The 69776-nt window shown below is 36.9% G+C and overlaps 3 protein-coding genes across 3 annotated transcripts; 2 read left to right on the top strand and 1 right to left on the bottom strand.

Annotated features, from left to right (window-relative positions):
• Positions 1 to 33665: 33665 nt before the first annotated feature.
• Positions 33666 to 36719, top strand: LOC104101759 (peroxidase 16-like). Its single transcript, XM_009609268.4, has 4 exons — positions 33666 to 34071; positions 34244 to 34444; positions 35583 to 35748; positions 36215 to 36719. The coding sequence occupies exons 1-4, from the start codon at positions 33859 to 33861 to the stop codon at positions 36619 to 36621; spliced, it is 987 nt and encodes a 328-aa protein (XP_009607563.1). The 5' UTR covers positions 33666 to 33858; the 3' UTR covers positions 36622 to 36719.
• Positions 36720 to 37197: 478 nt separating this feature from the next.
• On the bottom strand, positions 37198 to 49435 carry LOC104101760 (ubiquitin carboxyl-terminal hydrolase 19-like). Its single transcript, XM_009609269.4, has 11 exons — positions 48945 to 49435; positions 46048 to 46159; positions 45879 to 45967; positions 45697 to 45782; positions 45436 to 45598; positions 45180 to 45303; positions 44828 to 44985; positions 42509 to 42593; positions 40033 to 40245; positions 38966 to 39027; positions 37198 to 38849 (listed from the first exon to the last, which is right to left on the bottom strand). The coding sequence occupies exons 1-11, from the start codon at positions 49214 to 49216 to the stop codon at positions 37799 to 37801; spliced, it is 2415 nt and encodes an 804-aa protein (XP_009607564.1). The 5' UTR covers positions 49217 to 49435; the 3' UTR covers positions 37198 to 37798.
• Positions 49436 to 58469: 9034 nt separating this feature from the next.
• LOC104101762 (beta-1,3-galactosyltransferase 7-like) lies at positions 58470 to 63133 on the top strand. The gene is made up of 11 exons (XM_009609270.3): positions 58470 to 58807; positions 59144 to 59252; positions 59382 to 59428; positions 59693 to 59886; positions 59972 to 60035; positions 61371 to 61443; positions 61524 to 61644; positions 61765 to 61852; positions 61965 to 62090; positions 62418 to 62527; positions 62613 to 63133. Exons 1-11 carry the CDS (start codon positions 58716 to 58718, stop codon positions 62759 to 62761), a joined length of 1173 nt encoding a protein of 390 aa, XP_009607565.1. The 5' UTR covers positions 58470 to 58715; the 3' UTR covers positions 62762 to 63133.
• Positions 63134 to 69776: the final 6643 nt, after the last annotated feature.

The following is a 69776-nucleotide window of genomic DNA, read 5'->3' as shown; positions in this document are numbered from 1 at the left end:
TCCTCCATAGTGATGGATGAATTTTGCCAAGGCATACGTTATACCTCATGTAGAAGTCTAAGATGATTGGGCCCAATGTAAAGGGATAAGTGTAAACACTTAGATATCCCTCGACATGGGTGGTAATGGCCTCTTCGGAGTTTGGAACCACTATGTCTTTGTCGGCCCAGTTGTAGTCTTTTTGGACCGTGGGGAGGACCTTTTCGGTAATTGAGCAGATGTATCTCGAGGCCTCCTCACGCCGACCCTATATAGAAGAAGGCTTCTCAACCTTGAAGTCACTGATGGCCAAACAACCACCAGGAATGAACATCTTCAAGGGGGCTCTTCCGCCGGTTCATCTACAACCGTATCGGGGACGGTCTCCTTGACCTCAATGGTCGGTCGCGAGAAAGAAGGAGCATTCTTCTGCAGAACAGATTTTGAGGTTTTTGCCATTGTTATAAAAGAAAACGCTTGGAAAAGATAGAGAAAGATTGAAAGCTGAAAGATCAGACTTGTTGGCTTGAATAAGAGATGAGTAAAAGTTTTTGCATAGTACTGAAGAACTTTGAGTAACGGAGGTAAAAACACTAGAGAGTATTAAAATCCTGAAGGTACGAATGTAGAATATTTGGTGTAAAGTGAAAAATGGACAGAGGAGGGGGTATTTATAGGAGTTCAGTGACGTTTCGCATCCAGGGACAGCCGACCGGCGGCTGACTTACATTTAACGTCGTTATGACATGACTGACGAGATGTTTTGGGTGTTTTATCGTTTTTGCCACAATGTGTCGAAGTAAGAATCGGGAGCTCATGTCATTTCTCGTCATTTACTCTCCGAGAAACGAGGAGACTATTTGTATACGGGTAAAATCGGGCTCATGGTACACCCCAGTCTTCGACAAAATAAGCCAAGCTCGGGACATGATGACAGGGGACCGAAATCAAGGCAAAAGTCTCATTGAGTCAGAATCCGGGGGCATGACGCCTGCCCTCGAGAATATCGGGGTCATGGTTCAGAATTGGTCATAGCCTTGAACGACTTCGAAGAACATTGTCGGGCAATCAAGTACGATCAACGGAAGGCCGTTATATCCTTGACCGGCCGGATATCACGGTGGGGATCTCGGCACGTATCAATGAAGAATTCAATCAGTTAATCAGAGGATTTTTTACCTTTTATAAAGTTGTACCTAGAGTAGGATTCCCCTACTATATAAAGAGGGTCTGATAATTCATGACATCCATGGTAACAATTGATACAAAGCGATAAATTAAGTCAAATTGAACAAATAAAGATAAAATAGATTCAAACCACACGAGGAGGATAGTTCCAACCTTAGTGAAATATTCACCCTCGATCTGGGCTGGCTATGACCAGCACTGATGAACAAGAGAAAGAACTAATAACAGAAAAAATAACAATATATTACTTTGGAATGCGTAATTAATTTGCGTGTCTTTAAAACCACTTACAAATTTAATTGTTATCCGATTTTGAGGGTAAACGGTAAGTCCTATAGAGTGGTTGTTAGGCCGACTATATTTTATGGGACAGAGTGTTGGTCAGTCAAGAGTTCTCATGTCTAGAAGTTGAAAGTATCAAAAATGAGGATGCTGAGATGGATGCGTGGGCATAGTAGGAGAGATAAAATTAGGAATAAGGATATTCGGGAAGAGGTGGGAGTGGCCTCCGTGGTGGATAAGATGCGGGACGCGAGACTGAGATAGTTCGGGCATGTGAAGAGAATATCATGCCCCAATGAGAAAATGTGAGAGGTTGGTCGCAGTGGATCTGAGAAAAGGTAGAGATAGACCAAAGAAGTATTGGGGAGAGGTGATGTAATGAACAGAACAAGAAGAAAAGGAATAAAAGTTTAACAAGGAAAAGGATAAAATTTTGGTAATTCCAATGATAGTAAATTCTGTTACAGCCCAGAATCTAAATAGGCAACGTTCCTATTGAACAACTGTCCTTAATTTCTACAGACCAAGAACCTTCTAGAATAAAGCCACGTGGCTATTAATTGCAAACCTGTCCCTAGGGACTTAATTGAAATAAACTAAACTTACAGACCAGAATAGAGATACCATGACTCTAATAAAAATAGACGACCAACTGCTCACTTCTATTTCCTATATTTGACTGCTTGTTCGTTACAATTCCTTCCTCCTTCAAAGAACCTTGATCCTTCAAGGTTTAAATTCTGGAAATTGCGACTTCAGAAAATTATAATCCTCCCAAGTAGCTTCTTCGGGAGATAAATTTGCCCACTGGACCAACACTTTGGCAGCAGCTCGATTTCCTTTCTTTACCATTCTATGTTCCAGGATTGCCACTGGTTCAACTCTGATTTGGCCATTATCGGAACAATATGGAGGATCAATGGATGGTACTATTCTATTGCCCACCTTCTTTTTAAGCTGAGAGACATGGAAGACGGGATGGATACGTGATCCTGGTGGCAATTCTAGTTCGTATGCAACAACCCCAATTTTTCGAATCACCTTATATGGTCTATAGAACTTTGCTGCAAGTTTCAAACTTTTCCGCACAGCTACAGATATTTGACGGTATGGTTGAAGCTTTAAATACACCATATCCCCAACTTCAAAACTCCTTTCGCTCCTTTTTGAATCAGCTTGCTGCTTCATCCTTGATTGAGCCTTCAACAGATTCTCCCTTAAGGCCTTTACCATCAACTGGCGATTCTTCAACATTTGATCCACATATTCGACCTTGGATTGGCAAATCAATTCAAATGTGGGCAATGGTGGATCATACCCATATAGTGCCTTAAATGGTGTCATACCAATCGTTGAATGGAAATTGGTGTTATACCAAAATTCGGCTAAAGGCAGCCATTTACTCCAATCCGTTGGTTTGTGGCCGGTCATACAACGGAGGTAAGTCTCTAAGCACCTATTCAACCTCTCAGATTGACCATCCGACTGAGGATGATAAGCACTGCTGAACCTCAATTTCACCTGTAACTGACTGAATAATTCCTTCCAAAAGAGACTAGAAAAGAGAGGATCTCTGTCGGACATAATTGAACAAGGAACCCCATGAAGCTTACAAATGTTGTCAACAAAAACTTGAGCTATTTGTGAGGCCGAATAAGGATGAGTAAGTGCAAAGAAATGGGAATACTTGGTGTACCTGTCAATCACAACCAAGATCACTTCCTTCCCCTGGGATTTAGGTAAGCCCTCGATAAAGTCCATAGCAAGATGTTCCCAAGCTTTGTCTGGTAATGGTAATGGCTGGAGCAGGCCTGGGTAGGCCACCTGTTCTCCTTTATTCCTTTGGCAAACTTCACACGTTTGAACATAGCTTTTGACATCCTTAGCTAATGAAGGCCAGTGAAACAATGCCCTAAGTCTCTGTTGAGTAGCGTAAATTCCAGAATGCCCACCCCAAGAAGTATCATGCATAGAATGGATCAGCTTCCCTCTAAGTTCTCCCTGATTGCCCACCCAAACCTTACCATTGAAACGTATAATCCCTTGTTGCAGAGTAAAATTTGGCAAGGCATTAGGATCTACTTGTAATTTAGTCAGCATCTTTTGGGCCTCCTCATCATTATTATAACTATTAAGAACTTCTTGAACCCATACAGGCTGCACAACCGTAAGCCCATAACAGATAGCCTGGGTTTCGAACCTTCTTGAGAGAGCATCAACAGCTAAGTTTTCAACCCCTTTTTTGTATTGGATTTCGTAGCTTAGGCCCAAAAGCTTAGTAATCCCTTTCTGTTGTAAGGATGTAGTAATACGCTGCTCACTCAAATATTTCAAGCTAAAGTGATCAGTTTTGATCACAAAATGATTTGATTGCAAGTAATGGCGCCACTTTTCCACTGCCATCAAAAGAGCAATTAATTCTTTCTCATAAGTGGAAAGTCCCAAATGTCGAGGACTAAGGGCCTGACTCAAGAATGCAATAGGTCTGCCATTTTGGGAAAGCACAGCCCCAACTCCCAATCCAGATGCATCTACTTCAACGACAAAAGGCTCACTGAAGTTTGGCAATGCAAGAACAGGGGCTTGGGTCATCACAGTCTTCAACTCTTCAAAGGATTTAGTAGCATTTTCGTTCCATTCAAAGGCTCCTTTCTTGAGTAAATGAGTCAAAGGCCGACTGATTAAAACAAAGTTCTTAATGAACCTTCGATAGTAGCCCGTTAATCCCAAAAAACCCCTTAACTCTTTGATAGACTTGGGCGGAGGCCAGTTAATCATAGCTGCTACCTTGGCCCTATCTGTTCTCACCCCTTTACCAGAAATAACATGGCCCAGATACTCTATACTGGCCTGAGCAAACCTGCACTTTGATTGTTTAGCAAATAACCTGTTAGCCCTCAGGACATCAAACACAATTTGTAGATGATTCACATGATCTTCCAGTGACACACTATAAATTAATATGTCATCGAAGAAGACTAAAACAAACTTCCGCAAATATGGGCTAAAAACAGTGTGCATAAGGGCTTGAAATGTTGCCGGTGCATTTGTTAGTCCAAAAGGCATCACTCTAAACTCCCATAACCCATGGTGAGTTTTAAAAGTAGTTTTATACTCATCCCCTTGCTTCATACGTACTTGGTGATAGCCTGAACGAAGGTCCAATTTAGAGTAATACTGAGCTCCCGACAATTCGTCCAATAAGTCCTCAACCACTGGTATTGGGTACTTATTCTTAATTGTGGCCTCATTTAGCTTCCTATAATCTACACACATGCGCCAAGTATCATCTTTTTTCTTAACAAGAATGACTGGCGAGGCAAAGGGTGACGAACTAGGGGTGACTGTTTGAGCTTCCAGCATCTCATTAACTATTTTCTCAATGGCATTCTTTTGTTCAAAAGAATACCTATACGGCCTCAAATTAACTGGTTTAGTTCCAGGAACTAACACAACTGAATGATCACAATCCCTAGAAGGGGGCAGTTCTGTGGGCTCCTTGAAAATGTCACCATAGTTTTGAATTAATTCCTCCACCGGAATTGGCATCTGCACCACCTCTTTGTTGTCCTCCAAAGAGCACCACAATCCCACATAATTATCAATCCCTTCACTTAGTAATTTGTGGAATGCCTTGGCCGCCACCTCAACATCACTGAAAGAGTTCTGATTGCCTAACAAGGTAATCAGCTTAGCATCCTTTATAAAAGAAATGCTGCGAGGCCTGGTATACAGTAAAATTGGTGTACATGAATCCAACCAATCCATCCCCAACACAATGTCACAACCTCCAGCTCTTAATACTCTAAGATCAAATTCAAAGAGTTCACCCTGCATCTCCCATTTAAAACCTCTACAAATCTGCTCACACCTCATAGTTTGCCTGTTTGCTACTCAAACAATCATGTTCCTTTTGATGGGCTCGGCCGTTAAACCCAAGTGCTTAATTAGCCAAGGATCCACGAAACTATGAGTTGCTCCACTATCTATTAACATTGTAACAGGCTTCTTTTTTACCATTCCCGAGATTCGGATAGTAGTGTGACGAGAATCAGAATGACCCCACATGGTATTTATTACTGCCTCTTCAGGGGTCTCCTCTTCAGGACCTCCTGTCTCAACTGGATCTCCCTGGGCTTCGAAAAATTCTTCTTCTTCTGACCCCTCCAGACAATTCAATGCCTTGGTCTGGCACTGATGTCCCGGGAAACACCTCTCCTTACATCGAAAACATAACTTCTTCTCCCGTAACTGCTCTAAGGTTTGATTTCTAGAGGTTGAGGCCCTAGTGTTTATAGGAGGAAGGGCCTTCAAGGGTGTGTTATGAGAGGTGTTGTGAGGGGTATTAGTGATGGCTAAAGGAGCATTGTGAGGGGTATTTGTGATGGATAAGGGGGCATGAGTATTGGATCGAGGGCTTGGAGGAAAGGTGATTCTAGGCTGTGACGATGAAGATCTGGGCTGAAGGTTCCTATAAATTGAAGCAAGGGTCTTCTCGTATAACTTAGCAATTTCAAAAGCTGCTAACATAGTTTGAGGATCGAAAGCCCTCACCATTGATTGTAAATCAGGTTTCAATCCTCCAATAAAATAGTAAACAAAATAAATTTCAGTGAGTATGGGATTGATCAGTAACACATAGAAACGCATTTCTTCAAACTTGTTGAAGAAACTCTCAACATCGGCCCACTGTTGTAGCCTATTAAATTCCATAACCACATCCATCGGCCTTATGTTACCATACCTACGACAAACATCCAAGCAAAATTTTTTCCAAGTTACTACACCCCCATTCTCCATGACATACACATCAAACCAAGTGTCCAATTTATCTTTAATGTGTATAGCAACATAGGACATCCTGGATTCTGGAGCAATTTGGTACAACTCAAAAAATCATTCACATCTTCTTAACCACCCACGAGGATTATTGGTGCCAAACTCAGGAAAAGCCAATTTAATTTTGAAAAATTTGTTTTGACTATGATTGTTGGCAGGTGTCAGGATATTGGGTTGAAAACTGGGTTGTACAATGGCTTGAAACAAAGAACCCGACCCTGGATTTTGGTGAGCATAAGGTTGGTTATAGGTTGAGTTTACAGGAGCTGCAGCAACAGAGGGTTGAAGTCGGTAGTTAAGCTGAGGTGTGGAGAAACTGGTGGGTATTGTGGGCTGAGCAAAAGAAGGAGGAGAGAAGTAGTTCATTGTAGTGGTGCTAGGTTGGACAAGTGAAACAGGTGCTGGAGGATATAAAGAAGTGGGTGTATAGTGTGTTATAGGGATGGGAGCAGAGAAATTTGAAGGATTGAAGGGAGCTAACGATGTTGACATTACCCGACTGACTTGAGGAAGCATCGAGGTGTGTACACTCGCCGGAGTGACAGGGGATGAAATTGGCTTTTGACGTCCAACAACAGAGGACTCTCCCTTGTCCCCAATAGAACCTCCACCTTCCATGGCTAGTCGGGAACGCGCAGATACAACTGATTCTCCTCTTTGCTCACCGTCCAAATGACCAAGCAGCGCTTCAAAATGACGATTGCTTTCTGCTTGTCGTTGAGTTGCTTCCGAGCTGATCCTAGCTTCGTTCAATTCGATCTGTTCTAGACGTTTCTGATTTTCTCCCATGTAAGCTTGAAGCTGACCTTCAATACGCTTCCACCCTTCATCGGTTTCTTTGAATTCTGGAGTTTCTACCATGATTGGAACTCACAGCCGCCGGAACGCCGGCTCTGATACCACTATTGTAACGAACAGAACAAGAAGAAAAGGAATAAAAGTTTAACAAGGAAAAGGATAAAATTTTGGTAATTCCAATGATAGTAAATTCTGTTACAGCCTAGAATCTAAATAGGCAACGTTCCTATTGAACAACTGTCCTTAATTTCTACAGACCAAAAACCTTCTAGAATAAAGCCACGTGGCTATTAATTGCAAACTTGTCCCTAGGGACTTAATTGAAATAAACTAAACTTACAGACCAGAATAGAGATACCATGACTCTAATAAAAATAGACGACCAACTGCTCACTTCTATTTCCTATATTTGACTGCTTGTTCGTTACAGGTGATAAGGCAGGACATGATATATCTGCAGCTTACCGAACACATGACCGTTGATAGAAGGGTATGGAGGTCGAGAATTAGGGTAGAAAGTTAGTAGGTAGTCGAGCGTATTTCTTTTGCATACCTATAGTATCAATATTATTCCCGTACTTCCTTATACTATTATTTCTTTTGATTTGATTATCTTATTACGTTGTTGTTGTTACTGTTTCTTTTTCCATAACTTGTCTATTACTGCATCTCTTTTAAAAAATGATGCGACTACGCTTTTCAACCTCTCTATCTTAAGTGGTAAGATCTGCATCCACATTATCTCCCTAGACCCCACTTATGAGATTATGATGAGTTTGTTGTCGTTATTTGTTGTTATAATTAGGGAGTGGTACTGACATTTTGTCACGATCAAAATTCCATGATCGGCACTTCAATTTGGTTTCATGACCGGCTCTCGTCTAACATTAATTCCCACCGAGCGAACGCTTAATTGCATTCTAAGGCGATGAACATCGGACGTAATACTAACATGATTCATAATAAAGAGTGAGATAACTACATAAATCCCAAAATATGCAAATAAAATCCAAATGCGAAATAAACATAGCGTTTGAATTCTCATAAACAGAGTACATGGAGTAAGAATTAATTAGGAGATGTCCGATAACTTAAAAGCAACAAAATTAAAAAGTACTTGGAGCATCTACGAGTAATACGTACTAACTAGGACATGTTTGATAACATAAAAACAATAAAAAGTAAATAAGCATCGCTGCCAGGGTAGAAGTAGGTTGTAGTAAAAGAGTGGGGTTAAAAGTAGTTAGATCTAAAATGATTAATTTGGTAACAGATCAAGTAAATGGAGACGGAAATACTACGTGATTTCTTTCTATTTATCCAAGCCTAATAATATTTCGTAGAATTAATCAAGGTGCGTGTTAAAAAAAAAAAGAAATTTTGGTTACAAATTTCTCTAGTAAACAGAAAGGTGTTAGGAAAGTTAATGTCTCAAGGTCCTAACATATGTAGTATAAATTCCTAAATTGGCTGTCATACCCTTTAAAATGCTGAATTGTATGATCTCTCTTTGTTGTGCATGTAATCTTTGTGGTCTGTGTATTGTTATTATGGTCACATGCACCACATTAACATCTCTTTTAGAGATTCTCACATTATTGATTTCATCCTTTATTGTTTACTAATTTGTCAGCGAAGCAAGGCGGCCATGAGAATGAGATAATAGAAACAAAAAAAAGGAAGAGGACAAGCTACATATGTGCCTCACCATTTCAACGTGTTGGGACTTTTTCTCCTCTCTTTCTTTTTGGACTTTATTAATTTGTTTATGTTTTGTTTTTTTAGAGAAAAGATTCAAATTTGCTTATGTATTATCTGCATTTGTTCAATTTTTTCCTCTATTATTTTTTTGTTCATTCATACTGTTGCCGTACCACACAATCTTGTAATTGCGTTTATCATATGGAGTTCCAACGTAAAATGAGTGAAAAAAAAGTTTATATTTATCACTCAACTTTTGGTTATAGCTTAAAACTACCCTCTTGTTGGTAAATAAACCAAAAGTTTAATAGAGGGTAAAATTGTTCTAGTTCGATTAGTGTATGGGCAAATTTAACCTGTTTTCGGTGTCCCTCGTTGATATACATGGAAAAGTGGGGTTATAGTACGCAAAAAACGTTTCTTATATTTATTCATCTTTTCCTCCTTTCATCTCCTAACACCAATTACTTTGATGACAGGTAAAAGAGAAGATGGAGAGACGGGAAAGGATTAACAAAGTATTAAAATTTGTAATGGGTACTCCTAATTTTAGATGAGATGGACTATTATAATGAATTTAAACATTTTAAATGTTACTTATTTCTTTGCAGAGAGAATGAATGTGGTTTATAGTAACACTGGATTTTAATTAATGAGGAAATAGTTTGTGACAAGATTGTGAATAGGATTAATAATAGAGCATTATTTAATCCAGGAAATTGTTCAAACCCATTCCATCAGCACCTCGCAGGATTAAATAATCCCACTAAAAATAATGATTAAAATAACAAGATTAATTAGTTTGATGTGCCATATAACAATATTTATTAAAAGTTAGGAAACAAATTTTAACTAGACCCCGAATTAATTAATATCCGAAGATCCTTTATCCCTTGGGGTCTCTCCCTTAACACTTAAAATCTTCTCAATAATAATTCCAGCAGAAGAAAACAAAGGACGGCCGTGGAGTGATGGAGACCAAAGAATATTTTCTGCTTCAATTGAAAATAAATTATTAAAAGAGATGTAAATTTCATTTCATAAAGTATTTTTCACATTTGAATTTGACAAGGGGAAAAAAAGTGGAAGCTAGTTCTAAAACTGCTATTTACATCTCAGAGGTGCAAAATTTGGTTCTCCCTAAATAATTTCGAAAATCTCGGCAAAAATTACCCACACTATTTCCGACCACCAAAACTGTCGGAAAACGGTTGGAAGATTAAAATTTCCGACGGATTTCAGACCGAAGTCGCAATGGTCGAAAAAGAGATGGCCGGAAAGGGTCTTCGATGGAATCGATTGGAAATTTCCGACCGATTTCATCGCAAATTGTAAAAATTGGGATGACCAAATATTTTGAAATATTGCGACCATTTTGGCGGTAATTTTGCGATCGATTCGGTCGGTCAATGAATGATTAATATTAATAAAATTATAATTATTCCGAGAATCGGTCGAAAGATTTCACCTCTAATGTGACACGTTCCTTACCAGTTATATGATCAACGGGATTAGTAGGCTAGAGAGCGGGGCTATTCTTCTTCCGGGGAGACAAAGTCGTCCCTTCTACTGACCGAACCCTCAGTTCGGGGACCTTCGTCAACATGTTACGAAGCTCCAGTCTTCCGTGGGTCTAAATGTATAGAAGACTTCGATTGATTGGTTGTAATGTTCACGAGGTTGTATATAATCTAATGTTCAGTGATATGAGGACTTGTATGTCCTCATAGGAGCCCTTCATGGTCGGGTACCTTTGTAAAACAATAAGCTGTTGTTCGTGCCTGAACACTCCCGGCCATGAATTTTGTCCCGCAAACTGCTCTATAATGTCGGTTGCACTCATAGGAGCCCCCCCCCCCCCCCTTCTTTTCTTTCCCTCATAAGCCTCTGCTATTTCCATAACATGGGCCTTTGACGTGTTCCCCCATATATGTGGATTACCCAAGAGTTACTCAATGAATTGGTATATTGGAATTGCGGGTTGGATAGATGTTACAGATGATGAATCAATTTCTTTTATATGTCTGTCACGTTATCTTTGTTAATGTTGTCTGCCTATAATGATAGATGAATCAAAAACTTTTCATTCAACTTCTTCTTTCAATTGAAATTTAGATTTTTGCCTATCATCCTATTTTGAAAAAATAAAAACTTAGGTAAGTGCTTTCTAAACATATGTATAAAAAGAACATCTTTCATTTAATTTAGCCATCCCATGTAGTCGGCATTATAGAAGCAAAGCTTCCCGGTCACCTGCCTCCTTGTGTGAAAATACTTTTCATGATCTCCAGCTCTTTCCCACCAGCCCGTTCTTGATTTAATTAAAGGGAACTAAGATGATTAGCTTAGCTAGCGTTCCGGGAGAATCTAGTCATTTAGTCAGTTTATAACTATCTCTGTAAAGTAAGGGGTAAACCTTCTATGAAAGCTTTCCCCTCATGTAGTCGTCGGCCTTTCCCAGCCCCTTCCCCCTTCCCCTCCCCTCATGTCGCTTCTGGCGAAGCTCCGAGTTCATGATCATGTGAATGAAGGAGCTAGACGTCTAGACCTACTATACCCGAGCCGCATCCCCGGCACGATCGGCCATTCCATTTTTGCTTTCAGCAAATAGGCGACGCGAATCTATGCTTTCTATCTTTCAATCGCATAGATCAAATCTTAGTGGAGAGTGTTGGTTTTTTTTTATCTAATTAGATAAAAAGATGTGAATGGGAAATGGAGGGAAAAGATTACGAGAAAAATGAAAAGTTTGAAATAGTTTCCTTTACTAATGCACTTTGTCCCTCATCGGAAGAAGGAAAGAAAATATTTTTGCTTATATAGAGAAGCACATCTTCTAGCTCTTAAAGAGTTCAGAAGAATTGGTGCCTCGCATCGTCGTCGCTCCCTCGGCTCTGCTTCGGCTTCGGCTTCAGATTCGGTCAATTGATATGATTGATTGATAATTTTTTGGACCAAATTTATTTCCCGTTTTCCTTTATTTATTTTTCTTTTTCCTGATATTTTCGTGCAGATTTTATTTCGCGGATAATTTCCTAACGACTAACGGTCGTTTTTGAATTTGCGATCAAACAAAAAAGTTTCTGTCGAAACAGTACCTCATGTGAACATGTACTTTCGCACATATTCAACCCGGACTGCGTAAGCATCAGTGTGGTTTACTGTCGTTTGTTGAGTTCGACGAAGTTTTATAATTTTCATTACCGGTATTACAGAATAGTTGTTCCGTTCTATCCTGGGAGGAATTAATCCAACAACCTTGGGTAATAGTGAGCAGCTTAAATTCCTTAAGGAAACACAGTTTTCTGTTGGGCTCGAAACGTTATTCATTTCATTCTATTTCTGTCTTTGGTTTATAGTTTCATTTTATTTTGCAGAAATTATATTTTTGAATACAGATTACAATAAGCTTAAGGAATTTAATATTTTTTATATTCGGTGTTCATCTTATTTTATGATGTGGGAGACTAAATTCCTAGCGATTTTCTACTCCCGTTTTGGAGATTCAAGTCTTTCTGACTTTAATCTCAATTCGAGATTAAAATCTTGTTATTTTCTACTCGGTTGTTTGTATTCGGTTTGAAAATATAAAAACTTCACCGACTTACTAATTCTATTTGTGTCAATTTCTTTTACAGAAAAAAATGACAATAAGTACGGAACAACATAATGGTTATGATGGGACTACTGCTGCAATGGCTACTGCGTCTTCAAGTCGCACAACTCCTGCACCAGCGATTGCACCGGCAGAAAAACCGAAAGGTTTTTCAGTGTGGACTTTAAGCGTTGGCAGCAGAAAATATTCTTCTATATGACCACACTCAGTTTACAGTGCTTTATCAGCGAGGACGTTCCAGTTCTGGGAGAAGAAACTCCTAAAAATAAGCGATTCGTAGTTACGGAGGCATGGAAGCATTCTGACTTCTTATGCAAAAATTTTATTTTAAGTTGCTTGGAAGACGGCTTGTACAATATTTATAGCGTCATGAAAACATCAAAAGAATTGTGGACTGCTCTTGAAAAGAAGTACAAGACTCAAGGTGCTGGACTTAAGAAGTTTGTAACCGTCAAATTTTTGGATTTCGAAATAGTTGAAGGCAAATCTGTCATAACACAATTCCAAGAATTGCAAGTTATTGTTCATGACCTTATTGCTGAAGGTATAAACAAAGTCAATATTCTTATTCAAGATATTGATTATTTTACTAATTATAAATTTATGATTGAAGGTATGGTCATAAATGAAGCATTTCAAGTTGCGGCATTTATTGAAAACCTGCCTCCGCTGTGGAAGGACTTTAAGAATTACTTGAAACATAAGCGCAAGGAGATGACGCTTGAAGACCTTATTGTTCGTCTACGGATTGAAGAGGACAACAAGGCTGCTGAGAAGAAGTCCCGTGGTAACTCAACAATAAAGGGAGCAAATATAGTTGAGTAAGTGTCTACAAGTAACAAAAAGAGAAAGAAGCCATCTAGTCCAAAGAATTACCCGAGCAAGAAGAAGTTCAAAGGTAAATGTGTCACGACCCCAAATTCCCTTCGTAGGATGTCGTGATGGCACCTCATCTCTAAGACTAGGTAAGCCTATCAATGCAAAAAAATAATAAATAACTGAAATAAATAAACTACAATTCAAATAATTTTAACTCCCAAAACCCGGTAGCAATAAGTCACAAGCTTATAAAAATTTATTCTCAATATCTCTATACATCAAGGTCTAAAGTAAAATAAGGAAGTAACATAAAAATGATAGAAGGGGACTCCGGAGTCTGCGGACGCTGGCAGATATACCTCGAAGTCTCAGTGCGTAAGTAACTCACTAACGTCTAGGCTGGTAAGATATATCTGGATCTACATAAAAAGATGTGCAGAAGTGTAGTATGAGTACACCACAGCGGTACCCAATAAGTGCCAAGCCTAACCTCGGTAGAGTAGTGACGAGGTCAGGTCAGGTCCTACTGAAAAATAATAATTGGCATGGTAAAATGTTTAACTATATAATAAAATAAAATGACAATAGAAATGAGTCAAGTAGCATGTTACCATTTAATTACACAAAATAATGGCAAATAACATCTCGTGGAAATAAAACAAAATTTCCTTTCAACTTCAAGAAAAGTCACAACAAATAATCAAAGGCGACTGCGGCCATCAATCAATATCAACAAGGGCACTCCGAGGTACCGCCTCGTAGTCTCAAATCATAAATAAACTCACAATATCTCATTTTCTTATCTCACCGCGGGAGCCTTCACAATTTATTTTAAAGAAAACATTTTTTCCCGAAATAGCATCCCGCGTTTTAGCCATCCTTATCACACCGCATGACTTCTATTAGTTTCACATACTAGCCACGCGTATCAAGCTACCCTTATCTCACCGCATGCGTTTCAATACCCAGACCTCATACCACCGCATGCGTATCAATATCATAATATATCACAATTTGTACCTCAAGTGCTCAAATAATTTAACTTGCCAAAATAATTCAACAACAATATTTTTCCACAATAAAGAGCTCACGGCTCATGCCAAAATAAATCATCAATAATATTTTTCCACAATAAAGAGTTCACGGCTCCATCACAATGAGTACGAAAATCTTACAAAAATATTCATGAATAAACAATTCAGGAAAATAATATTTAAAAATCTTTAATACGTTGCTTCAATATCAAATTTAAAAATATCAAATACTTCATATTAATAATATTTAATTTAAATAAAATCAACCTTCAAATAATGCACAAAATAAAAGAAACCAAGTTTCAATTAACAAGTAAAACAATTAGCAGGAGAAGGTCAAACAAATTTAAAATACAAACATTTAATTAATGATGAAGAATATAACAAGATAGAATATTTGAATAAATGCGCAACAATGATCTACACAATTTAAAAATATAATCCTTCATATTTAGCCCGTGTACACACTCGTCACCTCGTACACACGACTTTCAACACATTTCAATAATTACATCAATACCAATCCTAGGGAAAATTTCCCATACACAAGGTTAGACAAGTCACTTACCTCGACTTGCTCCAATTTAACCAAGTATTATACTTTTTTCTCGATTTTTCGACTCCGATCGACTCGTATCTAGTCATAATTAATTCGATACAGTCAACAAAATTTATAGGAATCAATTTCATAAGAAAATATTACACTGTTCAATAAAATCCGAAATTAGAGCAAAAATTGCATGTGGGGCCTACATCTCGGATCCGGTAAAACTTATAAAATCCGATAAATCATTCAATTACGAGTCCAACCATACCAGTTTCACTCAAATCCGACTCCGGATCGACACCAAAATCTCAAAAATTCGTTTCTATGAGATTTCTAAAAAATTTTCAAATTTTTATCGCAAAACACTAATTAAATGGTAAAAGCAATGATGTATTCATGTATATTGACCAAATCCGAGTTAGAATCACTCACCCAAATATTTTTCCTTGAAAATATATCAAAATCGCCTCTCCTCAAGCTCCAATTCGTCAAAAAGGCAAATGGGATGAAATCCCCTGTTTTTATAACTTACAGATTTCTCAGGGAGCTCGATTTGTCACGGGGATCGATTTGTCAGGGGGCTCGATTTGTCAAGGAACTCAATTTTGTCAGGGAGCTCGATTTGTCAGGGAGCTCGATTTTGTCAGGGAACTCGATTTGTCAGGGAGCTTGATTTTGTCAGGGAGCTCGATTTGTCAGGGAGCTCGATTTTATCAGGGAGTCCGATTTTGTAAGGGAGTCTGATTTTGTCAGGGAGTTCGATTTTGACAGGCAGTCCGATTTTGATAGGCAGCCCGATTTTGACAGGCAGCCCGATTTTGACAGCATTTCCAGCAGAAAAATTGCACCAGCTAAGTCCCACTTTTGATCTGTTAACCATCCGAAACTCACCTGAGGCCCTCGGGACCTCAACCCAATATACCAACAAATCCTAAAACATCATACAAACTTATTTGAAACCTCAAATCAGATCAAACAACGCTAAAATCACGAATCATGCTCCAATTCAAGCTTAATGAAACTTAGAATTTCCAACTTCTACATTCACTGTCGAAACCTATCAAATCAAGTCCGATTGACCTCAAATTTTGCACCCAAGTCATAAATGACATAACGGAGCTGTAAAAATTTTCAGAACTGGATTCCGACCCTGATATCAAAAAGTCAACTCCCCGGTCAAACTTCTAAACTTTAAATTCTAATTTTAGCCATTTCAAGCCTAATTTCACTACGGACTTCCAAATAAAATTCCGATCATGCTTCTAAGTCCAAAATCACCATACGGAGTTGTTGGAATCATCAAAACTCAATTCCAAGGTCGTTTGCACATAATTCGACATCCGGTTACTTTACTATTTGAACTTAAACTTTTATTTTGTTGTTTTAATCAAAATTCTGCATCTCGGACCAGAGAACTCGAAATTTAATTTCGGGTATATGTCCAAGTCTCAAATCATGATACGGACCTACCGAGACTGTCAAAACACTGATCTGAGTCTGTTTGCTCAAAATGTTGACCAAAGTCAACTTAGTTGAGTTTTAAAGCTCAAATTCACATTTTAATCCATTTTTCACATAAAAACTTCCTGAAAAATTTTATGGACTTCGCACGAAAGTCGAGGAATGATAAATAGTTCTTTTCGAGATCTTAGAACACAAAATTAATTATTAAATTTAAAGATGATATTTTGGGTCATCACATTCTCCACCTCTAAAACAAACGTTCGTCCTCGAATGGAGCTAGAAAAAATATCTAAGCTGGTGAATAAGTGTGGATAACAGCTGCGCATATCATGCTCGGTCTCCCAAGTTGCCTCCTCGGCCGGATGACCCCTCCACTGAAACTTCACGGAAGCAATGTTCTTTGACCTCAGCTTTCGAACCTGCCTATCTAAAATAGCCACTGGTTCCTCAACATAAGATAGATCCTTATCCAACTGAACCGAACTAAAGTCTAACACATGAGACGGATCACCGTGATATTTCTAAAGCATGGAAACATGGAATACCGGATGAACCGCAGAGAGACTAGGTGGTAGAGCAAGTTTGTAAGCCACCTCTCCAACTCTCTCAAGAATCTCAAAAGGCCCAATATACCTAGGGCTGAACTTGCCCTTCTTCCCGAACCTCATCACACCCTTCATAGGCGAAACCTGGAGCAATACCCGCTCACCAACCATGAATGCAACATCACGAACCTTCTGATCCGTATAACTTTTCTGTCAAGATTGGGTTGTACGAAGTTGATCCTGAATCAACTTAACCTTTTCCAAGGCATACTGAACTAAGTTTGTATCCAATAGTCTAGCCTCGCCCGGTTTGAACCAACCCACTAGAGGCCGGCACCGCCTACCATATAAAGCCTCATACGGAGCTATCTGAGTGTTTCACTGGTAACTGTTATTGTAAGCAAACTCCGCAAGTGGTAAGAATTGATCCCAAGGACCCCCCAAAATCTATCACATGCACGAAGCATATCCTCCAGTATTTGAATAGTGCGTTCAGACTGCCCGTATATCTGAGGGTGAAATATTGTACTCAACTCTACCAGAGTACCCAACTCACTTTGTACTGCCCTCTAGAACCATGATGTAAACTGCGTACCCCGGTCAGAGATGATAAATACAGGTACGCCGTGAAGTCTGACAATCTCGCGAATATAGATTCGAGCCAACTGCTCGGAAGAGTAGGTAGTCATCACAAGAATAAAATGAGCTGACTTGGTCAATCTATCCACAATCACCCAAACTGCATCGAACTTCCTCTGAGTCTGTGGGAGCTCAACAAAAAAATCCATAGTGATCCGCTCCCAGATCCATTCTGGAATTTACAACTTCTGAAGCAATCCACCCGATCGTTGATGCTCATACTTCACCTGTTAACAATTTAGACAACGAGCTACATACTCCACTATGTCTTTCTTCATCCGCCTCCACCAATAGTGCTGTCTCAAGTCCTCATACATCTTTGCAACACCCAGATGAATGGAGTACCGCGAACTGTGAGCCTCCTGGAGAATCAATTCACGCAAATCATCTACATTAGGCACACATAGCCTGCCCTGCCTCTATAATACACCGTCATCTCCAATTGCGACTTCCTTGGCATCATTGTGCTGAACTGTGTCCTTAAGGACAAGCAGATAGGGGTCATCATACTGACGCTCTCTGATACAATCATAAAGAGAAGACTGAGAAACCACACAAGGCAAAACTCGGCTTGGCTTAGAAACATCCAGTCTAACAAATTGGTTGGCCAAGACCTGAACATCTAAGGCTAAAGGCATCTCTGCTACCGGTAAATATGCTAAGCTGCCCAAACTCTCTACCTTATGACTCAAGGCATCGGCCACTACATTGGCCTTCCCAGGATGATAGAGAATGTTGATATCATAATCCTTAAGCAACTCCATCCACCTCCGCTGTCGCAAATTAAGATCATTCTATTTAAACAGATGTTGTAGACTTCGGTGATTGGTGTAGACCTCGCAATGGACACCGTACAAATAATGCCGCCAAATCTTCAAGGTATGAACAATAGCTGCTAACTCAAGGTCATGTACAGGATAATTCTTCTCATGCACCTTTAATTGTCTGGGCGCGTAGGCAATCACCCTACCGTCTTGCATCAACACTGTGCCTAGACCAATATGCGATGCATCACAATACACAGTATAAGCCCCTGAACCAGTAGGTAATACCAATACTGGGGATGTAGTCAAAGCTGTCTTAAGCTTTTGGAAGCTTTCCTCACATTCCTTGGTCCATCTAAACGGAGCACCCTTCTAGGTCAATTTGGTCATAATAATTGTTCATAATCAATTACAGAATCATCAATTAACTTCATGTTAACAAAAATCTCGTTTCAAACCTTCACAATACTGATAACGAGACACGAGGCATGAAAACCTCATAATTATTTTCCCGAATTAATGAGACACATTTAACGTCACCTGGGCGGGAACCTCTCGTAGGTTAAAACTCAATAATTACAACACAAATTTGGCAAGTATGCACAGAGAATTTCATATAAGAATTTTCAAATAAGCCTAACAGACATGACTCCCTATTAGTACTATAGTACAAATTGGATCTCACAAGGGAGAACTTAAACACAAGATTTTTCCTCACAAGGATCTCATCCTTATATAACTTTCACCGCAGCTCGTAGCCCGGTTTAAACATATGAGTTTATTTTAAAATGTGAGGATATCGTCCTCAGTTCTAAATCACAAGTAATATGCACATCGTGCCAATCAAAACTTTCCATTTGCTCCTTCTAAATAATTTCCGTTAAACAAAATCACAACACATAATGAACCCTACACTGGTAGGGCATATAATTCATAATTTGCAATTAATTATTCAGAATTTACATCAAAACTTACCAAAATGAGCAACATAAAGCCACATTTATCCTCACAGCTCTTATTAGTGATCAACATGGAATGATAGGCGTAGTTATCTCCATAGAATCTCCCAAAATGAGTAAATACATAAGTAAATTATAGAATTATGAAGCTCACTCATAAGTGGAACACCATAGAAGGACTCGTTTCGATACTGAGAACCGAATCAAGTTAAGGAAATTATTCTTTTATATTATATCAAGGTCGTATTTGTAACGACACCAACTGATGTAGCGACCTCCGCCATACCATAAAAATATATCAGCGGCTGGGTCTCCACCTCTAAGATGCCTTCTACCCGCATGTCCTCCACCCCTAACTAGTCGTGTGGGTGGTGTAGTAACTACAATGGGGCACGTAGTCTGAGTTCTTTGATGAAATATGTCTCTCCCAAGTTTGGGACAATTTTCTCATGATGTGCCTGGTATCACCGTATTCATAACAACCCCTTTGCGAGTTTGGCTGCTCATATTGAGTCTGTGCCACATAACTGGAATAACCATTGTAGGAAACTCATATCGGTGGTGCATTAAAAGAATTTACTAGAGCACCCGATGTGTGGACTGGGCTAGCCGACTGCCCGAGCCATGCCATAATGATTTATACTTGCATAGTAGAATCCACTGAATCTCCTAGAACCTCGAGACGTCTTGGTCTCCTTAGTGATTTTTTTCCCCCCACCCCGAACACGTTCTAATATCTTGGCAATTTGTACAACTAGCAGAAATGAAGTATCAGCTTGTAGCTTCCGAGTCGTACAAAATTTTACGATCATAATTGAGTCCTTTAATGAGTCTGTGAACTCGCCCTCTGGCTGTAGGAAGAAAAGTAGGAGTATAACGGGCTAACTTATTGAACTTAATGGAATATTCTAACACCGTCAATGGTGACCTGACGCAACCGTTCATACCCTATGCGCCACGCATTACGGAGAGTCCGGGAAACAAACACTTTTAAAAGCATTTATGAGAACTGAGCCAAGTGGGCGGTGTTGCATTGGCTGGTCTGCCCTCTTCATAGGCTTGCCACGAACACCGGTGGAGAATTATCTCTCCCAAGGCAAATTTTTTCTTTTGTTATGTTGACTCAACACTTTTGAGCTGGCCCATTTCTTAACATACTCTTCGATTCTTCTTTAGGGTAACCCTTACCCCTATTTATACACAACGATCACAAAAGTAGAGCTCCATACAGACAAATCTTGGCACGAACCACATAGTCCAGAATCTCGTCAACAACTGTACTTCCTCCGAACCACCCCAAAATTCGCAATTGTGCCGTCCATGCTGAGTAGACCTTCTATAAATTTAGAGTTGTTTCTAACTACTTTGGTAATGAAGTATATGATTATTAAGGAGGCGGACATACCGCAAGTCCCGACTTTATCCTCTACAAAATCCCAGGCCTTAAACATGTGTAAATTTTAAGGAACCTTTCAGTACCATATATATACATTTCAGGCCAAAACTGACATATAACCCCGCAATCCACCCATTGATAGTGGACTCCCCCCACTCAGCGCGAAGTAATAGGTCACGACGTCCGATGATCCACAATAATAACCTTCACATCTCATATAAATCAACCAGACGCCAACGTCCGTTAGACCCCCCACTTGATTCACTAGGTGATCTCTCAATACGCCCGCATCTTCAGTCAGAACCACACGTTGAGGCAATGTTTGAGCATCTCTGGCTCCCTCCTAATCCATCTGCGGCATCACGAACCGTCGATGCACAACTGATACCGAGTCGCAATATCATACACGAGTGGATACAAAAGAATATAAGATATATGTTTCAAGATAAATCAATGTCGCACGATAAGGAATCAAAGAAGTGAATATTTCCTAACAGTTCAATAACCTCTCGAAGATAAGTACAGACGTCTCCGAACCGATCCGCAAGACTCTACTAAACCTGTTTTTGACTCATAACACCTATGAACCTAGAGCTCTGATACCAACTGTCACGAACCCAAATTCCCTCTGTAGGATGTCATGATGGCACCTAGTCTCTAAGACTAGGTAAGCCTATCAATGCGGAATAATAATAAATAACTGAAATAAATAAACTATAATTCAAACAATTTCAACTCCCAAAACCCGGTAGAAATAAGTCACAAGCTTCTAAGAATTTATTCTCAATGTCTCTATACATCAAGGTCTAAAGTAAAATAAGGAAGCAACATAAAATGATAGAAGGGGACTCCGGAGTCTGCGGATGCTGGCATATATACCTCGAAGTCTCTGTGCGCAGGTAACTCACTGACGTCTAGGCTAGTAAGATATACCTGGATCTGTACAAAAAGATGTGCAGAAGTGTAGTATGAGTACACCACAACGGTACCCAGTAAGTGCCAAGCCTAACCTCGGTAGAGTAGTGACGAGGTCAGGTCAGGTCCTACTGAAAAATAATAATTGGTATGATAAAATGTTTAACAATATAATAAAATAAAATGATAATGAAAATGAGTCAAGTAGCATGTTACCGTTTAATTACACAAAATAATGGCAAATAACATCTCGTGGAAACAAAACAAAATTTCCTTTCAACTTCAAGAAAAGTCACAACAAATAATCAAAGGTGACTGCGGCCATCAATCAATATCAACAAGGTCACTCCGACGTACCGCTTCGTAGTCCCAAATAATAAATAAACTCACAATATCTCATTTTCTTATCTTACCGCGGGAGCCTTCACAATTTATTTTAAAGAAAATATTTTTTTCGAAATAGCATCCCGCGTTTTAGCTATCCTTATCACACCGCATGACTTCTAGTAGTTTCCCCTACTAGCCACGTGTATCAAACTACCCTTATCTCACCGCATGCGTTTTAATACCCCAGACCTCATACCACCGCATGTGTATCAATATCACAATATATCACAATTTGTACCTCAAGTGCTCAAATAATTTAACTTGCCAAAATAATTCAACAATAATATTTTTCCACAATAAAGAGCTCACGGCTCATTCCAAAATAAATCATCAATAATATTTTTCCATAATAAAGAGCTCACGGCTCCATCACAATGAGTACGAAAATCTTACAAAAATATTCAGGAATAAACAATTCAGGAAAATAATATTTAAAAATCTTTAATACGTTGATTCAATATCAAATTTAAAAATGTCAAATACTTCATATTAATAATATTTAATTTAAAGAAAATCTACTTTCAAATAATGCACAAAATAAAAGAAACCAAGTTTCAACTAACAAGTAAAACAATTAGCAAGAGAAGTTCAAACAAATTTAAAATATAAACATTTAATCAATGATGAAGAATATAACAAGATAGAATATTTTAATAAATGCGCAACAATGATCTACACAATTTAAAAATATAATCCTTCACATTTAGCCCGTGTACACACTCGTCACCTCGTACACACGACTTTCAACACATTTCAATAATCACATCAATACCAATCCTAGGGGGAATTTCCCCCACACAAGGTTAGACAAGTCACTTACCTCGACTTGCTCTAATTTAACTAAGTATTATGTTTTTTCGTCGATTTTCCGACACGTATCTAGTCATAATTAATTCGATACAGTCAACAAAATTTATAGGAATCAATTTCATAAGAAAATATTACACTTTTCAATAAAATCCGAAATTAGCTCAAAAATTTCTCGAAATCCGGCGAAACTTATAAAATCCGACAACACATTCAATTACGAGTCCAACCATACCAATTTCACTCAAATCCGACTCTGGATCCACATCGAAATCTCAAAAATTTGTTTCTATGGGATTTCTAAAAAATTTCCAAATTTCCATCTCAAAACACTAATTAAATGGTGAAAACAATGATGTATTCATGTATATTGACCAAATCCGAGTTAGAATCACTTACCCAAATATTTTTCCTTGAAAATATATCAAAATCACCTCTCCTCAAGCTCCAATTCGTCAAAAAGGCAAATGGGATGAAGTCCCCTATTTTTATAACTTAAAGATTTGTCAGGGAGCTCGATTTGTCAGGGAGTCCGATTTGTCAGGGAGCTCGATTTTGTCAGGGAGTCCGATTTTGACAGGCAGCTCGATTTTTACAGGTAGCCCGATTTTGACAGCATTTCCAGTAGAAAAATTGCAGCAGCTAAATCCCACTTTTGATCCGTTAACCATTCGAAACTCACACGAGGCCCTCGGGACCTCAACCCAATACACCAACAAGTCCTAAAATATCATACAAACTTATTTGAAACCTCAAATCACATCAAACAATGCTAAAATCATGAATCATGCTCCAATTCAAGCTTAATGAAACTTAGAATTTCTAACTTTTACATTCGGTGTCGAAACCTATCAAATCAAGTCCGATTGACCTCAAATTTTGCACCCAAGTCATAAATGACATAATGGAGCTGTGAAAATTTTTAGAACTAGATTCCGACCCCGATATCAAAAAGTCAACTCTCCGGTCAAACTTCCAAACTTTACGATACGGACCTACCAGAACTGTCAAAACACTGATTCGAGTCCGTTTTCTCAAAATGTTGACCAAAGTCAACTTAGTTGAGTTTTAAAGCTCAAATTCATATTTAATCCATTTTTCACATAAAAACTTCTTGAAAAATTTTACGAACTGCGCACGCAAGTTGAGGAATAATAAATAGTGCTTTTCGAGGTCTTAGAACACAAAATTAATTATTAAGATGACATTTTTGGGTCATCACAAATTGCCACAACCGTAGAAAGGTTGGACATAAGGTTGTGGACTGTCGTGCACCGAAGAAGGACAAGAAGAAGAGTCAAGCAAACATGGTAGAAAAGAATGATGAAATGGAGGACTCGTGTGCCACGCTATCTGAATGTAGCTTGGTAGAAAATCCCTAGGAGTGGTGGATTGATTCTGGAGCCACTCGCCATGTTTGTTCTAACAAAGAGTTATTTGCCTCTTATGTTCCCACAGGGCCCGATGAGACAATAGATATGGGAAACTCCGCAACAACAAAAATTGAAGGAGTTGGGAAGATAGCTTTGAAGATGACTTCGGGCAAAGTTGTGACTCTAAACAATGTTCTTCATGTTCCTGAAATTCGCAAGAATTTGGTCTCTGCTGGACTTCTTATCAAGAATGGATTTAAGTATATCTTTGTTTCTGAAAAAGTTGTAATAAGTAAGAATGATATGTATGTAGGAAAAGGTTACCTAACTGAGGGCCTTTTCAAGTTGAATGTAATAGATATTGATATCAATAAAGTTCAAGCTTCTTCTTACTTACTTGAGTCAAATAATTTATGGCATGCACGTTTAGGTCACGTCAACTTCAAAACTATACGAAAAATGATTAACTTGGAAGTATTGCCTAAATTGGAATGCGATAATTTAAAATGTCAAATATGTGTGGAATCTAAGTATGTTAAACATCCTTATAAGTCGGTTAAAAGGAATTCAAATCTTTTAGACTTAATTCACACAGATATTTGCGACATGAAGTCAATACCATCTCGCGGTGGGAAAAAGTATTTCATAACTTTTATTGACGATAGTACTAGATATTGCTATATTTACTTACTTAATAGTAAAGATGAAGCAATTGAGGCATTCAAGCAATACAAAAATGAAGTTGAAACGCAATTAAACAAAAAGATCAAAATGATAAGAAGTGATAGGGGTGGTGAATATGAATATCCTTTTGAAAAAATATGTTTGGAATATGGCATTATTCACCAAACAACTGCCCCTTACTCACGACAATCTAATGGAATTGCGGAAAGAAAGAATAGAACGTTAAAGGAGATGATGAATGCCTTGTTGATAAGTTCGGGTTTACCCCAAAACTTGTGGGGGGAAGCTATTCTTACAGCTAATCAAATACTCAATCGAGTTCCCCATAACAAAACGCAATCCATTCCATATGAAAAATGGAAAGGTAGGAAACCCAACTTAAAATATTTTAAAGTGTGGGGGTGTTTAGCTAAAGTGAAAATTCCTAAACCCAAAAGGGTGAATATTGGACTGAAAATGGTTGATTGCGCTTTCATAGGATATTCAAGAAATAGTAAGGCATATCGCTTTCTGGTTCATAAATCAGAAAATCCCGATATTCATATTAATACGGTAATCGAATCCAATAATGCTGAATTCTTTGAGAATATTTATCCGTATAAATATGAATGTGAGTCGTTTATTTAAAAATTTAGGTGACCTCAAGAAGAAGAAAAGGAAAGTACGTTTGATGAGGAAAATCCAAGACGAAGTAAACGTCAAAGGACAATTGCTTCCTTTGGAACAGATTTTCTGACATTTTTGTTAGAAAATGAGCCTCAAACGTTTAAAGAAGTAATGTCTTCCTCGGAAGCACAATATTGGAAAGAGGCAGTTAATAGTGAGTTAGAATCCATATTAAGTAATCATACTTGGGAATTGGTTGATCTTCCTCCAGGAAATAAACCTTTGGGTTTTAAGTCGATTTTCAAAAGGAAAATGAAAGCTGGTGGTACTATTGACAACTATAAGGCAAGATTAGTTGTCAAAGGGTTTAGACAACGAGAAGGTCTTGAGTATTTTGATACATACTCACCGGTAATGAGGATTATATCTATTCGGGTGTTAATAGCATTAGCCACCGTGTATGGTCTTGAAATCCATCAGATGGATGTGAAGACATCCTTCATAAATAGAGACTTGGAGGAAGAAATTTATATGGAACAACCTGAAGGGTTCATGGTTCCCGAAAAAGAAAAGAAGATATGCCGACTTGTTAAGTCACTTTACGGATTGAAACAAGCACCCAAATAATGGCATGCGAAATTTGACCAAACAATATTGGCAAATGGATTTAAGATTAATGAGTGTGATAAATGTGTTTACATTAAAAACACTCCAAATCATATAGTCATTGTATGTTTATATGTTGATGACATGTTAATAATAAGCAAAGACATTGCAGATATAAATGCTACTAAGCGTATGTTTGCTAGCAAGTTTGATATGAAAGACTTAGAAGTTGCTGATTTAATTCTAGGAATTAAAATTCATAGGACTCCTCAAGGACTGGCATTGTCTCAATCTCATTATGTTAAAATGATACTTGAAAAATTCAAGTATCTAGATTTCAAAGTCGCAAAGACCCCGATTGATGTAAATATGGCTCTTACAAAGAATCTAGGCCAAAGTAGATCTCAACTGGATTATGCTCGTGTGTTGGGAAGTTTAATGTACATCATGAATTGTACACGTCCTAATATAGCTTGTGCGATAAGTAAACTGAGTCGTTACATAAGTAATACCGAACAAACTCGTTGGATGGCAATGAAACAAGTTTTGGGATATCTAAGGCATACCCAAGATTATGCTTTGCATTACAGTAAGTATCCTGCTATAATTGAAGGATATAGTGATGCAAATTGGATCACTGGGTCATCAGAAACAAAGTCCACAAGTGGATATGTTTTTACAATTGGTGGAGGAGCAGTTTCTAGGAAATCATCCAAACAGACATGCATTGCTCGCTCTACAATGGAGTCTGAGTTTATAACTTTAGATAAGGCTGGAGAAGAAGTTGAATGGCTCTGGAATTTCTTGGAAGATATTCCGTTTTGGCCCAAACCAGTGGCTCATATATGCATACATTGCGATAGTCAAGCGACAATAGGAAGGCTGAAAGTGTTATGTATAACAAAAACTCTCGTCACATATAACGAAGATACAATATCGTTAGACAACTACTCCTAGTGGAATTATCACAATTGACTACGTAAAGTCAAAAGATAATGTGTCGGATCCACTTATAAAAGGCCTAAATAGAAAGGCGGTTGATAAATCATCGAAGGGAATGGGACTATGGCCGAGGACAAGTCACTGTGGAGGTAACTCTACCTAGAAGACTGGAGATCCCAAGATCTAGGTTCAAGGAGATCAAATAAATTCATTAGTGACGGTTCAACATTGTCAAAATTTTGGTCTATTCTCATGATGAGACAATGTTCAGTACCAAGGATAAAGCGTTAAGGCTTTTTAATAATTTCTAAGTTTGATATGGAGTATATCAAATAATGTATCTATGGGATAATATGTTTAGGAATCACCTATATAAGTGTGAAGTGTAAGCCGCTTCAAGGAGAATTCTATAAGGCCAGTTCTCTACGCACTTATGAACCAGACAGTGTTCATGGCTGAAACGAACACAACAATGAGAACCAAAGGCGGTTAAAGGGTTGATTGTGTGACTTATGATTGTCTAGGTATACACCAAAGTTCGGCGGTTCAAAGATATCAAATCTATCGATTGACCGAGTATATCCGACATAAGTTCACAATGGAAAGTTCAAAGGAAAACCTACTTATCCAGATGCAATTAATCCTTGCTTGTAAATCACACAATTTTTTCATGCATGCATATTTTCAAATAGCTATTCCCCATTCATGTGGGGGATTGTTGGATTTTTTATCTAATTAGATTTAAAAAAAGATGTGAATGGAAAATGGAGGGAAAAGATTATGAGGGAAACGAAAAGTTTGAAATAGTTTCCTTTACTAATGCACTTTGTCCCTCATCGGAAGAAGGAAAGAAAATCTTTGTACTTATATAGAAAAGCACATCTTATAGCTCTTAAAGAGTTAAGAAGAACTGGTGACTCGCGTCATCATCGTCGTCATCGCTCGGCTCGGCTCGGCTCGGCTTCAGATTCGGATTTGGTCAATTGATATGATTGATTGATAATTTTTTGGACCAAATTTATTTTTCGTTTTCCGTTATTTGTTTTTCTTTTTTCTGATATTTTCGCGCGGATAATTTCCTAATGACTAACGGTCGTTTTTGAATTCGCGATCAAACAGAAAAAAAATTCTGTCAAAATAGTACCTCATGTGAACAAGTACTTTCGCATCTATTCAACCCAGACTGTTTGGCTATAAATTCAAAGGTTTGGTATCAATTTCTGACCACCGAAAATTTACATACTCTCCCCTCTCTCTTATGCATTCCTGCATTTGTTTTCCAAAAGCAAAAACGTAAGCATCAGTGTGGTTTACTGCCGCTTGTTGAGTTCGACGAAGTTCTGTAATTTCCATTGCCGGCATTACAGAATAGTTATTACATTCTATCGTGGGAGGAATTAATCCAACAACCTTGGGCAATAGTGAGAGGATTAAATTCCTTAAGGAAATACAGTTTTCTGTTGGTCTCGGAACATTATTCATTTTATTCTATTTCTGTCTTTGATTTCTGGTTTCATTTTATTTTGCAGAAATTATACTTTCGAATACAAATTACAACAGAGAGACCATACATAGAAAAGTTACAAAGACAGATTATCAACAGGGGTCGATGGCAGGTTTAATTACAAATAATTAATTAAAATTATATTCAATGTCTCCAGACCAATCTGGTCGGAAATTTAAAAGTTAATTAAATAAACACTAAGAAATTATTTTATTATTGTTATAATCAACAATCTCAAACCTAGATTCAACTACCAAATCAATGTGAAATTCTAATTATTCTAACAAAATTACTCAAACCTAGATTCAACTAGCAATTATTCTAACACAAACAAAAATAGAAAATTATGAATAGGGGATAAAAAACGAGAGAGACCGCGAGGGGGGGGGCATCGCTGGAGAAGGACGGGAAGCTGGTGGCCGTCATCACCTAGCTGCCTTGAGGGGTGATGGGTTTCAGCGCTGCAGAAGAGAGAAAAAGAGAGAAGAAAGAAAAAAAGAGATAGAAAAAAGAAAAGGGGTCGGGGGCGTTTAAAAAAAATCAACTAAATCGATCAAAATTTTGAATTCCCTTGAAAATTTTGACAGATTCAGTCGCTACTTTGGTCAACAAAGTCAGACCTCATTTTAATAGATTTTACGATATATATATATATATATATATATATATATATATATATATATATATATATATATATATATATATATATATATATATATATATATTCTCAACCGATGAGGTCGATAATGTCAAAAATACTTTTCACAGTATTTTGCACCAAAATGCACGGCGGGTGTAGTCGGCATATCTGCCGTAAAAATTAATAAAAATTAAAAATATTTTTTCACACATTTCTGACCGATTTCGAAAAATTTTAACTACTTTTTTCGGTCGAAATATTTCGATTGAAAATGAAACTTTTTTTAGTAGTGTAAAAAATTAGCCATCTTCTCAATAGTAATCAATATTTAGCCATTTTATAATTAGTTGAAGTTTAATTTAGAGAAGCTTGAACTCATTCTAGCATATTATGTCGGAGTTTTTCTGTGTTTTAGTTATTGATATTTTTATCCAGATATATTTCTGTCACGACCCAACTCTCACCAGAGCCGCGACGACGCCTAACACTACTTGTTAGGTAAGCCAACAGTAACATAATAGCTTAACATTTGAATAAACATAGAATAATAAACTCGACAATGGGAATATCGTAAATATCATATAAAACAACTGAAATACTGCTACAACCACTCCAAAATCTGGTGTTAATGACTAAATGAGCTCTACTAAATATCAAACATAAACCAAATCTCTAGTATAACTGACTGAGTAATAGAACGGTACCGAAGGAAAATAAAAGGAAAGAGAGTTGAGGTATGCGGAAGTCATAGCAGCTACCTTAAAATTCTCAAGCAGGTACTAGCACGGATCTAGCAGTCACCACGTCCGGATATACTTGAATCTGCACACAAAGTGTAGAGTATAGTATGAGTACAACAGATCCCATGTACTTTATAAGTAATAGAACTAACCTTAGGCTGAAAGTAGTGACGAGCTCAGAAGAAGACAGTCGGAGTCTGCGGACGTCATAGCAACTATACCTTGAAATCTCCAAGCAGGTACTAGCACGGATCTAGCAATCACCACGTCCGGATGCACTTGGATCTACACACAAAGTGCAGAGTGTAGATGAGCACAACTGATCACATGTACTCAATAAGTAATAGAACTAACCTTGGGCTGAAAGTAGTGACGAGCTCAGAAGAAGACAGTCGGAGTCCAATATAATGACAACACATGTATAATAATGACAATGACAATAACAATAAATAACTCAGAGGAATTTTCATAATCAGCTCGTTCAGGATACAGAAATTTAGACATGCTTTCAAGTTCAACAATTAAAGCCCAGAACTGGTAGGAACATGTCAAGTACAACTAGCATGAGGAAAGGTACATCTCTATGCCTACATGTTATAATATGCATGTAAAATGTATGATTTCACAGTGATATTTTCCAAGTACTCACACTCTCAGAATACTCAATATGCCTGTCTCAAATGCCCACTCATCACACACACAATCACTTAGTATTGTACGGGTGTCTGGCATCAATGCCCTCACCAAAGCACGTGTATATATCATTGTATCTGTGCTCACTGCTGGTCTATCAGACTTTGGAGGGGTGGATTCTGCCCACACGCTAATCAAAGCCTATAAAACCTGTTGCGATGTGCAGCCCGATCCACATAATAATAATAATAACAACAACACCCATACCCGGCTCTTAGGCCCACCTCAACCATCAATCTGTCAAGTCTCAAAAGCTCACAATCTCATACCACTCAGCCCAAATAATGATAACATGTGATATAACAGAGAATGATTAACAGAGATTAAGATATGATATGCAAATGAAGAATCATGATTGAAGAGTTAATTACAGTTAAAGCAGACAACTCAAAACAACATAAAGAACCTCATTAGGTCTAAATCGAATATGAACATAGCCTCAACATGATTTCTAACATGAATCATAGCTCAATTACTCTAACAAGTAGGGATTACTCGGATAAAACAAGACTTGATAGCAACACAATACAAAAAATCAACCCGGATTATGGTTTTCACGGTGCACGCCCACACCATGTCACCTCGCATGTGCATCACCCCAACCCAACACATTACCTTCAATTTCAAGTTTAAAAATGTTACTTACTTCAAAACGCACGAATCAATACTCCAACAAGCCTTTCCCACGCGTATCAGTCTCCAAATGACTGTTATCTAGTCACAAACAACTCAACATCAACAAATAATACCGTAGGAAACAACTTCAAACAATAAAGTTTAGATCTTTATCAAAATCAAAAGGTCAATCCTAAGTCCGCACCTCGGAACCCTGCAAAATTCACAAATTCCGAATACCCATTCGATTACGAATCCAACCATACCAAAATTATCCAATTCCGACCTCAAAGCGACCTTCAAATCTCTATTTTTTCATTTTTGATAAGTTTCTAAAACAATCCCCAATTTCTCTACTCTAAATCACCAAATAAATGATAAAAATGGATGGAATCATGATAAATGAACAAATCCGAGTCAAAAATACTTACTCCGATCCAAATTGTGAAAATCCTCTTCAAAATCTCCCAAAACCAAATTCTACAACTCAAAATATGATATAATAACTCTAACCCTTGAAATGACTTTTTAACATTCTGCCCAAATACTCTCCTTTCGTGATCGCGTAAAGTCCTTCGCGATCACGAATAACAAAATTCTTTAGTTGCCAAAGTCTTCTACACGAACGCGATGCCCAGGTCGTGAACGCGATTCCCCACAGTGCTATGCCTACGCGAACGCGTCCCTCTATCTGCGAACGTGAAGACTTAAGGCATGGTGCCCAAGCCAGCCTATCTCTTCTACGCGAACGTGGCTCCACTCTCGCAATCGCGACGCACAACCCCTCAAAACTTTCGTGAACGCGTCACCTTCTTCACGAACGCGAAGAACAAAATTACCTGCCACCGAATAACACTACGTGAATGCAACCACTATGTCGCGATCGCGAAGAAGGATACACCACACATCAGATCACCAGTTCCTCAAGACCAAAATGAAGCCGAACTTGATCGGAATCACACCCGAGCCCCCCGGAACCCCATCCAAACATACCAACAGGCCCTAAAACACGATACGAACTTAGTCGAAACCTCAAAATACATCAAACAATTGCAAAATCACGAATCACATCCCAATTGAAGCCTAATAAAACTAATGAACTTCCAACTTCTAAAACCAATGCCGAACCATACCAAATCAACTCCGAATGATCTCAAATTTTGTACACTAGTCCCAAATGACACAACGGACCTATTCCAACTCCTAGAGATATCAATAAGTCAACTCTCGGTGAAACCTCTCAACCTTCCAAACCTTCTAAAATTTCAACTTTCATCAATTCAAGCCAAAACACTTACGGACCTCTAAATCAATATCCGGACATACGCCCAAATCCAAAATCACCATATGACGCTATTCGGACCATCGAAACTCCATTCCGGAGTCGTACACAAAGGTCAAATTCCGGTCAACTCTTTCAACTTAAGCCTTCAACCTTGGGACTAAGTGTCCCAATTCACTCCAAAAGATTCCTGAAACCAAATCAACCACCCCGACAAGTCACATAACTACAAACGAGCATAGAAGAAGCAAAAAATAGGGGAACGAGACTACAATACACAAAACGATCGGCCTGGTCGTTACAATTTCCGCATTAAAAATGGTTATTTTTCAATTACATTTCAAATAATGACGGCTAAATTTTGGATACAAAATAAAAAAATTGGCCTTCCCACCCAATTTTTACGATAATTTCCTTCCTTTTACTTCTATCCCGACCTTCCTCATAGCAAAGATTTTTTTAGAATAAAATAAAATAAAAGACGTTTTCTACAAATTATATGTGTGCACAAGATGTTGTACATGAAACTAATGGACAAAAAATCATGCATGTAGTGTGGTGGTTAGGAAAATTATTATCCCCTTTCTTATGTCTTTTTCTAACATGAATTTCTTCTAATTATTACTTGTCAATCTTATCGAAAATTTAAAAAAGTGAACAAAAAAATGATATCAAAATCACTTGCCAAATAAGTGTTAGACAAAGATGAGATGAAAGAAGCTGTCATTTATGTCTTTATTGTAGCCTGTAGGGGTGCATGTGCTTATCTTTTGGTGTGTTGTTGCTCGAACCCTTCTCAACCACCCAAGATTCCTAGTCACTAGATAAGAGCTATAGTCAACATTCTACATCTATTTCTGCCATTTGGAAGTCTTTCTTTTCGTTTTTTTCTTTTCTTTTCTTTTTTTTTTTGGGGGGGGGGGGGGGGGGGGGGGGGGGGGGGGGTCCATGTTTATACTTAATTTCTTTCTTTTGTTTCTTTAGCAGTCCCAGATCATATTTACTATTTTTAGTTTAATAAGAGACTTGTATGCAATGTAGGAATAAAAACAAAATTAAGATAATTTTTACTTTTAAAAATCTCCTAATTTAATCTTGAAATACAAATTTATCGAGTACTAAATTGAAAAATTAAGGACCAAACATTACAATGCTCTTTTAGTTATATGATCATTTTCACAAATATAACCAAGGGACTTAGTATTGGCCTAAGTTGACGTTTCATAATTAAAATATACTATACGTAGTTTCTACTGTTTAATATAAATTTTGCTGTATTCTCCAACGAGAATCTCTATTGTTTTTGTTACATCGTACTTACACTACAACTTTCTACATATATAGTTATTGTTCTGAGAAAATATATTAATCAGTACTTTACATACTCGAACAAAAGATAAGCACTCCGTTTGAAACAGTCAAGTGTAATTAGCTATAAAATCCCACTAAAGCTTTCCAAAGAAAATATAGGGAATAAAGAGAGAAGTAGAAAATATGCATAGTAGCCAATTTCTTCTCTTATTGCTTCTTCTGTCTGCCATTTTCACAAGTAGTTGTATCAATGCTCAGCTCCAACGGAACTTTTATCGGAATTCATGTCCAAATGTTGAGTCCATCGTCCGATCAGCAGTTGAAGACAAGTTTAAACAGACAATTGTTACAGCAGCAGCAACCCTTAGACTCTTCTTCCATGATTGCTTTATACAGGTATTCTTTTTGCATCATTGTTGTGAGTAGGAATATTTTACACTATCATATATATATATAATGGAACGTAAATGTTAGTAGTGGTAATGCATTCTTATTTGTTGTGAGATGCGTTTTATGTATACAAAGGAAAATTGAGTGAATGTGTTTTGAACTAATGACAATATGTTAGGGTTGTGATGCTTCCATCATACTGAGGTCGTCAGGAAATAACACAGCAGAAAAGGATCATCTGGAAAATCTGTCCCTTGCTGGAGATGGATTTGACACTGTTATTAAAGCCAAAGCTGCAGTCGATAATGTGCCTTCTTGTAACAACAAAGTCTCTTGTGCTGATATCTTGGCCATCGCCGCTAGAGATGTCGTTGCATTGGTATACACTAACTGTTTGATTTGATCGCTTAATTTGCTTCTTACCTTATTACGTACAAGATTATTATTTCCTTGAAGAAATTGAAATTTACACCATGTGCATGATATGAGACAGACATGTTGTACGGATCTTTAGATGTGCCATCCTCTCTCTCTCTCTCTCTCTCTCAAGTACTTGAAAACTAATGTCTTAACTAATTAATACTAATACTTATAAACCCGTCCCTACATTTTTTATTATTCTTTTGTTAAAATGGTTATGAGTTATTACTTTTGTTGTTAGGGCGGTTCAAAATCGAACTGAAACCGTTAGCCGAACCGAATCGATGGCTTATTGGCTTATTGGTATCGGATTATCGGGGTAATGAATGGTGAACGGATTGAAATTTTATAATTAACGGTTTGAGGGCGGATTACTCAATTTTCTTATCGGGTAAACCGTTAAACCTGTTAAGAATTTTTATATCTATACTTTTACCCCTATGTAAAACGACTCTACAGCTGCTTTTGTGTTGGTTCAACTGGTTTGAGCTTTGTGTTGTTCAACTTGAAATGATAAAAGCCAGACATTTAGCTCATATTATAGCACAGTAAAGTTAGGCGAAGCTGTAGTAAAATGGATTAGGCTAGTTTTCTTCATGTTTAGGATGCTCATCTTGATTTTGTATAGTGCAATGAACTGGAACTATGTTCTTTGCATAGATTAGCTAGTATCTGTTATGTCTTCCTTATCAATAATTCTTGTATGTACTAGATTGGAAGGCGACTCTTCAAAAGTACTCTTAGATTAACAAGACAGTCTTTTGAATTTGAATCAGACATAAGTCTGAAAGCATCGACATGCCATTTTACTATGGCAGTTTGGTATTGATTGTTCAAAACTTTTCTATTTGGTTTAGCCGATAAACCGCCCGATAATTATTAATCTGATACCAATCTACTCATTGTCTTATTGGATGGCTAGCGGATTACTACATTTATAATCCGATAACCGTTAAGCCGAACCGTTAAGCATAATTATCCGCCCGATAAGCATCCCTAGTTGTTGTTATCGGTATAATTATTGGTAATTGGTATGGTCACTTGCTTTGGTGATGAGGATTTAGAATTTGTAATAGTTTTAAGTATTGGATGTGTAGGCAGGAGGACCAAACTATGCTGTTGAATTAGGAAGGAGGGACGGGAGAATGTCTTCACAAACTAGTGTGCAAAACAATCTACCCCACTCAAGCTCCGACATAGAGAAGCTCCTTCCTATGTTTGCCTCTCGTGGTCTGACTATCAGACATTTGATTGCCCTCTCAGGTATATTACCACTTCCAATTTCGTTTCTTTTTCTTTTTCTTCTCCATATATTTTTCTTTTTCATTGCTATAAAATACTATATAAATTAACATTCTTTTTAGGGAGATAAATTTGAATACCTTACCTTGCTCTTTGCAAGGGCCATTTGCAATAAATATTTGGGTTTCCGAAGTTGGATACCGTGGTAATTACTTTTTAAAAAAAATAAACACTACAGTATCACTTCATTTTGACCCTTATATCACAGTTAGGCACATGTAATGAAGCACATTTTGATTTATGTAGAATAGCGTTTATCCACTTTTTCCACAGTAGTCTTGCTCACCAAATGAGGATGAATATGTAAGAAAATTAACTCTCTCCACTGTACCTGTCGACCAAATTGTTGCTTTCTATCTCGTAATGAAATAGCCTAAAATGTCTATCAAGCAACAATCACCCAACAGGTGAAGTTATATTTTTGCAGGAGCACATACACTAGGATTTTCACATTGCAACCAGTTCTCAAGCAGGATATACAACTTTAACAGCACACACAAGGTTGATCCAACAATTGATGCAACCTATGCTAAGAAACTCCAAGAAATGTGCCCACAAGATGCACCTCCTGGAGTAGTCATCCCCATGGATCCAGACACCCCTCAAGTGTTCGATAACACATATTACAAGAACCTACAGAGAGGGAAAGGGCTGTTCACTTCTGACCAGACACTGTTTACTAAAAGGGGGTCAAGGAGAATAGTGAATATCTTTGCATCAAACAGGACAGCTTTTGAAAGGGTCTTCATTGCTGCCATGACAAAGCTTGGAAGGTTTGGGGTCAAAACTGGAAATCTTGGTGAAATTCGGAAAGATTGTGCTGTAGTAAACTAACAGAAGATGGACTAGATCACAGATTCATATAGGACCATTCTGCAGCACTTATTTCAAATTCCAAAAATTACACAATAAGGTGTAATCACGTTCATGAAGATCCAGAGTACATAAAAAATGACTTGCTGCTTCCCTTGTCCCCCGTAGCACGGGACCTGCTTCCAATCCCCCATACCCACCCAATAAAAAGGAAAACACGCACACACACACACACACATGAGGCCTCTCCTCCTCACCACATAAAACTTAAACTATGATTCGGAAATATGCATTCAATCACCAAATGGACTAGTATAAATGATTCAAGCAAACAATGTTTGCTCAATCTTAGAGAAAAAACTACATGAGTGAGCTTGGTTAATTTTGGAACCTAAAACAATTGTGAAAATAGTAGACCGGACGAACAACTTCTAAATTAGCTGTATACTCCGCTTCCACCCCTTAACTACATCCCACCCCTCAATTTTCCAAACTTTAATTCTAAATGAGAAGTAAACAAGAATTCTCATTCTAAACTACAGCACCCAGTGTTACAAGAACTATAAGAACAAAAGAATTAGCATTTACAACAGGCGGTTAGGCAGCAATAGAATCCAATTAATGGAACTATCTCAAAGTTATGGAACTTCTATCCATACCACAAATGTATTGCGGACAGTTCCTTCTTGCTAGATGAACCCAGCCAAAAAGGATACAAGTTTGTCCAAGATTTCTTCAAATTTTGAAACCCTGGAAAAAAAATACCCAGTACGTTCTATTGTGACGAGGGGAGTAACAATAATATCAATTAAAAATATGCTACTTGGTTATTCTCTATCTCCATTGTAGTTGGATCGCCAAAACATCCATAGATTAGTACTAGTACCTCATATCAGCCCCTGAATGAATGATATCTGGTTCCTGGACCATGACATTTTCCAGTTTATCATCAACATCTGAAGAAGCTCTGTAACAATGTCGAAATAAAAAGCTACCCATTGCCTCCTCAGTGATGAACTAGATCTCTTGAAAACTTAAATATTTGTTAAATGGGAAACGTTCATAATATATAATTTAGACACTAGTTATCTTTTCTCCAAGTTCTTGTAGGAGCTATCCAAACTTCTTGACAATTGGAGGTTCTAGTTCAACTCGTCCATGAGATTCCCTATCTAAACCAGCTGATTGCTTGCGCTACCTATGACTTTTCATCACTAATGGTGACATCAGTGCTCCAATCACATTCCATCGGGACAGCAGAATCTCCATTCTCAAGGTGACTTGATTCCCCAGATTTACAGGTGGCCATCTTAGTCTCATTAAGAGAAATTGCAGCTTGTCCAATTGAAGCATTACTAGACTCAAAATATTTGTCTTCCATATTAGTATCTTGGTCATCCATATCAATGTCATTTTCACAAGCCAATTCAGGCTTGGCACAGGCATTTGTCAGACCATTTAGGGTGCTATTCTGGCAAACTTCCCATGAGACATCTTTCTTGGTACATCTGTTCGATGGGCGTTTCCCAAGGAAGCCAGGGGCGAACAGTGGCTTTAACTTTGGTCCAGAAGAACTCCCTCCACCTGATTTCAGAACCACAGGGTGGCTTACGTGAGATGAAAATTCTTTATTCTGGTTAGTTTTGTCTGGCAGTTGAGTGGAAGTTTGTAACTTTGCATTGTCTGAGATGTCACCTAAGCTTGAGGCAGAGGATGAAGCATCATCCAGCATATCACCATTTGTCGCTACAGAATCCTCGGTAAACGAAGAACTCAACAGACAGTCATTGGTGGTTCTTTGGCATGGTTCAGTATCATCTTTACTGTCAGAAACAGGGGATTTTGTTTCACGTTTCTGAATCTCAACTTCAGCCGAAGAAGTAGCACCAAAGGAACTATCAGATACCACTCTAAGGCAAGAAATTCCTGTAGCTGCACTGGATGGTTTAACATCCAGGAACTCCTGCTGGACATGAGAACTTGCCCCAGTATCTACCTCCTGATGCTCCGCTCTGTCCTCAGGGTTGGTTAAGGAGGATAACTCCACTTTAGCCCCAATGATCTTAACTTCTGAACCATTAACATCTGGCGGTGAAACAGAATCAACAACTGTAGTCGGAGACACTGTTGCGCTAAGACATTTAACAGGTTGGTCTGTGGAACCTGGCTTGTCTTCCACTTTAACTGTATCCTGGTCCTCTTTCTTTAATAGTTCAAGAGGAAATAAGGATGCCGGCCGAGGGTAGATCCTGTCAAAAGTAAATGCAAATCAAGAACGTTTGCTGCCAAAGGCAACGCAACATGTTAAATAGAAGAGATGCATGTACATATCAGATCAATTAGATCATGGTCAAAAGAAGGTTACCTGCTATATAAGAGCATGTATGCTCCCTGCGAAAGCACTTCATCCAAATCAACACTAACCACCTACCAAAAATTGTACAATGCGTCGCACACAAACATTTTAAAGTGATGAAGGAAAAATTGTGAAAAGGAAAAACAAATTAAGAAGTATCTATAAGCGGGATATTGTACTGAGATCATGCTGTTTGAGGTAGATTATTTATTAAGTAATGACTTTTACTAATAAAGCTTAAGTGCTCTAACTCCCACAGCACCTATATTCCCAGTTTGACATTGTTGCAGACCCAAACATACACTGAGAAACAACCAAGAGTGTCAAAATCTGCATAGCTTAACAGAGAAACTGGTGTCACATTCTACATGACAACGACAAGGAAAATTTGAGAGAAGGTGGCACAGCAAAGAAGGTGCCCATATTACGAGTTTCTTATACTTTTTTTGTGGGATATACTTATACCCAGGCAAGTTTGTATACATGTCACATTCATGGAGTAGATTCTTACCTAAATAATACAAATATTACATTTCTCAAATTAGATTCATCTATTAAACCACTTTAAACATCCACAAGCACAAAAAGTAAGAAGCATAAAGTTTTCTGAAGCTTCACTTTTTACTTATGGTACATGATCTTGGAATGGGCGCGTATGATATGAGTGAGCAGCTTTAATAACTTCTGGTGCATGCACGAAACACCCAAAGCATGTCACATCCATTCAACCCCAGGTACATCAAGGCAAATCAAGGAGCCAACAAATAAGATAAAACTAATCTACGAGAGAAGACAACTAGCTTATAGCAACATGCATTTTCAAGCAGAAGCATTAATATATTTTATCGTCAAACATATCTACGTAACTAGCATTTGCCAGGCCCAATATAGCATTCACCGGGATATAGCAACTCATATAAATTACCAAGCTTCAGAGATTACACTGTGGATAATCAGCACAGAAGAACATAAATGAAAGTGCGACATGCCAAAATCAGCTACCAACCAATACATTTCGTGCATTGCGATGGCATACAACAACAAACAAGAGGGTAGAGCAAGGGAGAAGTTTCTACCTTACAATCATCAATCCTGTACCAACTTCCACGGAAATCCTTGATATAGCATATGTAATGGCCGAAAAATGACGCATTCAACATATCCACGTGAACAATAACTGCATATAGCTTGTAAATATTATTGCCGTCTCCTGCTTCGCTCACGTACCGATGGAGATCCAATGTTTCAGGGAAAGTCACCCTCTTATTCAATTTACCAAACCTACCACTCTGCATAGAGATTTTGACCACAAATAAACAGAAGAAGCAGAAATTTGGAATACAAACTCACAGAGTTGCATCCAGGAATAAAATGGAACTTGGGGGTGAGGAAGTGGGTGAGGAATGTTAATAGAGAGAAAGAAACTACCTGAGTTATTGTAATTCACCCATACCATAAAGAAATGCAAATTCTGTTTTGCAGTTCTAGAAAAGATATAATAGCAATTAGAAACGCAACACGTACGGATTAAATTATCCTTTTGTTTTACAACCTAGGGTGCATCCTTGTCTCTGAATGGAACCCAACTGAAGAAAAGAGCAAATCCAATAATGCATGATAACTTTTTTAAATATTACGCTATTCAATTTCTCTCTAACCTAAGGAATTTTTTTTTTTTTTGATAAGGAGCCTAGCATTTCTTAAACAATGTTCCTTTAAGTATAATGATGTCTTATCGAAAAAGCCTATGTCTGACCAATTAATTTCATACCTACGTGGTAAATAGTGAACTCATAGCCTATCTAAACAAAGATAATCTTCAGATTGACATTGAACACTCCTGAAGAAAAATATTTATGGGAGATTAAGAGTTCATGTAAGATCTTATTTGTCAGCTCAAGGTACACCTGGAGTCTGTACATCCTAGGTCGAACATATTTTCTTCAGCTGGACTTCCATCAGACCCGTTTTTTCCTGTAGACTTAAGAACCTAAATTCAATGTTGATGTGAACCCATAAAGCTATGGCTGAAATATTCATTTTGAGAAATACATATTGACTGTCTCTTTTTTGAGAAATTTTCGATTTTTGAAATTTTCAGAATACATATTGACAGTCTCTTTTCACAATTAAGGTGGCGCTCCAGTTTGTTCAACAGCAGAACAATCCTAAAGGACCTGAACATGAAATATCCACTCAAATATCCCATGGTTATACGGTAAAAGACTAAACTATTTTGTCCGACTTGTAAGGACCCGCTTTCTAAATTCAGGCAATATACACTGACAATAAAAGACCATTGTGCCCACTGCCCAACATCAGGAACAAACAATTAAACAATTTACACCTTAATATATTGCTGGTGCATGATACAAATCTAAGTAAACTACAGAAAACCTGTAAAACCAGCTCTTTCTTTAGAACTTGTCCACTTTATTGCCTAAGGGGAAGTCTTATCAAAAGGAAAAAAAAAAAGGGCGGACATTTCTGTCGCTTCCTGCTACGACAACTCATTTTCTCCTGCATTTCTAGAGTTCATTCCTTCTAATTTGTCTTTGCTTCTTTATGAAACAAACCATAAAGATACTCAAGTTATGCATTAGTACTCCCTTTGTCTCATTTAAACGACACAGTACGTGGGAACCAAACCATTTTTTTCTTTTACTACCATTTTTTTAAATATTTGCTAAATATTAACAATTACAAAAGAAGTTGCGCTTCATGAAACTTTTTTATAGTTCCTAATTATGTAAATTTGACTTCAAGAAGATTGAGAAATTGAAAGTTTGATTAACACAAATTTAGATATTTTGGCCCTTATTCTCCTACCCTTACATTCTCTTCGGACGGAGGAAGGCTCTTTTTTTTCGTTTTTCATATGTTATAAATTTGGCAGTGTCTGATTGCTGTACTAGAAAAATGGAACCATGGAAGAAGAAGGGTGCCAAGGGAGAAAAAGGAGTTTAGAGTTAGCATGCAGCCAATTGCCATTAAACTTGTGGCAACTCTTTGATTCAGAATCTGACCTTTGTTACTGTTCATTTTTTTCTTTTTTTCCTTTTATATTTCACCTGAAGGATTGAATGTCTTCCTTTAACGTTTCAACTCCTTTGAAGTACTTTTACATAGTAGCCATGTTGTGGGCTATCTGTCCTGGTGATAAGTTAAAAGAAGTCCATTTTTTGTAGTATCTACATCTTTACTTTGAATATGGGCAAAAGATTTCCATGCAGAGAAATGATGAGGATCACCTTAATGTGGGGATGATTTGCTGGAGAGGTGAAAATTGGACATGAACCTTTCTTCTAAATTTTTAAAGAATTTTGGTATTAGCACTTGCTCATACATGACTAGCATGACCCCTCATTATATAGGTTGTTGACTACTAACTAAAGACGGATAGGTCCTAGAAAAAGAGCAAGGATCATTCATTTACAAGTTTGAACGAAAAACTTGTTTAAGGGCTAACATTCGAGCTACACAAGTTTAAGGGTCTATAGTGCACTTTGCCCTAGATGGTTGAAGCACAATAAATAGAAAAATAAAACCAACCTGAAACCTTTTCAAGGCAATTGTTAAGATATTTGGTGCCCTCCTGACCATTAGACACTTCCATGCCTTGACATAGTCATTGCATCTGCAAGAACAACCACAGTTGTTGACCACTATTAACGATTAGGCAGCATCATCAAATCAACTGTGCCTCAATCTAAACTAGTTGGGGTAATGGGGTCGGGTAAGTATCCAGCAGTTTGACAATTTTTGCATTGGTCGTTAACCAACCGCAACTTAACTAGTGAGCTCTAAATAACTCTCAGACACATGCTAAACTTGAGTGTCTCATCCAAATAGAAAAAAATTGCATAGAAAGACATAATGTCAAGGATTGTGAGATCCAATACCACCCAAATAAAAAAGGAAAATCAAGTGGGAAAACTGGCACGAGAAACTCTAAACTTTGCAATGAGACATTTTGATACCCCATAAAAGAATGACCTACTACGGTCAACATGAGCTGAGTTCAATTAATTACAATGTTTTTGTTATATTTGAAACCTAAATTAAAAGTTACTACCACAACCACAAAATTTTTGAAGATATTCTTTTGGGAAAAGGCATAAAGACCCCCTCAAACTATAGTCGGATTTTCAACTACACACTTACTCTTTGAGGGAAAGAGTCCTATTACCCCCTGAACAATTTTAAAGTGGAATTAATTCCACCCTGAAATGCTATATCCAGATCTGAAATAAGTGGTGAAATACACGCACATGAATCTGACACATGTGTACCCACTTAAATCTCTTTTATTCAAAACTTTTTGCCATCTTTCCCTTTCCACTACCTTTCAGCCATTAAAACAATTGCAGAACAACTTCTCCCTGTGGAGTTCTTTTGCAGGTGGAGTGCTGCCAGCTTTCCATTTAAATCTCGACATTGGTTGTGCTTAAATAGTTGGATTTCCACAGAACTAACAAGACCCATATTTACTTCTCTTTTCCTTTTTTTTTTTTCTTTTTCCTTCCCTTTTTCTTTCTCATACTTTTTGCATGTGCTACGAATCTGGGCAATGAAATTTGGATTTCGGGTAATAGTGTCGATATGGTGTGTGACGAGATGGTGGTGCCGAGGTGGAGTTTAGATTGGAGATTAACTGGGTGGAAAATGAAAAAGAGGCAAGGGGAAGATGAAGTGAAGGTGTCGAGAGGTAGTTGTAAGAGAGAAAGAGAGAGAGAGGAGAAGAAGATTAGAGGAAATAAATGGAAGAAAGGAAAGAAGATTTGCCAGAATTATTCGTCGGTATTCATGTTCTCCCCGAAAAGGTGAAGTAAAAGAAGAAATAAAGAAAAGAAAAAGAAAAAAATAACAGAAACATATATATATATATATATATATATATATATATATATAATAACTGAGATATTATAAAAAAAAATTTAACACTTACGTTTGCTTAGGTAGGGGTAAGGTTTGCGTACACACTACCCTCCCCAGACCCCACGGTGTGGGATAATACTGGGTATGTTGTTGTTGTTGTTGTTGTTACGTTTGCTTAGGGAGGAATTAAATACACTTCAAAATGGTTCGGGGGGGGAGGAAGGAGGTCGTTATGCCTTTTCCCTATTTTTTTAAAGATATATCTGATAATTGTTGTCAAATATTTTCCAACAACTACCTCCGTTCCCATTTATGTGGCACCGTTCAGCTTTCGAGAATCAAAAGAGTTTTTCTTTGGCCACAATTTTTCATATACCTTTTAAATATTTTGATGTGTTAATTATTGTGACTTAATACTCCCTCAGTCCCAATTTATGTGGAGATGTTTGACTCGGCACGAGTTTAAGAAAGAATGGAAGACTTCTAAAACTTGTGGTTTAAAATAAACCATAGATATTTATGTGGCTGTAAATCAATTCATTAAGGGTCAAGTAGGAATTTTAAAGATAAATTGTTCCTAAAAAAGGAAAGGTGGCATTCTGTTTGAGACTGACTAAAAAGGAAAGAGTGCCACAATAAATTGGGACGGAGGGCCTAGTACTTTTTACAGAGTTACCAAATATGTAAATTTTATTTCAAAAAAACTTAAAAATTCTATGTTCGGATTCACGGTCAAAATTAAGAAGTTTGATCCGAACGGTGACACATAAATTGGGACGGCGGGAGTAAGACTAAGCCAAAGAAATAGGACCGAGGGAGTGTCGTGTTTCTATATTAGTCCATCATGTTATTAGATATGGATGAACACAGAAATCTGGGTATAGAATCAATCAGGAGTGTGAAGTAAAAAATATGAAACCATACATCAACAAAAATGGCATTCCAGATTGTAAAATGGATGCAATTCATTATCATTAGTATGAAGAACCTCACCCATCACATTTATACAAGTTATCTCCATCAAGCCATTCTCTTGCTGTGAATTGATCTAAGCATTCCTCCAAAGATTCAGCATCCCCATGAATCTCTACGGTCAGATCCATCATATTCTCAAACTGATCTGAAACATTATTGCATTCTGTACATATGACCTAAAATAGAAATAACTCAGTTAAGCAGAGAAGGAAAGGGAAGAGATCAAAATAATACAAGAGCATAAACACATGTGCAGCTTGAAATATCAGAAAAGCACATAGAAAATATTTTGATGATGCAACATAAATTAAGTCCTATGTTTCTTTGGATAATCACATGCTATGTCTTCTCCATCTTAAATTAAAGTTACCCGGGATTGCAGGTGACCACCAAATATGTGTTGAATAAGTGTTGTCTCCTGTGTGTTAGGAGAAACAGCTTTCTCTCCACCAAATTCATCAAGGCACACAGATTGCATCGTGTCAATAGCAAACCTATAAAAGAAGGCAATTGTCATTATTTCGTGTAAAATATGCTTAGTGAAACACATTGAACACTACACTGGAAAATATTTATCACACGTACTGTAAGATACTCATCAACTTTACTATACCAAAGAAACACACCTCATAAATTCATGGGCATCCTCCTGTTTACCATACCCAAGATTACCACCAATATTAGGCAAACGTGAAAGTATGTTAATTGGTGAGAAGGGCTGCTGACTTCGACTAGCCCGCTCTACATGGTGTTGAAATTCACAAAGGAAGCACCAACCATTCCGCCTACCTGAAGGAAGAGTAGAAAAAGTGTATAACAAAAAGAGCTGTTTTGATCACTTCAAAAGAAGCACTAGTTCGTATACTTGTTCTAATGAACGCAATTACATTCTCTCAGGTGGCCTTTCTCCAACAAGTAGGCAACAAGCGGCTTAGTGTAAGTCAGACATTGTAGAACCACATTCGCAAAGCAACTGCATAAACCAAAAAGAATATATTTACAATGTAGACAAAAGCCAAATGGCATACTAAATAATACTTGGTTGCTAGAGTCTAAAATGAGGGAATACCTGTTTCCACAATTTAGGAGCCCACAAGGTGGGAAACCTGGGCTATCCCAGTTAAAAAGTTCCAAGAATTCCTTGTATGGGAAAAGTACCTAAATGATTAAACCAAACTATGGTCAGGTGTTTTATAACATATATGCATAGTTGTGTAATTAGCTAAGACGGCGTGTACCTTCTTCGAATGGTCAGGTATCAGCGAAGCTGCAGAAGAACTGCCTTTCCTAAAATCCTTGCATTTAAATTTATGCCCAGATTCCCAATGAGATCTTTGGCAAGCTTCAGAGCTATGAGAGAAAGAAAGAGAGCAAAAACAATCAGTCGTTAACCAATAAGGCACTCCAAGTATACAAGGAAAAGTTAATAGATTATGGTCACCCCTGAGCAGTGTTTTTAAAAGTGAAAAGCACAAAGAAGTGACAAGGTTCATGGGGCTTTAAGCAAAAAGTGAGAAGTAGAACACACGCTTCTTTGAAGTGAACCGCAAGTTACATAAAAAAAAAAAAAAGGGAAAGGGTCAAAATTGCCCCTGTACTATACAAAATTGATCAAGTCTACCCTCCGCTAGACTTTGGGTCTACTCAAACCCCTGCTGTTAGAGAGAAGTCTCTACAAACTATCGCCACGTATATTGTTTATACAATCAAACTGTAGATTTAATACGAAAGTAACCGCTGTGGACACCAAGCTTGAAGTGAAGGTACTCTATCAGGTCAAGGCTCTGTACGTTACAATTAAGTATAAAATGTAGAACAGATTGTGCTAGATAGCCAAATTATGAAATTACACAAAATTAACTGGTTGACATAGTCTCACAGTAAAAGCTAAGTTAATATATGGCATCCAAGATTTATATTTTAATATACATACAAAAAGGTTACTTAGTTTGGGCTCTATATTCCTGTATAGATATAGATGCTATCATAGATTGCGTATATGTGGCTGGGAGAAGCAGTGTTGTCATAGGCGAAAAGCGAAAAAAAGCATTTAAGTCCATTGAGGCTTTAAGCGCAAGGGCAAATAAAGAGCGGGTTCTAACGAAAAAAGGTACAGTTGAACGGAATGATGAGAATCTAAATGTAGCTCAAAAACAATAATTATAAATCCAAGTAGTAATAATTATCTTTTAGAATGATTATATAGACAAAAGAATTGAAGATATTAAATTAGGTGAATTACTTATAGCTCATTGTCACTTTCTTCAAGACAAAGCCCCTGGGCAATGAGGCACACGCTTTAGCGCCTTGGAGTCTGCGCTAAAGCGTCGCTCAATCTACGCGAAGCACACAGATACTTTGCATCTAGCTTGAGGGCTTAAGCACACCTCAACTAAGCCTTTGACAACAATGTCGAGAAGTTACTTTATATGGCCAGGGCTCTATATACTAGTACACAAGAAAATTGTAGAAAAGTGTAATCATCCATTTATAACCAAATTGTAGACTCACAAAATTGATTGTTATGGAATAAAACATTGACGAAGTTGAGGGGCTATGTGTAAGATGAGTAGGGGCAAAGCGACCGGGCCGGATGAAATCCCGGTGGAGTTTTGGAAGAGTGCGGGCAAGGCAGGCTTGGAGTGGATGAAATCTAGGTTATTTAATGTCATTTTTAGAACGAAAAAGATGCCCGAAGAGTGGAGTCCACGATGGTTCCTGTATACAAGAACAAGGGTGATATTCAAAATTGCAATAACTATCGGGGTATCAAGCTGCTTAGCCATACTATGAAAGTCTGGGAGAGAGTGGTAGAGCTAAGGGTGAGGAAGAGGGTGTCTATTTCCGAGAACTAGTTTGGGTTTATGCTAGGGCATTGGCGTTCGACTACAGAAACCATCCACCTTGTTAGGAGATTGATGGAGCAGTATAAGGAGAGAAAGAAGGACTTGCATATGGTGTCCATCGACTTAGAAAAGGCGTACGATAAAGTTCCGAGGGAGGCTTTGTGGAGATGTTTGGAGGCTAGAGGTGTACCTGTTGCCTACGTTAGATTGATTAAGGACATGTATGATGGAGTAAAGATCCGAGTGAGGACGGTGGGTGGGGACTCGGACCATTTTTCGATTATGATGGGGTTGCATCAGGGGTCGGCACTCAACCCTTTTTTGTTTGCTCTGGTGATGGACGTACTGACGCGCCACATCCAAGGGGAGGTGTCGCGGTGCATGCTATTTGCAGACGATATTGTATTGATTGACGAGACGCGAGACGGTGTGAACGCGCAATTAGAGGTATGGAGGCAGACCCTGGAATCTAAAGGTTTTAAGTTGAGCAAGACCAAGACAAAATACTTGGAGAGTAAGTTCAGTGGAGAGACTCAAGGGGGAAGGGGAGGTGAGGCTGGACTCGCAGGCCATCCCTAGGAGAGGGAGTTTTAAGTACCTTGGGTCTATTATTCAGGGGAATTGGGAGATTGATGAAGATGTCGCACATCGTATTAGGGCGGGATGGATGAAATGGAGACTCGCTTCCGATGTTTTATGTGATAAAAAGGTGCCACCGAAACTTAAGGGTAAGTTCTACAGAGTGTTGGTCAGACCAACGATGTTGTATGGGACTGATTGTTGGCCAGTCAAGAATGCTCATGTCCAGAAGATGAAGGTAGCAGAGATGAGCATGTTGAGATGGATGTAGGTTAGATAGGATCAGAAATGAGGTTATTCGCGACAAGGTGTGTGTGGCCCCTGTTGAGGACAAGATGCGGGAAGCCCGGCTTAGGTGGTTTGGTCATGTGAGGGGAGGAGCACAGACGCCCCGGTGAGGAGATGTGAGAGGTTGACATTGGAGGGCGTACAGAGCGGCAGAGGTAGGCCAAAGAAGAAGTGGGGAGGTGATTAGACAAGACATGGCGCAGCTTCAGCTAACCGAGGACATGACCTTTGATTAGTAAAGCAGTGTTCTTTATTGCAATCCAAAGTCCGAATATTGTATTAGTGTACCTGATTATTAATTCTTATGCCGTCGGCACCAGTCCAGAGAATTTACTATACAAGGTAATATTAAACATAAAATTAACAAGTAATAATTGTGTAAATTTAGATATTATTATCAACAGGAATGAGCTTAGCATTACCAGTATTTAACCATCTTGCAACGAGAGCATTGCTTAGAGGTGATACTACCGCATACCCCGCAACCTTCTGGCGTTGTTGTCGGCGGCTCCTCCATTCTCCGATCACCAAAACTCGCCGTCGGCGGCGAAGCAGCAGAATCAAAATTAGACTCGTCGTCGACGAGAAAGTACTTGGAGGCGGTGGTCTTGACGAGGTAGAGGAGTGAAAATACGACGACTATGGCCGTCAATACAAAGTGCAAGTAGGAATTCAGATCCACTGCTACATGCATTAGAGATTTATACTTTTCCTACTAGTGCGGAAAAAAATTAAAGCTTTATTCTTTACGAAACAGCGCTCTCTCATATATGGTGAGCTAGGGTTTCAATTCCTGCATTGAATTGGAATTGGAATTGGAATAATTTGGGGAATCTGGAGTGGAATTTTAAATTTCTAGAATATGAAGGAAGGTTTTTTCTTTTCTTTTATTTTTTTCTTTTTTAAAGGTTTGATTAATTGTTCAATTGGTTCTACAGTTTTACTATGTCAGCAAGCTAATGTGCACCTTCTCAACACAAAAAGGAAAAAGAAAAAAAAAAAAAAAAAAGAGATAAAAAATGCCTATTTATGAAATCTGATAAATACATTTGGACTTTTTATATTTCATATTTTTGGCTTTTTGTTTATTGTAGTGCGTATTATTTGCTTCATCTATTGAAATGGCTATAGTTTTAATATTTTCATACATAATTTGGGGATTATGTTTTCAATTTGTTTTTTAAAATTTTTGAATTAGTATCCTGCATTGTTATATTACAATCTTTGTTTCCTTTAAAGCTAATAAATTCAGTTTATTATGAATCTTCTTCCTCTTTCCGTAGTGCCAACAAGTTTTAATCTTTTCTTATCTTTCCTTTTTTCAAAACAAAGCATTTCAAAATCATTTTTTCTTCTTCTTATTGTTGCAAATAAAATGTAAAATTATTTCGATATGAATCGAGCTTTTACCATTTGCCCAAAAGATCAAATGACCTTAAAGACATTATTATGGTTTGTAATATTTTGGAATTTTGCTGGTAGTCTTAATAAATAAATTCACAGTTTCATTGAAAAAGAAACTAGAGTTATGGCAAGCAAAGGCGGACCCACCATTTTTACGCGACGGGGGCATCGTATTCTACTCAACTAGTGTCCCCTAAAGGCTTTTAGTGTTTAGGGAGTCAAGTATTTTAAATTAACCATTTTCCAGGTATATATATATATAACAAGATTTCTGTTGAATCTTACGGGGTCCGGTGACCCCTCACTATAACACATAGCTCCGCCTGGTAGGGGCAATGAAGCCCACCTTAGTACACTTACGGTCATGTGGTTCAATTGTGGGATATTCCATTGGCTACGAATTATGATATCCCAAGAGATAAACTATCACACCTTTTATATGGGATAGGTAAAGTATTATTTGGGTGAAAATTAATTACATCCCCCAAGTTTACTCTAAAAATCAGACTCATCCTTCAACTTTGAACAATTGTCATTTTCATCCTACGCAATGTCTATTTTACCCTTGATATTTTCTACTTCCCATATATGTAATGCCTTTTTTATATTATTTAGATATTTTTTAATGCAAGTATTTATTTCATATGTTTAAAAAATTATATCTTATTATATATTTAATCTAAATTCACTAACATTATAAATAAAATAATCATAATATAAATTTATTACAAAATGCATTGCTACTTTATTATTATTATTATTATTTTAATATTATGTATATTAAAATGCATATAATGTATATCGGTGTGTGTGATTTTAAGTTCCTCTATTTTTTTTATTCTCTATGTGTATATAAATTTTTGTGTTCTGATTGTTATTACTAGATTTTTTTTCTAAATTATAAATAAAGTTCATGTAAAGTGTAAATAGATAATTTTTGCAAATTTATTATAAAATTTACCTCTATTTTCGCCCAATATATTTTTATTACCTGCATTGTATAATTTATAATTTTCTCTCTCTCTTTTATTCTCAGTTTTGTAAATAGATTGAGTTTTGATTGCTATTAATAAAATTACTGATACGAGTAAATTATTTATTGTAATTATTTTCTTTATTTATTTCACTATCGAACATCATTAATTTATATGCTTGACTACTACTTCTCACTTTTTTGGTTTCAAAAAAGTTTTTTTTATTTGTCTATAGACTAGAGATAAGTCGATAACATAAATTAAAATAAAAAAAAATATCATTATATTAAAGAATTAAAATAAAAAATAAAAAATATAGAGGGTAAAATAGGTATTTTAAGAAGACACCTTTGATATGTGGAGTAGAATGATAATTGTTCAAAGTTGGAGGATGAGTTTGATTTTTAAAGCAAACTTGAGGGATGTAAATGATTTTTACTCGTATTATTTTGGTATAAAATTTATACCGAAATTAGTTAATACTCATAATTAAATAGGGAATGATTACAATCTCAAATTCTACGCTAAAATTAATATTACTTATCCCAGTAACCAAACGATCCCTTAGAGTTAGTCTTCAGTTTTGTAGTTACATCTACGGAGGATGGGTTATAATTTAGGAGAGAAAATGACACAGATAATCACTTTTAAAGATTTTAATTGGAATATAACTAGCATTTATAAACTAGATGAAAAATAGTCACCAAATAAGAATCAATAAAGCAATTGAAAAATAATCACATAAACTCGAGAAAATTTCCGAAATTTGAAGTGTTATAAATAGAACTTATACATGTCAAAATCGTTGCAAGTGAAACTCCATGACGTTGTGTCATATCATAGAGTCCAAACTTATATTAAGTAAAACCTAGAATCATGTTTTGGAGTTTGATATTTATACAAGCGAAATTCCAAGATTGTGCCTTGAAACTCGAATTTATACAAGTGAAACTCTAGCACCGTGTCTTGTAGTTCAAACTTTTACAAATGAACTCAAATCGTGTTCTGAAATTCGAAACTTATATAAGTGAATTCCAATATCGTGTTTTGGAGCTTGAAACTTATACAAGTTGGCTTTTTCTTTTTTGCACAAACAAAAAAGTGACTAACTTAACTCCTTTCCACAATAACTCCACTAGGTCAGTTTAATTGCTACACTAAACTCTTTTTTACACTCAGGAATGAAGAATTATTTAAAGTCAGTAGGCAATGCACTATAAGAAAGCGTAGAGGCAGAATTAGAATTTTGTGTTTATGATTTTTAAATTCTAAAAAATGTGCCTTACTCGGTTCTGATTAAATTATTTATGCTTAATAAGTGGATCTTTTAATATAAATATTGAGCAAAAGTTATTGGGTTTGGTTGAACCAGTAAGCGATAAACTAGCTTCCCAAGAAGTGAAATAAGATTGACAGATATATGCTGAAACCTTCAATAACTAATTAGTATTATGTATAGCCACTTGTCATTGCTAATCATTATGGAAAGACTATAAGAATCCTACAAGTGTTATAGAAAAGGCACACATGAATACAAAAGGTGAATATTGTATGATTTTTTGTTAAGTCTTTAACTTATCTCGTACATAAAAAATACAAATTGAGAGAAATTCTATCCCATACAAAGTTCCTGATCATCTACGATAGAACTTGACCTTGAAACAAATAAATTTTACCCCTTTTTAGGGCACTCCTTAAATCGTGTCTCCGTTAGTACGGAGGTCTACATTTCGCTTTTTAGAAGAAATTAAATGGCTTTTTTCGGACAAATTTAGATTACTGAACTAACAGAGACAGAAATTTAAGGTCAGCCTAAAAAGGCCATTTGTGCATATGTCCCAATTTGGATATGATATAAATAATACTCATAGTTGAATATTAACACAGACATTGTATGTTTTTTAATTGCAAATTAACGTCGTTAATGTCCATTTGACCTGGTGAAAGTAGAATTAAAATAAAATAGATTTATGGGGAGTTAGACAAGACTCTTCAAAATAAAAAACTGTTATTTGAAGGTGACTATGCACAGTAACTTGTCAGGTCTTCTAATTTTTTTAAAAAAAAGAAGGTACGGTTGATCTTTTTAAGATCTTTAAAGTCATGTTTGAATCTTGGCCAAATACGTTCAAACTTGTAACTTTTTGTCGCTTGAATACCTAAACATAAGGTTGTTCCTATCAGGCACTCCAACTAAATTTATCTGTGTCAATTAAACACTTAAACATAGGGTTGTTCCTATCAGGCACTCCAACTAAATCACATATGTGCCAATTAAATACTGTCAAGGAAAAGGGCGCGTGAACTTGAGAAAAACTTGTTGATTTATTATTATTATTATTATTATACTCCATATTATGATTATTTTATATATCCTAATATATTATTCCTATTAAAGTTAGATCTGTCATTTTTTTTCTTGGCAAAATCGAAGGCAATGTTGCTTGCCCTCTTATGTTTCTTAAGAATTTCATCGTCATACCACCTGAAAAAATTGCAAGCAACTTTGCCTTCGATTTTGCCAAGAAAAAAATCACGATCTGGCTTTAATAGGAATAATATATTAGGATATATAAAATAATCATAATATGGAGTATAATAATAATAATAATAATAATAATAATAATAATAATAATAATAATAATAATAAATCAACAAGTTTTTTTCATGTTCATGCGCCCTTTCCCTTGACAGTGTTTAATTGGCACAAATATAATTTAGTTGGAGTGCCTGATAGGAACAACCTTATGTTTAGGTGTTTAATTGGCACAGATGAATTTAGTTGGAATGCCTGATAGGAACAACTTTACGTTTAGGTGTTAAAGTGACAAAAAGGACAAGTTTGAGGGCCTACATATGTATTTGACCTTGAATCTTTAAAATAGTGGATTCCTTCTATGTTGCATCACATCACTAAAAAAAATAAAAAAAAATATATAGTTTTCATTGTGTAAAACTGCACATCATATACTCCTAGTGTAAAGAAGTAATTTGACCAAACTTTTCGGGAGTTGAAAGCATAAAATTTGGGTGACAGGAGCTACAATCTCCGGTTTTATTCTTTATTGACATGTTTCAATTTTCTATTATATAGAAAAGGCTTGTTGGTCGACCAAGGGCATAAATGACATTTTACTTTGTCATTTATGTTTGTATGCATAAACTGCGTGGCTTGCCCTAAACTGAATTGCCACGTACCCTACTCTATTTTACTTTCTTTGTGGCTCTAAATTTTCCGTTCATTGCCTTCTACCGTGTCTGAGACTTTTTTCCCTTATGTCGTAGGAAGCTTTTTGTATTATCCTTTGTATACAATATAGCTGCTCCTGGTACTAGGCTATTCTTACAGTTCTTTTAGGCTACCTTCGCTTGGAGATTTATGTTGTTCCACTGCTTCTGATCGGTGAGGGTTACTGATATTATATTCTATCTCCTTTTCTTCTTTTTCCTTGCTTTCAAAGTCCAAATCTGCATTCACAGTTTTGATTCGGATGAATAGCCATTAGTAATTTAGTATAGAGGAGTAAGACAGAGAATTCTAGAGATGGAAGACTGGAAAGAAGGTAAATATTAATTACAAACTGAAATAGCATAGTTGAAATGCAAACTATTGCATAAAGTTCTTTTGATTCTTGAATTTGATTCTTTTTTTTTTATGGTAGAAAAAAGTTTTTTAACACATTTGAATATGCCAACCAATTCCTTCGTATTGTCATTCCAAGAAAATAAATAAATTGAGATACTTAAAAATTCGAAGAAAATTAAACGAAAAAAACATAAGCATGTAATGGGCCATTGAAAAAAACAAAAATCGGGAAGGAAGAAAACTAACTCAAACTCAGCATCCATTACCATTTAAAGATGTAGTATGAGTATTAAGCCTTTTCAATCCATCTTCAACTATCTTATTCTCTTATCATCCGACATCTTCTTGCCGTGATTGCGGAGTACTTTTTTGTCCAAATATATAAGCAGGCACAAAGAAATAAAAAATGAATAGAATCGGAAAAATAGAGTTTTTTGAAAGAGAATATTAATAATGTCGAAAGAACATTAGGATCTGTCTTTTCTCAGTCAATAAATAAATTTTCAAAGCAATAATAAGTCATCAAAGCTGTATACAAGGGAGAACCATCTCATGTGTGTACTATATATAGAGAGTCTATTTTTTATAATTTTACTCCGCCTATTAGAATACCCGTTGCAATGTGATGCTTTGTTTGTGCTAAAATAATATATTCTTATATCTGCAAATAGGCCTTTCTTTGATCATAAAGGGTCTTTATTGTGGGGCTTAGTCCCGACAATTGTATATTTACCTAATGATGTTTGGTATATAGGAATGGATTAAAAAAAATTCCTTCTTAATCTAGCTTACTTATAATAAAATTGTATTGATGCTATTGGATAAGCGAAAAAGTGGATTCATTATCGTCTACTAATAAATCACCTTTAGTTATCTTTGAAAACTAAAATGTATAGATGATAATAAATATTCTATGGCTATGTTTTTTTATAACTATAGTTACTTGATGCTCTGAGAATTCCTTTGAAAGCAATAATGGCTACTTTAATTGCTTGGACGATTATTTGTGATCCATTTAGTTCGCACATTATTAAGTTATGAATGATTTTTTTTGCTGTATATTTCTCCTAATAATAGTCATCATATGATGTGCTGCCGAGAGTTTTTCTGCTGCTGAGAGTTTTTCATCACTAAGAAGTATCATGTCATGTTCCTGCTGCTCTTACCTTCCTTTTTTGGCTGAGAATGGTAACAAACTCTTACTTTGTTGTTCCAATATTATATGAAAGGGCAACCCGGTGCACTAAGCTCCTGTTATGCGCGGGGTCTGGGGAAAGGTCAGACCACAAAGATCTATTGTACGCAGCTTTACCATGCATTTCTACAAGAGGATGTTTAATTTCTACTACTCGAACCTATGACCTCCTGATCACATGACAGCAACTTTAAATGATAATGTTAAATAGTTGTGCTTTATATTTCATATCATATTATATAGAAGGGTGTACTTTAGGAATAAATATTAAGATTAGAAATTTAGACTATTAAATAAATAATTATTATGAAACGCTTGAAAATAAATGTCTAACCGTACAAAGCCCAAGTTGAGCAAACAACAACGTCCATATCTTGGCTTTGAGATGTTACTGATCGAACCCCACACCTCAGACGATATCAAATCGTAATTTTGTAAATTATTTTACTCTTTTAGTATATGTACTCTTTTGCTTAACCTCCGTAAAAATCAGTTGGATGGAACATCAACCATTAGCTTTCCTCAACCTGGTTAATAATTTGATTTGCGAGTCATCAAAACTCACATGTCATGGGTAATTATTTATATTTCTCTAAATATTATTAGCAAAAGTGATATTGATTATATGATGTCTTTTCGTAGCTCATGTATACTTGTGTAGGACTTTGCAAGTTTATGCAGAATGTCCTGTAAGGCTCAAAATAACTTACGTATACTTGGTGATTGATTTTCAAGATACCACATCTATTATATAACTGATAAATATTGAAGGTAATTTTTTCACGACCTGAAGATATCAGTTGATGTGTATATATATCATAATGCAGTTTTTACTTTTAATTTTGTCTGTCTTTGTTCCTTTGCATATTGGAATTTTAACTATACATTATCATAAAAATTATTAATCGAATTTGATTTCTTAGTTGCAATGTAAAGTAAAGCTGCATTAGAATCCAAATTGTTGGGCCCGCAAGCGCGGGCCAAGACTCTTCTAGTTTAGAAAATAAAGATGGTAGGAACTTCAAGCGAGGGCGACATGTTCGTCCAAAGGCGGGATCTCGTAGTTTTGTTAACTGTGTGGTTGAGCTATGCTTATATTGTAAAAAATCTATGAATGAGTATTTAGTGGTAGAGCACCTCCACCAATTCATCACTTGGCAAAATATATATTGGAGTTAATCTTTGTCACTCAAAAATTTCATCAGTACACTTATCAAAAGATAAAAAAAAGATTACTTCTTGATTTGTTAATATTATCAATAATCTTTAATATATATCATTTTGAGAAAAAAAAAGAATCTCTCGCTGAAAATATCTTCATGAAAAATGACTTTAAATACACTAAAAATGAGAATAAAGTTAAGTAATAAAAAGTTACTAATACCCAAGATAAATGTCCAGCACATATCTTTGAACATAGATACTACTATTATTTTAATATTTGCTAATACGGAACTTCATTATTGCATTTTGACCATAACATTTTGCAAATATTAAACTTAACTAAAAGCTGCAAGTGAATTAAAAAAATATTACTAGTGTATTTCAAGTAAAATATTGGTTTCTCCTCACAAATTTATTAGTATTTAATTTTCATAAATTTTTTGTCAAGTGAAATTTATGTCCCAAAGCAACTCAACTTGTACAAAGTTTTTATCAAACGCCGATTCAAATATTGTCCAAACACCTTAAAATATAGAATTGACTTGGCCAAACCAAACCGAAGTGACACATATGAGTAATTTCTCAGTCTCTTTACTTCATTTTCCCACCGAGAAAGATGACTAACCCGTCGTTTACGGCTATCCAAACGCGAATCTAACGACTAACCAATTATGACAAGACACGAACCAAACTTTTCATAGCCGTTCCATAAGGTTCCTACTTTTGGCTCCTTTCATTTCATTCTCACTTTCTTCCTCTGAATTAAGTGGTTGATTTGCTTATTAATATCGACAATTAGTTTTCATTTCAAGTAATTTCAAAATGAGCATAGCAAGATTGCTTTTCCTAACGAGCATAGTATAGGCAATTGGACTAATCCTCTTACTCTTTGTTTTTGTCTATGGTCTTTATAGTCGTGTCAATTGATGTGAATACTAATTCTTGATTGTGTCAAATAAAAACAAATCTTGATCAACGTATTTGTTATAATTTACAATCATATTATTTTTTATAATCGTGATGTCCGAGCCAGTTTGCACGCACCTTGACTAATTTCACGGGATACCTATGACCTCCCACTAATAATAAGTACCAGTTAACTCTATCCAGCAAGGCTTGGATAGAGGCGAAGAAATCACCTAATGTCTTTTGCCTCCGCTAGAATTTGAACATGAGATATTGTGGTTCTCTCATCATTGATTACAATCATATCATCTAACTCATACAAATGAAAGTTTTAACTACAAGAACTGATAATAAAAAGAATTATAATGAAAAGAATCACTAAGTGTGACCTTAAACTTGCCGTACGTGGAAATATTCACAAATTAAATTTCTCTATTAACTTACATAGTTATTACAAATAATTTTGTATCATCGTTAAATTACTAAGCATATTGTATGTGCATATAATATGCTAATAATATTTTAAATCTAAGAAGGATCTTACTTAAAAACTTAAAATTTCCAAATACAAAGAGAGACGTGTGCTTAATAATTGGATGAAAATCTAGTGTGAGTGCTATTATCTTACATTTTGTTCCAAAGTTATAATTTTCATGCGGCCTTCTTCTTCTTCTTTTTTTCTTTCACTGCTTGCATTATCTCATTCTAAACAATCAAAAAGATTCCACCATTTGGTATTATTTCCTCATTTCTTATTTTTTTGGCAAATCTGTGAAACAACCAATTAACCAATACTAATAATACCATTGACTTTTTCATAAAGAAAATCGTTAATTTCAATAAGCATACAAGAAAAGGTCCCCCCCACCCCCCCCCAACTGTTCTACCCCCCTCTCTGTTCTTCATGGAATGAAGACACAAGAAAACCCCGCGCTCTCCTCCTCCTGCCTCAGAAAGTAAAATCATGAAGAACCGAAACAGAGGCAAAGTCTCACCTAATTGGATTGCTATTCTTTGTATTTTCAGCTTTGCTCTTGGCATGCTTTTCTCTAATCGGTAAACTCTTCAATAATTTTTGGAGTATATTTCTGGGTGATCTTTTCATCCATTTTACATGCAAAAAGAAACCTCCCGAATCAGAAATTTTGAACGGGATTCAAGAATTAGCTGTTTGGTTGAGTCTACTATGTTAACTCTTGTCTTTTCTTTCATCTCTTTCTTCTTCAGATTTTCTGGGAAAATTTTGGGCGATCATTTCAATCACTCTGATGCATATTTGACCTTTGTGGATTTTAATGTTCTGTTTTGGTTGAAACAATTTGATTTTCTTGAGTATCTATACATATTTCTATTTCTTGACTATTTTGTTTGTGGTGATCATTGCATAATTAGAGTTTGGACTCCCCCAGAATCAGATGGAAGGATCATGTTTGGAAGGCGCCATAAACAAGAAATAGACTTGGCTTCTGTTTCTGACGATTGTGATACCAAAAATAGCCAGGTCTAAACCTCCCCCCCCCCCCCCCCCCAAAACAAAAAAAAAAGGGAAAAAAAGAAAAAGAGAGGGACTTTTATCATTATTATAGCTATTTTTGCAGTTTTCTAAGTATGAATGGTGTTTTATCTGCAGAAGGAGGATATAGTGGGAGAGTTTAACAAAGCCCAAGTAGCTATCCAGTAAGTATTAGAGTTTTCATATGATTGCCTTAGGACTTTCTTTTGAACTTAACAATTGAACCTGGACTAAATATGTTACACGACAGACTGAAGAAATATGCTTATTAAGAAAAAAGTTGTGATCTTGACATTGGTTAAACAAACTTATGCAGAAAAAAAGTTTTTGAAAAGGAAAGTAGAGTGGAAATATTTTCCAAAAGTTATGATGTTTTACATTGTACTGATCTTGATCATCCCTTTTTTTTAAAATTGAAACATTGTCAGCTCGTTGGATAATTCAATTGCTAAGATTCAAAGTGAGCTACCTTCAATTAGGAGAACTGAAGCGGTTCCTTCTACAAGCGCAGATTCTGAAAGAAATGGGACAAGAAAGAAGGCATTTATGGTAATTGGAATAAACACTGCCTTCAGTAGTAGAAGGAGGCGCGATTCTATTAGAGAAACCTGGATGCCTCAAGGTGGTAACTATGAGGTTATTGATGTATTTTGAATTTCTGTTTCCATTTTCCTCCTCCTTTGACAGCGTTCCGTGTGTTTGAATAGGTGAAAAACTACTTAGATTAGAGCAAGAAAAGGGGATCATTGTGCGCTTCATGATCGGCCACAGGTATGATCTACAATGCTCCACGTCTTCTGTATACCAAACATATAGATTCTTATTCATCAAAGATTTTCTGCTGGAGTCTCATGTTCTTTCTTGCCAAAACAATTGACAATATGTTTCCATTTTCTTTTCTTTGTTTTAAATATCCTCTGTTTCACTTAACAGTTGAATCGATAAGATTGGCTTTTCAAGTGTTCCATCTGTAGATTGTATGGCCTTTTTAGTTTTATTAGGGAACATTTTATAAGGATATGTTATCTTGTATAAGCTTCTTGAGAGTTAATTCTCCACTAGAATTGGATTAAAATGATTTAAACAGAGGTATAGGGAACTGCATGTGAGTGAACACTTTCACATCTTCTTCGTTTGAACAACCCATTTACTTCTTTCTTTTGAACTCTATGATCAATTTACTTCTTTCTTTTGAACACCAAGAAGAGTAACTATCTTGCCATGAGCAGTGTTCTTTGCCTCTCAGTGTTTACTGTGACTTGTGAGCACCACTCCAGCAATCAATTTAGTTGGACACAGATTGCTCCGCGAATCTGAGTTGATTATTGAAAATGTTAAAATGGAAAAAAATAATAATAACATCCCTTATGGATTTCATATTTGATGGCTGCTATTACTTTTCAATCTTGGATAGATATATCACGAGTCCAGGAGTATGGTTTAGTTACTTGGTGTCCACCATGGTAAAAAATACGTTGCTGCCACTTGGTTGATACAAATTTTCTTTTGTCCTCTTTTTCGTTTCTTTATGTTTTCTTTCGTCTTCTTTTGTTAAAAAATTAAACAGCAGCATGATAGTTTACTTCGAATTAGAATGTGAAAGGATTTTTCTGGGCTAAGTGGTGCATTTGGATATGAAAGTGGGAGATTGGTTTGTTCTCTTGTGGAAACTATATCTTAGATTAACCATGAGAGATTCAGTCACAGTATGTTGCGCATATTAGTAACCTGTAATAATCAGTCAAATATTTTTGATATCCTTCCAGAGTGTTTCTGTGCACTTTGTTGTATTCAGATCAATTTATTGAATTTAATCCAGAAATGAGGTTGGTACTAAGTTCGAAAATCAAAGTATAATACCACTTTAGGTTCATAACCAAAAGAACAAGCAGAGCCATCAAAACTGAGGTCTATTAGTAACCGGTTGCGCATATTAGTAACCAGCCAGGAATTAATAGTTTGAGGTCTACAACAGACTTAAACGAGGAAAAAGTTTCCTATTCTTTTCCTTCTCTCTTTTACGTTTTATTTGTGTTGAGTTAACACCAATACAATTTTCTGAAATGTCAGACTCTGGCTTAAGAGTTCTTATACTTCTTATTACAGTGCAACATCAAATAGCATTTTAGATCGAGCCATTGATAGTGAAGACGATCAGCATAAGGACATTCTTCGACTTGTGAGTACAAATTGTGTTCCGACTTGCATCCATCTGATTGTTTTGTCTTTGCAGTTTCATCTCATAATTATGTCTTACAGGATCACATAGAAGGTTATCATGAGTTATCTGCAAAGACCAAAGCTTTCTTCTCGGCTGGAGTTGCAAAATGGGATGCTGAGTTCTATGTAAAGGTTGATGATGATGTTCACGTCAATTTAGGTACAACCCTGTCTCTTTATATGTACCTTCTCTCTTTATGTGCCTTATCGTTCAGGACAATTGAAAGTTGATGATTTTCAGTGATTTAAAAATTAAAGGTTGATCGCCATGGTATTGTAGGTACACTAGCTGCAACTCTTGCCAGGCACAGGTTAAAACCCAGGGTGTATACAGGATGCATGAAATCGGGGCCAGTTCTATATAAAAAGTAACTGCTTTTGAAACTATTCTGGCAACTGATGTCACTAAAATTTTAGAAAGTTTAAAATCTCAGAATTTTTATTTACTAGAACTAATCTGTGCAATTATTTTCTTGATAGGAGTGTTAAGTACCATGAACCTGAGTTCTGGAAATTTGGAGAGACGGGAAATAAGTACTTCCGACATGCAACCGGACAGATATATGCCATCTCAAAAGAACTGGCAACCTACATTGCCAACAACAAGTAAGATTTTTCGTTCATATATCCTTCCTTAAAGTCTGACCTAATGTGTTCATGCTATAGCATTCTACTTTGAACATGTAAAGCTAGGATCTTGTAGAATGTGCTGTATGCTGGTTCTAGTTTTGATATTCTTATGCGATTGGAAAAGTTTATGCAGATGATAACGAAAACGGACGTTACTTCTTACTCACTAACAGCTTAATATATCTGTATAGATTGGGGATTGCTCTTGTTTCACACTTTCAGTTTCTCTAGTCTAATCCCACTAATCATGAATGGCTATCAATACTTGTCCATCTAATCGTAAATACCGGTGCTGATTTTCAGACCTATTCTGCATAAATACGCAAATGAAGATGTGTCACTCGGTGCATGGTTGATTGGTCTAGAAGTTGAGCACATAGATGATCGTAACATGTGCTGTGGAACTCCTCCTGGTTTGCAGTTTCTAAATCTATCTCATTTTTCTCCTTTTCATACGTATCTTGGAATCAGTACCTAAGGCTTTAGTTTTCCTCGCAGAATGTGAATGGAAAGCACAAGCAGGTAATGTTTGTGTGGCATCATTTGATTGGAGCTGCAGTGGAATTTGCAAATCAGTCGAAAGAATCAAGCAAGTGCATGCAAAATGCAGCGAAAGTCCTGCTACTTTATGGGGTGCTCTCGTATAGTCATCACTAATCTCATTGTCAGAAGGTTTTCTTCAACTATGATTTCTATCCTCTTAGCTTTAAGAGGGAATTATTTGGAAGGATGAAGCCCAAGCTACGAAAGAAAACTAGAAGTGCAGATCTTGGTGGAGAACTTATCACGGCTGTTTATATGACAGGAAAAGAATATACATATTGCTTGCTAGAGGCTGTTGATAAGGAGAGCATAAATAGGAGGAAGAGTTTAGTCTTCATTTAGTATAGTTCTTTCCACAGATGAGAGTGGGTTAGATGTTAGTTACTAGATTTCTAATTCCACTGTATATTGTGACATACTTTTTTTGTCCAACTCTTGGTTATAATTGCCAATGAAATATTCCCTCATCTCCACAAGCTTTTCATATTTTCAATTAAGTTGTATGCATGTCTTTCTTTGCATTTTCCAATTACTTGGATCTAAAGGTGTTAAACGGCCGAGCTGGCCCGTTAACGACCCGATATATCCCGGGCAGCCCGTGGAGGGTGGTGGGGTGGGGGTGGTGGTGTCTTTTTCCGTTACTGGTGCACCGCAACCCGGTAAGAATTTACGTCTGGCCCGGTATAGCGGTATTTTTTTTCTTCAAACATTTGACCGTACGAAACGGTCAAATTTGAAGAGACTGTTGTCCAACGACTATTTTTTTTTGCAAAAAGGCCATTTCGGCCTTTCCCTTTAACAAATTAGCCCCCCCCCCCCCCCCTCCCCCCAATAATTAAAAAAATATAATTTTAATCATTTAAAAACTATAAATGGGTCTCCTCTTCTTCATTTTTCACACAACAAACTCTCTAACTATTCTTTACATTCTCTATATTCTCTCTTGAATTGCTATTCCAAGTTTATTTCAATTTTAATTAAGGTAGCCACTACAAAATTATAAATTATCAAGTGAAGTGTGTTATTGCGGTTTTCAAATTTCAAAATTAGTGCGACATCGCAGTATACTTGTAGACATCGGAATTTTAATGGATCAAGCTAAATCCTAAATTCAAGATACTACAAGAGGACTCTTGCAATTCTAGGAGTCTATTAGGGTTGCTTGGAGACTATTCTACAAAAACCCTAATTTGGAGGTTACTCTACAAAAACCCTAATTTGGAGGCTACTCTATCATAACCCTAGGTTACTCCTATAAAAAGGGTTACATATTCCCTTTGATAAGGGCTCTCAAATTGAGGCCCAAAAAGTATCCCATAAATTCTCGGGATATTCACAAAGGGATCACGGCATAAAATAATGTCGTGTTCAATAAATGTCCTTCTTGATAATCAAATACTTCAAGAAGAACATCCACGCAATGATCGACTTTTATTGAGATCAAATAATCCAGAGAGGTCCGCATAATCCTATGTTCGAGAAATACGCCGCTAAGGCCCTCGAATTATGGAGAACAATCCAGAGGAAGAATCAAAGGAATAAAAAGAATTGTACCCGCATCGTTTTTCAATAAAATTATGTTTCTTCATATTTATATTGTGGTTGCAATTTATTTTTGTATCACACATAATTTGTTGCAAGCAAATTAGAATTTGTAGACAATAAATTTGCGTTAGGAAAATAATCGAGACAGAAAAATATTGCAACAATTGTAGTATTTAATTTTAAATAATATGAGTGTACAATCTCTATGAATCCTCTGATTCTTCTTTCCAATAGTAAATAAATTCAAGGGCCTTTGAGCTTGATCTTGAATCTATATTTGTTGCCACGAACGATGATCTTGAATTCAACTAGCACGAACTTTGATTTGAACTCGTACCCCTTGAATCTTGATTTGTTCTTCGTTCTTGAGCTTGAGCTCGATTGCTTGAACTTGAACTTGATTTGTTTTTTGTTCTTGATCTTGAACTTGATTGCTTGAACTTGAACTTGTGGAGGGATTTGCAGCGTTTGATCCACGAGCTCTTTCTTGCTTCTTGTTATAACTTTTGGTGTCTTTTCTGGGTTATGAAGATCCCTATTTATAGTTGCGGGAGGAAAGAGTTATGATAAGAACAAATTTTTTTTGACCAATCAAATTGAAGTGTGACAAGGCCACATTTGATTGGCCAGAACATATCACTTGCATATATGGCGCGATTTCATTGGCCTTTTAATTTGACTTGGCATGCCCTGTCATTTTGACATGTGGCATGATCCTATTGGTTCTTCCGTTTGACTTGGCGTGCCACATCATTTGACACGTGGTATCAAACTGGGCCTATAGGAAGATGGCATCTTGGGCTTAATGAAGTAAACTCATTATTTGTAGCCCAATCGAATGCTCTAGCCCAGTAGATTTGGAGTCATTTATTCAACACATATGTATTTGATTAATATAACTATATCGGCCCATAATATTTATTTGGACTAATATATTTAAAATATAGTTCACATTATTTTATCGATTTAAATTCGATAAAATTTAAATGCTTACAAATACCCCTACTTTAAGACTTGTCGATACGTAGACTTACCTTAAAGGGAAACTTGAAGTATTAGCTCAGATTTATTTCATTCGAGGATGATATTTTTTGCTTCTACCTTAACAATGACGTTAGCTACATTAGTTTGAATTAGGGACTATTATTTCATCCTACAAGTCAAGAAAGGAATAATTTTTAATTCCAAACTTAATTTTGGCCAGCTCAAGTGGAAATTCACGTGGTGCATTCCCCTTTGTTAACGCCCAAGCAGCATTTACCATTTTTTTTTTAAAAATCTTGCATTCACATTGGAGTAAGACAATTATGTCTTCACTTTGATCTCCCAGCAAAGTAACATGCCTCTTTTCCACGTAAGCCAAAGTTACGATCACCTAAACTTGTATGAGGCTTTAATTTGATCTTTGAATAGCTATGACATAAGAAGTCATTTAAGCTAGCTCATGTAGATTAGCTGTAACCATCAAAGGAGTAAGCTAGGATATCTTTCCTTATTTTACTAGAATTATAGCACTGCAAACGTCCCTTTTCCAATTTGCATGTAATTAGGAAATGTTGGCCGTCTTGAGAACAAAGTCCTTTTAGAATGCAAATTGTAACAGCTATCCCACATCGAAATATATTTTACGCGGACGTCTTATTGGAATCTATATAAACACTTGCGCTCGTAACTGGTGAGCATTAATTTGCAGTATTCACAAGCTATTTGAGTCTAGTTTGGTGTGCTCGAAAGCATTGGTGCGAAGGTAATTTCTTCTTTTTTTCTTATACTTTTCTTCTTTTGTTGTCTTTTTTTTTCTCTGTCTTTTTGTAGGACAAATGAGAAGGATGAGTTCTTGTTTAACAAGATGATCCATACATGAAGAAGAAAATCATAGGGTGTGAAGGAATTTGTACTCATCACGACCCGAATATCGGAGGTTACTTTCAAGGTGGTCCGACTATCGGAGAAATTACTCTCAAGATGGCCCGACTATCGGAGAGATCACTCTTAAGGTGGCCCGACTATAAGAGAGATTACTCTCAAGATGACCCGACTATCAGAGAGATTACTCTCAATGTGGCCCGACTATCGGAGAGATTACTCTCAATGTGGCCCGACTATCGGAGAGATTACTCTCAAGATGACGTGACTATCAGAGAGATTACTCTCAAGGTGACTTGACTATCGGAGAGATTACTCTCAATGTGGTCCGACTATCAGAGAGATTACTCTCAAAATGACACGACTATCGGAGAGATTACTCTCAAGGTGGCCCGACTATCTAAGAGATTACTCTCAAAGGTGACCCGACTATTGGAGAGATTACTCTCAAGATGACTCGAATATCGGAGAGATTACTCTCAAGTTGACCCGAATATCGAAGAGATTACTCTCATGGTGTAAAGGGATGGATATTCATCCCTACCCAAAAACTGAAGGCCATTTCAGGGCGCAAAGGTTCATACAACATATCGGAGTACAAGTCCATGGTAAAAAATAGATGGAAAAATCCTCATAATCATATGAGAGGACAAATCCATGGCAATATATAGAAGGACAAATCCATAAAAAGGCCAAATTAAGGTGCAAAGTGACTTAACCGTCCACCTTAAGATTGAAAAATTATAGTATCTTTTAAGGACAAACCCACGAAGAGGCCAACTTAAGGTGCAAAGGGCCTTAAATATCCACCTTAAGATCGAAAAGTTATAGTTCCTTTTAAGGACAAACCCACGACGAGGCCAATTTAAGGTGCAAAGGGATTTAAATGTCCACCTTAAGATTGGAAGACTAGAAACCTTCACCTCGAAGACTTGGTGGTTTTGACGATATCGACTTGAACATTTTGTGAACTTTGAAGATTTGGTGGACTTTGCAGACTTCAACTTGAAGACCGACAAACTTGAAGATTTGATGGACTTGAAGATTTAGCGGACTTTGACGCTTCAACGTAAAGAGTGGTGGACTTTTAAACTTCAACTTGAAAAATTAGCAGACTTGAAGACTTGGAGGGCTTAAACAATTCAACTTGAAAACCAGGAAATTTGAGGACTTTAACTTGAAGACCAACGGACATTAGGACTTCAACTTGAAGACTTGGAGGGCTAAAATATTTCAACTTGAAGACCATCGAATTTGAGGACTTCAACTTGAAGACTGACATACTTGAAGACTTTGAGGGCTCAAATATTTCAACTTGAAGAGCAGCGAACTTGAAGATCGGCGGATTTAAAGATTTGGCGAATATGAAGACATAGTGAATCCCTGAACTTCAGTGCAAATATTTGGTAGCCTCCTAAAAGACTATAGTCATCCCATTGAATACACATGTTTACCATGGAGGATTTCCCCCTATAAGTCATATGAGATCCAAAGTTCAACAGAAGAATGATATTTTAACCCGATTTTCAAGTGTTAGTTAAATGAATTACTTCCATCATAATTCATTTGGACAACGATTGGGGCAATATGTATCTTTTGAACTTGTGCGACTGAACTTAGAATGAAACTCTAAGATGCCTACGTACCTCGGTGAAGAGAATCAAGTCATACTATAGTTCAAAATGGGGTTTTTTTTTTTATTTTTACGTCCTAACGTTTTTCTTAGGCCGCCTCTTTCGAGGTTTTCAACCTAGCGGACTCTTTTTTTTTTTTTTATGTCATAACTTTTGCCTAGGCCGCCTATTTCGAGGTTTTCAACTTAGCGGACTCTTTTTTTTGGCCGTGCACAGTTTAGATTCATGCGGCCAGAAGTGTAGGAACATGCAGTTTAGGCTCATGCGTCAAGGAGCGTTGCAACTTCAAGGATAATACTTCTTCATAAACTTGCCATTGATAGGGATGATTCTCATGCCATCTACATCAACCAGCTTGTAAGCCCCACTTGAGTAAGCTTCTTGTACGACATATGGCCCATCCCATTTTGAGATAAACTTTCCTACAGGTTTATGAGAAGTAATAATGAGTCTTCGTACGGCAAGGACTTGATCTCCTACTTAAAAGGATCTCGGGCAAACTATTTTATTGAAGGCGCAAGGCAATCGAGCTTGATAACATTCAAGACTCTATTAAGCTTCCAACCTTTTCTCATCAAGAGCTTCCAACTCTGCTAATTGAAGTCCAGCATTTTCTTCATCAGTGATCCCTTCTTGAATAGCTAATCGTAATGAAGGTATTTGATGATCAAGTGGCAAAACGGCTTCAACTCCATAGATAAATGAATAAGGGGTCGCTTGTGTTGGTGTGCGATGAGTTGTCCTGTATGCCCACAGAGCTTCTTCCATACGGTCATGTCAATCTCGTTTGAATTTGGAGACAACTTTCTTTAACAAGTTGCATAGAGTCTTGTTGAATGCCTCAGCTAGACCATTGGCAGCAACATTGTACATAGAAGAGTTACGTTGCTTGAAGCCAAAGAGATCACAAATCTTGTTCATTAACCTATTGTCGAATGGCTTGCCATTATCCGTTATTATGTAACGAGGAATGCCAAAGCGATAGATTATGTTTACTCGGATGAAACTTGCAATACTTTTCTTCTTTACCTCCTTTAGAGCAACAACTTTAGCCCATTTTGAGAAGTAGTCAGTTACAACCAAGATGTATAAGTGTCCACCAGAGGATTTTGGAAATGGTCCAACAACATCTAGTCCCCAAGTGTCAAATAGCCATGATGCAATAGTCGAATGTAGCACTTCAAGAGGTTGATGAATAAAATTTGCGCGGAACTGGCAAGCCTTACATCTTTGAGCATAGTCCAAGCAATCTTTTACCATCGTTGGCCAATAATATCCCATCCTTTTTATATGGAAGCAGAGCTTTGGTCCAAACTGATGTGATCCACATACCCAGAATGCACTTCTTGCAAAGCTTGGAGTGCTTCATGTTCCCCTAAACATTACAAGAGTACTCCCTCAAATGATCATCTATATAGAGTATCTTTGTAGTAAAGGAAGCAAGGTGCACGGCGGCGGATTTCAGTCCTTCTCCTCTGATTTTCTGGGAGTATCCCGTATCTCAAGTAATCTATAATGTGTTGTCGCCATTCTTCTTTCGCAGCCTCATAAATGGCCACAAGATTCTCGAGTTCATTTTCTTCGCCTTCACCCTCATTTGGCGGCGGTACTACCCATTTTTGGCAGATAGTAACTTGCGCTTGATCAGGCAGGGTTAACGATGAAGCTAGGGTAGCTAAAACATCAACCTTCTTGTTTTCTTTCCTTGGCACATGTTGCATAGTCACGTCACCGACCCACCGCATTAATGTTTTAGCATAATCATGATATGTCGTAGTTCAGATTTCTTGACCTCGTAACTACCTAAAAGCTGGTTGATCACCAACTGAGAGTCACCAAAGACTTGCAATTGTAATCGCTTCATTTTGACAGCCATTTCAAGCCCAACTATTAGTGCTTGATACTCATCAACGTTTTTAGAGCAGAGTTGCGTCATTGTAAAAGAGTAGGGCGGAACTTCACCTTGAAAAGTGGAAAATACTACACCAGCACCAGCTCCTCCGCGATGTGTAGCACCATCAAAGTACATCTTCCATGGAGGTTGAACTTCAATGACCATTGCGTCCTCATCAAG

The sequence above is a fragment of the Nicotiana tomentosiformis genome, chromosome 8 (assembly GCF_000390325.3).
Source record: "Nicotiana tomentosiformis chromosome 8, ASM39032v3, whole genome shotgun sequence".
Classification (NCBI taxonomy): domain Eukaryota; kingdom Viridiplantae; phylum Streptophyta; class Magnoliopsida; order Solanales; family Solanaceae; genus Nicotiana; species Nicotiana tomentosiformis.
Note: the sequence above shows the minus strand (reverse complement) of the source record. Positions and strands in the feature narration are given on the sequence as shown.

What these genes read in the sequence shown, in the direction of transcription:
- LOC104101760 (XM_009609269.4), bottom strand. Translation starts at nt 49,216, where the DNA reads ATGCATGTAGCAGTGGATCTGAATTCCTACTTGCACTTTGTATTGACG. An exon ending in TACCTGACCATTCGAAGAAG is followed by an intron (nt 45,968 to 46,047) that starts GTACACGCCGTC and finishes TTAATCATTTAG; the next exon opens with GTACTTTTCCCATACAAGGA. An exon ending in TTGCCTTGAAAAGGTTTCAG is followed by an intron (nt 40,246 to 42,508) that starts GTTGGTTTTATT and finishes ATCTCTATGCAG; the next exon opens with AGTGGTAGGTTTGGTAAATT.
- LOC104101762 (XM_009609270.3), top strand. Translation starts at nt 58,716, where the DNA reads ATGAAGAACCGAAACAGAGGCAAAGTCTCACCTAATTGGATTGCTATT. An exon ending in GTGATACCAAAAATAGCCAG is followed by an intron (nt 59,253 to 59,381) that starts GTCTAAACCTCC and finishes TTTTATCTGCAG; the next exon opens with AAGGAGGATATAGTGGGAGA. An exon ending in ACCTACATTGCCAACAACAA is followed by an intron (nt 62,091 to 62,417) that starts GTAAGATTTTTC and finishes GCTGATTTTCAG; the next exon opens with ACCTATTCTGCATAAATACG.
- LOC104101759 (XM_009609268.4), top strand. Translation starts at nt 33,859, where the DNA reads ATGCATAGTAGCCAATTTCTTCTCTTATTGCTTCTTCTGTCTGCCATT. An exon ending in TCCATGATTGCTTTATACAG is followed by an intron (nt 34,072 to 34,243) that starts GTATTCTTTTTG and finishes ACAATATGTTAG; the next exon opens with GGTTGTGATGCTTCCATCAT. An exon ending in ACATTTGATTGCCCTCTCAG is followed by an intron (nt 35,749 to 36,214) that starts GTATATTACCAC and finishes ATATTTTTGCAG; the next exon opens with GAGCACATACACTAGGATTT.